The following is a 72,089-nucleotide window of genomic DNA, read 5'->3' as shown; positions in this document are numbered from 1 at the left end:
CCAAAGAAGAACTAATTATGTACTTCTCAAACTTCCAAACCATTGAAGTGGAATAAACACTCCCAAATACATTCATGAAGACATGATCAATTACTCTGATACCAAGAAAAGGCAAAGGCACTACCCAAAAAATCATCAAGATGAATGTTTTTGATACAAGTGTAAAAATTCTCAACAAAGTTTTAGCAAACAGAATCCAACAACACACATAAACAATCATATACCACGACTAGGTGTAATTCATTCCCAGCTCACAAAGATTATTCAACATACAAAAATCAATCAACCACATTAAAAAATCAATTAACCACATTAAAAAAAGCAAAGTAAAAACATAAAACTACGTGATCATCTCACTAGATGCAGAAAATGTTTTTGAAAAATTCAACATCCATTTATGATAAAAACTTAAGCTCTTAACAAAGTGTGTATAAATGGAATATATCCCAACATAATAGAAGCCATTAAAGACAAACTGACAGCCAAAATCTTAACCATCTCAACCATGTTGAAAGTCTTCTCAGTAAAATATGGAACAAGACAAGGATACACACTCTCACCACTTCTTTTATAATTAGTATTGGACATCCTAGTCACAGCAATCAGACAAAAAAAGAAATTCCATCAGGTATCCAAATTTAAGGAAGAGGTAAAAGTCATTTTAAGCAGACGACTTGTTATTATACATAGAAAATCCTTGGAGTTCCATAAAAACTACTACATCTGATAAATGGATTCAGCAAATTAGAGGATACAAGATTAAGTGAATCAGAAATCAGTTGCATTTCTGTATACCAAAAATAAGATATCAGAAAGGAAATGTAAAAAGAAGTATCTTTTATTAACTGCACTCCAAAATAAAATACTTAGGAATAAACCTGACCAATGACGTGAAAGATGTATATGCTGAAAACTATAAAATACTGACAATGGAAATTAAAGAGGATTCAAAGAAATGGAAAGATATGTTCAAGCTCTTGCATCGAAGAATTACTATTTTTAACATGTCAATTCTATTCAAAGCAACCTATAGATTTAATGTGATCTCTATCAAATTACCTGTAACATTTTTTTACAGAGTTAGAATAATAATCCAAGAATTTATATGGAACCATAAAAGGCCCACAAAGGCCAAGGCAAAAAAACATGCATGAAGCATAATCCTCCCAGAATTCAGATAATACTGCAAAACTACAGGAATCAGCACAGCATGGAACTGGCACAAAAACAGATTTATGGATCATTAGAACGGAACAGAGAGCCTAGGAATGAACACACACACCTATAGTCAATTAATCTTCCATGAAGAAGGCAAGAGTATACAATGAGGAAAAGACAGTCTCTTTAGCAATGGTGCTGGCAAAGTTGGATAGCCACATGTAAATAAGTGCAGCTAGAAATGACCCTCACACCATTCATAGAAGTGAATTCAAAAGACTAAATACTTGAACATAAGACATGACACCATGAAACTTCTAGCAGAGAACACCAGTAAACATAAGCAAAAATACAAATTGGATCTAAACAAACTTGTAAGCTTTTTATGATTCCCAGCAAATGGAATCATAAACAGAATGAAAAGACAATCCTTAGAATGGGAGAGAATATTTGAAAATGATATGACCCCAAAGGACTTAGTTTCCAAAATGTAGAAACAGCTCATATACACTTTAACAACAAAAAACATGAAACATCTCAGGGAATTATGACAGTAGCAAACATCCTGAGGGTGTGGGATGGACTGGGAGCTTGGAATTAATAGAGGCAAACAATTGCATTTGGAGTTGAAAGGCAATAAGACTTGCTGTATAGCACAGGGAAATATATCTAGTCACTTATGATGGAACGTGATGGAGGATAATGTGAGAAAAAGAATGTGTACGTGTGTGTGTGTGCATGCGCATATGCACATATGTGACTGGGTCAATTTGCTGTACAATAGAAAGTTGACAGAACACTGTAAACCAATTATAAAGGAAAATTAAAGGCATTAAAAATAAATATAATAAAACATCTCAATCAAAAAATGAGGGGGAGCAAACCTAAGGAGATATTTCTTTAGAGAAGCTATACAAATGCCCAAAAGGCAGAAGAAAGATAGTAATCAACACTAATAGAAAATGCCAATCAAAAATAAAATTATCTGCCATCTGACACTGGTAAGAATGGCCACCAAAACAAAGTCTATGAAGAACAAATGCTGAAGAGAGTGTGGGGAGGAGGAACACTCCTACACTGTTGGTATGATTGTAAAATGGTATGGCCACTCTTGATTCTTCAAAACACTACAGTTAGCATATAATTGAGCAACCCACTCCCGGGCATATATCTAGACAAAACTAAAATTCACAAGATACATTCACTGCTCTATGTTCATAGCAGCACAATTTACAATAGCCAAGATTGGAAGCACTTAAATGTTCGTTGATAGATGAATGAACAAGGAGATGTGGTACATACATAGAGTGGAATATACCCACCAACAACAAAACCCGAATGAAATAATGCCACTTGCAGTCACACAGATTGATGTAGAAAGTACCAACTAAGTGAAATCAGACAGAGAAAGAGAAATAATACATGATATCACTCCTATGTCCAATCTAAAATAAGACACAAATGCACTTATCTATGAAACAGAAGCAGACTCTATAGAGAACAGACTTGTGGTTGCCAAGGGGAAAGATTGGAGAGAGAAGGATTGGTTCTTTAGAATTAGCAGGTGCAAACTATTATATGGAAAATGGATAAACAAGTCCTGCTGTATAGCACAGGGAGCTATATTCAATATCCTGTAATAAACCATAATGGAAATAAGTATGAAAAATATGTGTCTAACTCAATCACTTTGCTATACAGAAGTTAACACAACATGGTAAATCAAACATACTTCAATAAAATAAATTAAGAAAGAAAACTAAGCAGCAAAGGAATCCATTTACAATTTAGGTAAAAGCTCAGCAACTCTTCCTTCCCACAAACAGATTATCCCACTCAAATACAAAACATACTGGCTTTTTCTGGAGGAAAAAGTCCCACACAGAGAGGAGATAAAGTTTCTGGCTTGTACACACCAGAGTGACTTTGCCTACTGTATGGTGCCCATGGTCTTCCAAATGTTGATTCCTGCTCCAACTGCCAAGGGCTGGGGTACCCAGCACTGCTTTAGTGAAGTTTGAAGGGAATATTATCAGGACAAGGGTCCTGAAAATTCCTTGACCAGAGCCTACTAGTCATATGCATTAAGGATCCTCGCTGGCTTCAAGATCTGTTACACAGTCCAAACTTGTACTGCTCCTATAATCAGGCCAAAAACTTGAGAGACCAGTTGGTGGGGCAAGAAATGATGACGACTTATCTGGAAAGCAGGGTGACTGAGAAGATGGTGGACTCATTTCCCAAAGAACCATCTTGCCTGAGTTAAGTATTCAGGCTCCTTTTCTCTTCAGAGGGGCAGGAGTAAAGCCAAACATTTCCTGGTTCTCATCAGCCTTGGGAGGAATGTGTTCATTTCTTCTTTCTGCTGCCATTCCCAGGTGGGCCTGGTCAGGGTGTTTTTAGGACCTAAACAAGGGTATTTTAGCTTAATGCTCATCACCTTGGAGGTAGGTTCCCAGAGATGGGCCATTATGTATAACTGAATCTTATAGGCAGCATCCTTTTAGTGAATAAAATACAAAGATTCTTCCCTATTACCTAATTCTCTGTTCAGCACCTGAGAGAATCTCAAAATATATATTCTAATTTTACCTTTTGACCCATATAAATAAAAGAACACCTTCACTTATTCCAGGGGGAATCTTTTTCAAATTATTGGGTGTGGTGTTGGAGGGAGAGGAAAACGTATAATCTTGGTGTCAATTTCTAAAAATGATAAGAGCATCCATTGCATGTAATTATAGAAGATAAGGATCTGGCTTGGTGTTTTTGATACCATAGGTTTCCTAAACAGTAACTGAAGGACTAAGTGAAATAGACAGAAAATTAGATTTCCATAAGATAATCTGTCAGCAAGAGATTTTTCCTCCTTTGAGGCAAGAGTCTGTGAGTGTGGTTACATTTAGATTACTGTGAGGGCCATAGAGAGGGGAGAAGGTGAGGAAGAGAAGGATCTGGGATAGAAGAAGAAACATCTCATTTTTACTTAAATAAAATGCTCAGGGAATTGTGACAGTAGCACATGTAGCTAAATAGGAAAAAATAACACAACATATGAAAAATGTACATTGGGAGACAGATGGGAGGGATTTGGGTGTAGTAACATTTTACAACAAGGATATATTTGTGTGTGTGTGCCTTTGTGTTTCTGTGTATTAGTTTTAGGTAGAGGAAGAGTTATAGGAAATAGATGACAATATTTTAAATTAGTATTATTCTTTTAAACTAAAAAACATACTCATCTTAACACACATGGCTCAGATTTATTCAAAGGAAGGCTTGGCTGATTAAAGTCCATGCTTGGACCCTGTATGTGCCCCTTAAATTTGCGGCCCAAACACAAAGACAACAATCACTAAAAACTGCAGCTGCCAAAACAGTTGAGCCCATACCACCTGAATCCAGATGCTCAGGATCCTGTTGACTTGCTCTGGGCTCAACCAGTGGGCATATTAATTTACTCAGAGTGAAAGTTACTGGTTTGTTAATCTCAAAATTTGACGTGGGAGTGGTTCCAGGTGTCACTTAGTCCATGCTTCTGGGTCTGGGATGAGCCGTACTGATACCTTTCCTTAAACATATCCTGGAATGAGGTTCCTTAGATGTCAGTGTATTGCATGTTCAACAGCCCTGTTGGGAACCCATTTCTGCCTTTGCCCTGGTGGTGAATCCTGCCTAATACTACTTTTCTCTGCCTCAGCCACCTTATATCACTTATTCCACTTAGCCTGAGACAGACTCCTGCTTCCCATTTGCCTTTGTAGCTGTGGACAGTGGCAACTGTTTAAAGACATTTTTTGTTGTTGTTGTCTTTTTGTCTTTTCTAGCGCTGCTCCCGTGGCATATGGAGGTTCCCAGGCTAGGGGTCTAATTGGAGCTGTAGCCACCGGCCTACACCAGAGCCACAGCAACGTGGGATCTGAGCCACATCTGCGACCTACACCACAGCTCACAGCAACGCCAGATCCTTAACCCACTGAGTGAGGCCAGGGATGGAACCCACAACCTCAGTGTTCCTAGTCAGATTCGTTAATCACTGAGCCAGGACAGGAACTCCTAAAGACTTTATTCTTAGTTGATATTTCTTAATCCTACCCTCCACACTATAACTAAATGATCTGAAATTCTTATGTTTCCTATAACTGGATTCCATATCCTCCCATAAATTCCAAATAAGGCTAAGTGTTTTACTCTGGAGTTTACTTTTGGGTGTTTTAAAAATGCTCACTCTGTGCCTGACACATTAGACAGTAAGAAAATTTCAGCGTCAGAGAAGTAGTTATCTCATCATAGAGAGTAGCATAAAGAGAGAGTAGTATAGAAAACAAGTTAATTTGAAAGAGGGCATTAAATCCCTGGCTGAAATATTTGGTCTTCATTGTTTGGAGTTGGTATATAGGTATATAGGAGCTCTTAAAGGTTTTTGAATAGGAGAACACAAAGGCAGAAAGAAAGTGTGGCAGAGGAGTGGGCAGTATTATGCAGGTGAACTGGAAGAAAATAAAGGCTAAAGAAGGAGGTCCTTAAGAAACTGATATAGTAATTGTTTGCGAGTTGATTGTTTTTGAAATATTTTCTTAATTAAAAAATGTTTTTGTATTACAGAAGAAACATAGGTTTGAGAGGACACAGAGATTAATGAAACTTATGATGAATAGCAATTAACCCTTAACCTCACAACATAAAGGTAGTCATTAGCATTTTATTGTCTTTCTGTGGATATAATTGAGATCAGAGTATATGCAGTTTAATACCTTAAATTTTAAAATTACTAAAAATATTTGCCCACATTCCTATTATTTAAAATGTGACCTATGAGTGATCATTAAGTTTATCAATTGGATGCTCTATACTTTAGCATTTCTGCTTAAGTTGGACAGCTATATTATTTCCAGTTTGTAGCTTTCAGTGCTCAAAATGAAATAGTCATCCTTGCCCAATAACTTTGTCCACTTCCCTGATGTTTAGCTTAGCATAATTTCCTAGAATTGATGGGCCAGAAGGCAGTGGACATGTTCAAGTTCTTCAGCAATTGTTTTCTGTAAAGATTTTGTCCTGCTTTCCTGCAGGAAGTGTCTGACTCTTAAAAACATTCATTTTGAAATCTTTGTCAACTGGATAGACACGAGGGGTATCCTTGTGATAAATATTTCTTTCGCAAGTTAAATAATGCACTTAAAAGTTTCATTCAACACTGGAAGTTCCTGGGGGGCAGACCTTTGCCCCAAATTTATTATGACCCTCATCTATTTATTAGTAGGACTGAGAAGGGAGCCTAGACATTCCACCTCCCAGAAAGTGTCTTTTTAATGAACTGCTGCTACCAGATGCCATTGACTAAAGGTAAATGAAAGACTCTTCACTTGAAATAAGGAACAGGTCTAAGCACAGGTGGAGAAAACATGGTTTAGCAGCTACAAAATTAAAAAATACTATTTAGGATATTGGTGTACACTAAACCCAGAATGAATGAGTGAGCAAAAATCAATGCAAACAAACACGAGCCCAACCAGACCACAGGTAACGTTAACACAAATCTAACACTTAGAATTACAGAAATGAAGGTCCTTTGTCCTGTGTTTGGGATGCCAGACGCTGAGGGGCCAGGTGGACTGTTGGAGCCTTTGACTCCAGGTAATCGGCTTGGAAGAAAGGATAATTGCAGGAGCCATAAGATGTGTGGCAATGGGGAATTGAGTTTCTTCTTTCAATGGGCCAAAGAAATAGAACCAGAATGCCTACAAGGCTGATATTTCTGTTTCCCATTAGGAAGGATTAATTTGCTGGTAGGCTTAAAATGTGGATGGGCTACCCCAAAAGGAATGAGTTCCCTCAAATATGAGCTGAATATTTCTTGGCAAAAAATGAAAAGATTTAAACAGTGAGTGTGAGAATGAAGTAGGTGATTTGCAGCAGGGATGTCTCTGTAGGGATGCTGTCCTGAGCCAAGTCAGCCAGTATTGACTGGGTATAAGGGGGTGTTATCATTGTGTGATTGTGTCTGTGTGTGTGTGTGAGATAGAGAGATAAACATCATTAAACAGGAAGGCCCAAAATGTTGATTTTTGCACTGTGCAATACCACATGTATAGGAGGGTGCTGAGTGTTCTGCCCAAGAGATAATAAAATCTTAGGTTCTATTCAGATACTTTGGGTTTAAGACAGATTGGAATGAAGAGAGAAGAGAGGAGAGATATTGAAATGTGTCACAAATGGGTCTCCATCTGTGCATATCCATCATCCTACCCCTTCCACATCCCTCTTTCTTGATCTACTCCAGTAGCCTCCTACAGGGGCCATGTTTCTCCCCTTTCTACTACCCCTAGATGAGTTATTAATATAAGAGCCAGAGTGAAAGTTCTTTGAATTTTTATAGACATATAACCTACATTTAGAAAAGAGAACATAAGCTAATATCTCCATAACGTTTCAGAGGTACCTCTATGCCACCAACATCCAAATCAAGACTGGACGATGACCTCCACTGGAGCATCCCTGTCACGTCCCCCAGGTCACTTATAAACCATGTCCCATGGAAAACCACCATCCTGACTTTTAACAGCATAGCTTAATTTTCTCTGGTTTTAAGTTTATGTAAATGCAATCAAGAAATTTGATCCACCTTTTCTGCACTCTATTTTATGTGCTTGGAATGTTATCTATGACATTCATCCATACTGTTGCCTGTTATGTAAATACCTCTTACTCATGGTACTATAGTATCCACTGCATGAACTTTCCAAACCCGTTATATACATTCTACTTTTCATGGACGTTTGAGTAACTTCTATTTTTTTATTGTAATGGGCACCACTCCTATGAACATTCTAGCAAATGACTCTTTTGGTGAATCTAGCAAATGCCTTTCAATTTGATGTGCTTGTCAATGTGGATTTACTGATTTAGATTTAGTAGATCTCAGCAAATTGTTTTCCTGAGTGGTGTTGCCAATCTGCATCCACATGGGCAGGATATGAGAGATACAACCCACCAAAAAACACTTAGTATTTTGTCTTTGTGATTTTAGGCATTTGGGTGGATTTATGCTCAGTTTGACACTAAAGGCAAGATTTTATCTCTTTTTTGTTTTAAATCTTTTACTAGCTTTAAAGTTTTCCTAGAAAAATCCAACCTTCCATATGCTGCAGGTGCAGCCCTGCCTTTTAGGGCTGCACCTGCAGCATATGGAAGTTCCTGAGCTAAGGATCAAATGAGAGCCTCAGGTTCCAGACTACACCACAGCCACAGCAAAGTGGAATCCAAGACACATCTGTGACTTACACCACAGCTCATGGCAATACTGGATCCATAACCCACTGAGAAAGACCAAGGATGGAACCTGCATCTTCATGGATCCTAATCAAGTTCGTTTCTGTTGAGCCATTACAGGAACTCTCCAACCTTCTTTCTATGACCTACAGGCTCCTGCAGAGTCCAGACTTGGCTACTCTATGAATTTATGTACCCAACACTCCCACATGTTCACTGTGTTTTAGTCACACTGCCTTCATTTCTGTTATTTAGAAATTTCCACACTCTTTCCTCCTTCAGATATTTTGTACCAGCCATTCCTTATGTGAAAAGAGCCCTCCTCCCAGATGTCCACCTGGGGGGCTCCTTGCTATTCAAAGACCTCAGGCATGAGGACACATCTATAGTGAATGCCGTTGCCAAACACCTTCTATTTCTCTGAATCCTATTTCATGTCCTCATGGTTCTTATTAACCTGAAGTCATCTCTCTAAATGCTCACCTTAACTGTTTTTCTTCCCATATCTCCATCTAAACAAACACACTCTACACACTAGACACTAGGCTGTGAGCTCTGAGAAGTTCCACGTTCTCTCCAGCTGTTTCCGGTACTTAGAATGTCACCTGGCACAAAGTGGGGACTAGATGAACACTGGATAAGTGAGCGATTGAAATGATGCATAAAGCTGAGAACCCCAGGGAAGTAAATGTGTTAGCATCACACTCCCATCCCCCTGCTGCTTCTTCCATCACCTGAAGTTCATTTTATTCAGAAAAAAATCTGACAACAAAATTGCTGCTATGTATTCTTAAGCCTCCCAGAGAGGAAAAATGTGAAAACTTATGAGTCTTAAGGGTACAGAGATCCTTTAGGGCTGCACCTGTGGCATACGAAATTTCCTGGGCTAAGGGTTCCCTTTACCACAGATTAACATTGGATTTCCAACATTTGGCCATGACCTCTGAACGCATTTCTGTTTCATTCTCACTGGGAAGCCAGCTGCAGGTTATTTTCTAAGGGGAATCATAAGCACCACAAAGATATCACAAAAAGAAAATTACTGGAAAATATTATGAAAAACATGGATGGAGAAATTCTCAACAAAATACTAGCAAACCAAATTCATCAATACATTGCAAGGATCATATATCATGATAAAGTAAGATTTACTGCAGTGATGCAAGGAATTTTTTAAGATGTAAATAAATCACTGTGATAACCATATTAACCACCTGAAGAATAAAAACCATATAGCCATTTCAATAGGCACAGAAAAATATTTTGATAAAATTCAACATCCCTTTATAAACACTCTGCAGAAAATGAGCATAGACGGAATTTACAACACAATCAGGGCCATAAATGACAAAGCCACAGCTAACATCATACTCAACTGAAGATGACACAAACAGATGAAAAAATAACATGTCTTGGGTTTGAAAAATAAATGCTGTCAAAATGACTATAGTATCCAAATGAATATAGTATCCGAGGCAATCTAGAGATTCAATATAATCCCTTTCAAATCAATGACATTTTTCAAGGAACTAGAACAAAAAGTATTAAAATTTGTAGGGAAACACCAAGACCTTGAATGGCCAAAGCAATCTTGAGAGGATAAAACAGAGCTGGATGAATCAGGGCCCCCAACGTAAGACTATATTTCAAAGTGACAGTCATCAAAACCATATTGTGCTGGCACAGAAACACATATTGATCAATGGAACAGAGTGGAAAGCCCAGCAATAAATGCATACACATATAGTCAATGAATCTATGACAAAGGAGGCAGGAATTTCCAATGGGCAATGACAGTCTCTTCAATTAAGTGGTACTGGAAAAAATGCTTAGCCACATGTAAAAAATGAAATTGGAACATTCCCTAACAGCACACACAAAAATAAATCCAAATGGATTAAAGACCTACATGTAAGATGGGATACTGGAGTTCCCTTCGTGGCTCAGTGGTCAACGAACCCAACTAGAAACCATAGGAATGCGGGTTTGATCCCTGGCCTTGCTCAGTGGGTTAAGGATCCAGTGTTGCCATGACCTGTGGTGTAGGTCACAGACGTGGCTTGGATCCTGCATTGCTGTGGCTGTGGCTGGCAGCTATAGCTCTTATTTCACCCCTAGACTGGGAACATCTGTATGCCACAGGTGTGGCCCTAAAAGGCAAAAAGAAAAAAAAAAAGATATTAAAAGTCCTAGGAAAATGAAAGCAGACCACATTTTAAGCTATACTGCAGGCATACCTTCTTGGATCTGTGTCCTAGGGCAATGGAAATAAAAACAAAAATCAACAAATGGGACTTAATGACACTTAAATATTTTGCACAGCAAAGGAAAATGATAAATAGACTGAAAAAATAACTGACAGAATAATAGAAAATATTTTTAAATATTCTGAACAAGGGATTGATCTTCAAAATAGACTGTTCACAAAACTCATATAAGAAATAAGCAACATAGAAATAGATAGAAGATCTAAACAGACATTTCTCCAAAGAAAACAGAGAGATGGACCAAAAAACACATGAAAAGATTCTCAACATTTTTAATTATTAGAGAAATGCAAATCTAAACTACAATGAGATATAACCTCGCACTGTACAGAATGGACATAATCCGAAAGTCTAAGAATAAAAGAAGCTGTAAAAAGTTTGGAGAAAAGGAAATCTACCACTAACACTGCTGGAGGGAATGTAAATTGGTACAGTCACTGTGGGGAACTGTATGGAGGTTCCTAAAAAAATAAAGTTACCATATCATCCTACATTCCCAACATGTGAATATATCTGAGAAAACTATGAATCAAAGTTCAAATGCATAAAGACAAACTTATGTCAGACTTGTGCTTGCCAACCTGGAGGGGTGAGGGAGTGGGATGGACTGGGAGTTAGTCAATGCCAAATATGATATTTAGAATGGATAAAGAACAAGGTCTTACTGTATAGCTCTGGGGAAAAAATAAAATATGGACTAGACTACTATGGAATAGAATATTTTAAAGACAGGTGGAGATGTATATATAAAAGTGAGTCACCTGGTAGAACAGTGTAAATTAGCACAACATTTTCAATCAAGTATACTTTAAGAAAAAATAAAACACAAGTTAAAACCACCACCTAAAAGTATTAGAAAAAAAGATGTGAAGTTGTTTGTTCCATGAGAGAAAGGAAATAATGACTAGAGGGGAAAGAAATAAAAGAGATTAAGAGGCGTTCCCATCGTGGCGCAGTGGTTAATGAATCTGACTAGGAACCATGAGGTTGCAGGTTCGATCCCTGCCCTTGCTCAGTGGGTTGACGATCCAGCGTTGCCGTGAGCTGTGGTGTAGGTCGCAGACGCGGCTCAGATCCCACGTTGCTGTGGCTGTGGTGTAGGCTGGTGGCTGGGAACCTCCATATGCCATGGGAGCGGCCCAAGAAATGGTAAAAAGACAAAAAATAAATAAAAAAAAGAGATTAAGAAATTGTATACAAAAGAACAAGACTTGCTCTTTTGAAAGAGTAAACAAAATTGGAAATCCTCTCCACTGGCTCATCAAGAGAAGACCCAAATAAAGAAAATAAGGACAGAAAGAGGAGAAATTACAAATGATATGGCAGAAAATTTTTAAAATGAGAACACAATGAACAAGCAATTGCCATGAAAATGAACCACTTAGAAAAAATGAGCAAATTTCTAGAAACATACTGCCCACCAAAAGTGAATTGAGTAGATACAGATAATTTGAACAAACTGATCAGGTGATGTGAAATACAATAGGTAATAATAATTTCAAAAACACCCTGCAAACTAAAGTCCAGGACCTGATTACTTCACAGGCACCCTCTAACATACACACAAAGAACTTATACTGAATTTCTCAAACACTTCCAAAATATTGAAGAGGAAGAAACATTCCCAAAGACATTCTGTTAAGGCATCATCACACTTATGCCAGGAGAGGAATAAGACATTACCCAAAAAACTTAAAGGCTAATATCTTTGTTGAATACAGAGGCAAAAACTTTCAATGTAATTTTAATAAACAAAATCCACAACACATAACAAAGATTATACACCATGACTAAGAGGGATTCAGCCCAAGTTCATGAGGATGGTGCAACAGACAGCAGTCCATCAATGTACTACACCAAGTTCAAGAAAAGAAAGGAAAAAACCCAACATCATCTCAGTAGATGGAGAAAAGGATTTGTAAAATTCAACATCCCTTCATGATAGACAACAACAATGACAACAACAAACAAAACACTCTTACCAAAGTGGATAGAAAGGGAAATTACCATAACAGAATAAAACCCATTAATGACCAGTGGACAACCAAAATAACATCCAACAAAAAAAAAGGGAAAGCCTTCTAACTAAAATCTGGAACGAGCCAAGGATGCTCACTCTAATCATTTCTATTCCACATTGGATTGGACACTCTAGTCACAACAATCTGACAGGAAAAACAAAGATGTCCATATTAGAAGAAATAAAATTGGCACTATAAGCAGATGACATGATACCATATATGGAAAACCCTAAGGACTCCACACAAAAGCTAATAAATCTGATAGATAAATTCAGGAATGTAGAGGATACAAGAGTAACATTCAGAATCCAGCTGCATTTCTGTATTTTAGCAATGAATATCAGAAAGGAAGTGTAAAAAAAATAGCTTTTAAAATTACACCTGCTAAAATTAAACATCAAGGAATAACCCTGACCAAGGTTGTGAAAGACATATACACTGAAGACTGAAATATTAATGAGGAAAATTGAGTATTCAAAGAAATGAAATGATTCTCCAATATTGCAAAAATGCAATGCTACAACAAAATCTAGAGATATGTGACTTTTTTTAAACAATGCAACAACAAATACAATCCAAATATATATATATGATCATAAAAGACCCAGAATAGCTAAAGCAATACTGAAGAGAAAAAACAAAAAACAAAAACTAGCAAATATAAACCAAGTAGAAATCTTAACTCTTTCAGACTTCAGAAAATACTACAAAACTACAGGAATGAAAACAGTGTAGTATTGGCACAAAATAGGGAAATGGATCAGTGGAAAAGAATAGAGAGCCCCAAAATAAACCCACACACATATGGTCAATTAATCTACAACAAAGGAGGCAAGAACAATGTATTTTTTTAAAAAAGAGGTTCTACAGTGTGTAGTGTTGAGCAAGTGCATGTTAATCAAAGAAATTGGGACACACTATCACAGCATTCACAAAAATAAACTCAAAATGACTAAGGACTTAAAGTTAAGCCATGACACCACAAAACTTCTAGAAAAGAACCCGGGGACTACTATATGTGACATAAATTCTCCTAATGTTTTCTTAGCTCAGTCTCAGAAAGCAATAGAAATAAAAGGATAAATAAAGAAATGGGGCCTAATCAAACTTACAATCATCGGCATCTCAAAGAGAACCAGACAAAATAAAACAGGCAATGAAAAGACAACCCACTGAATGGCAGAAAATATTTGCAAATGAGGCATCCAATGACAACTTAATTTCCCAGTATAGGAACAACTCATAGAACTCAACAACAACAAGAATAAAAACAACAGCAAACCCAATCAAGAAATGGGCAGACGACCTAATAGACTTTTAGCACAGAAGAGAGACAGATGTCCAATAAGCCCCTGAAAAGATGCTCCATCACATTAAGTATTAGAGAAATGCTAATCAAATCTACAATGAGGTACCACGTAGCACCAGTTGGAACAACCATCATTTAAAGTCCTAATAAGAACAAATATTAGAGAGGGTGTGGAGAAAAGGGAAGCCTCCTACCCTCTTTGTGGGAATATAAATTCGTGTAAACACTATGGAAAACACTGTGGAGATTACTCAGAAAATAAGAATAGACTATTCACAGGATCAAGTCAGCCCATTTAGGGAAATATATCAAGATAAAATTATATTAAAAAATATATGTGAAACCCTGAGTTTATAGCAGAACTATTCACCATCACCAAGACAAGGATACAACCTAAATGTCCATGGAGAGATGAACAGATGAGGTACACATGCACAATGGAATTTTACTCAGCCACAAACAGGAATGAAATAATGCCATTTGAAGCAACATGAATGGATCTAGAGATGATCATATCAAGTAAAACTAACCATGATAGAGTGCCAACAAAGAAGATGTGATGTCAATTGCATTAGAATAAAAAAGATGGCAGATATGAACCTGTAGATCAAAACAGAAACAGACTGACAGAGAACAGACTTATGTTTGCCAGCTTGGAGGGGAGAGGGAGTGGATCAACTGGGAGTTTGGGGCTAGTCGATGCCAACTATGACATTTAGAATGGAGAAACAGCTCAGTCCTAGTGTACAGCACTGGGAAGTAAATCGTATCTCCTGGGATAGAACATGATGAGATGGAATTAAAAGTATATATATATTTATAAATGTATATTTATTTCACCTGGCAAAACAGTGGAAATTGGCATAACATTGTCAATCAAATAACTTAAAGAAAACATAAAACACAGCTTAAAGCTACCACCTAAAAGCATTAGGGGAAAAAAAAAAGACTTGTTTGTTCAGCAGAACAAAGAAAACAATGATTAGAGCAAAGATAAAATAGAACTTACAAAATGGAACAAAAAAATTTATCTTTTTTTTTTCCTTTTAGGGCTGCACCTGTGGCATATGGAGGTTCCCAGGCTGGGGGTCAAAGTGGAGCTATAGCTGCCAGCCTATGCCAGAGCTGCAGCAATGCCAGATCTAAGCCATGTTGTAATCTACACCACAGCTCACGGCAACACTGGATCTTTAACCCACTGAGCGCGGCCAGGAATTGAACCCACAACTTCATGGTTCCTAGTTGGATTTGTTTCCACTGTGCCATGATGGGAACTCCAAGTTTCTCTTTTGAAAGGGTAAACAAAATTAAAAATCTCTGGAATGGCTCACCAAGAAGAAAATGGAGAGGACCCAAATAAAGAGAATAACAATAGAAAGAGAAGAAACCATAACTGTTATGACAGAAATTTTCTTTAAAAATAAGAGAATACAATAAACAATTATTTGTCCACAAATTGAACTACTGAGAAAAGGAGAAGTTCCTATAAACATACCTCCTGTAAAAACTGAATCAAGAAGTTATAGACCACTTGAACGGACTGATTGGGAGAAGTGAAATACAATAATAACTGTAATTTTAAAAACTCCCTGCAAACAAAAGAGCAGGACCTCATGGCATATTCTAACAAACACAGAAAGAACTTATACTGAACTTCTCAAACATCTCCAAAATATTGAAGAAGGAACACTCCCAAAGACCTCCTCTAAAGCCACCATCACCTTGATACCAAAACTAGAGTCACTACCAAAAACAAAAAACAAAACAAAAAAGAACAACAAAAAAAACCCACTTAAAAGCCATTATCTCTGATGAAGACACATGCAAAAATTCTCAACATTAAGTTTAGCAAACCAAATCCAACAACACATAAAAAGAAAGATCATGCACACGACCAGGTGGGAGTCATCCCAAACTTATAGTTGTGGTTCAACATTTGCCAATCTATCAATGTAATACACACTAAAAAAAAAGGAATGGAAAAAAAACACATGATCATCTCAACAGATATAGAAAAAGCATTTTTAAAATTCAACATCCATTCATGATAAAAACAAAATATGGATACAGAGGGAACTTATCTAAATATAATAAAAGTTATTCATGAACAACTGGAAGCTGATATAACATCCCATGGAGAAAAATGGAAAGTCTTCCCCTTAAAATCTGGAACAAGACAAAGATGCCCACTTCTATTCCACACAGTATTGAACAACCTAGTCACAAAAATCTGAAAAGAAAAATAAATCAAAGGTATTCAAATTGGAAATGAAGAGGTAAAATTGTCAACACATGGAGACAACATGATAATATATATAGAAAACCCTAAGGATGCCACACACAAACTCTTAGATCTGATAAAGGAATTCAGCAATATAGAGGATACAAGATGAACATTCAGAAATCATTTGCATTTCTGTATTTTAGCAATGAATATCAGAAAGGAAATGTAAAAAAAAAACAATACATTTAAAATTACACACCCCCCCCAAAAAATAAAATACTTAGGAATAACCCTGACCAAGGAGATATGGACTGAGAACTAAACGTTAATGAAGAAAATTAAAGTTGATTCAAAGAAGTGGAAAGATATCCCAAGCTCTTGGATTAGAAAAAATATTGTGATAATGGCAATAATACTCAAAGCAATGTACAGATAAAATGTGATCCTTATCAAATTACCAAAGATATTTTTCACAGAACTAGACTAATAATCTGACAATTAATTTGAATCATAAAAGACTGAGAATAATTAAAGCAATACTGAGAATTAAATAAAATCAGGAGACATGACTCTCCCACACCTTGGAAAATACTACAAACTACAGAAATAAAAACCACAGAACTGGTACAAAAACAGACAACTGGATCAATGCAAGAAAAGAGAGATCCCAGAAATAAATCCACACATCTCTGTCAATTTATCTTCAACACAAGGAGGGAAGAATATAAAATGAGAAGAAGACAGGCTCTTCAAAGACAGGCTCTTCATCAAATAGTTTAGGAAAATTGAACAGCCACATATCAATCAATGAAATTAGAACACACCCTTGCAACATGCACAAAAACCACAATCAACAAATATGAAATTCTACCAATCTGAACTCAGCAATGTCTCCAACACACATAAATCACTGCTTCACACCTGCTATCAGCATGAGTAATCAATCTGTAGAGGAATTCACTTCATAAAAATCATAAGCCAGAGTATTTGTTGTGGTTCAGTGGGTTATAAACCTGACTAATATCCATAAAGGACAAGTTTTTTTAAAACATACCACCCATCAAAACTGAATCAAAAGGATATTATTTGAACAGACTGATTAGGAGAGTAAAATACAATCAGTAATAACAATAACTTTAAGAATTCCCTACAAACCGAAGAACAGGACTCGATAGCTTCACAGGCAAATTCTAACACAGAAAGAAAAACTTAGACTGAACTTGTCAAACACTTTCAAAATATTGAAGAAGATAGAACACACCCAAAGACATCCCTTAAAGCCACCATCAACCCAAACTGGAAAAAGGCACTACCAAAAAACAACTTAAGGCCAATATCTTTGATGAAAATAGGTGCCAGATCTCTCAACACAAATCCAACAACACATAAAAAAGTTCATATACCATAATAATGTGGGACTTATCCCAAGCTCACAGTGATGGTTCAACATTTGCCCACTTAACAATGTAATACACCACATGAACAAAAGGAATGGGAAAACCACATGATCATCTCAACAGAAAAAGGAAAAGCATTTGTATAATTCAACATCCATTCGTGATAAAAACTCTTACCAGTGTGGGTACAGAGTGAACTTCACTCAACACAACAAAAGCCATTCATGACCACAAAACAACCAATATAACATACACTGGGGGAAAAAAAATGAAAAGCCTCCCTGCTAAAATCTGGGATAAGATAAGGATGCCCACTCTGACCATTTCTATTCCACATAGAATTGGACAACCTACTAACAATTAGACAAGAACAAGAAATCTAAGCTATCCAAATTGGAAGGGAAGAGGTAAAACTGTCATTCTATGCAGATGACATGATACCATATAGATAAAACCCTATGGACTTCACACAATAAATACTAGATCTGATAAATTAATTTTAAAAAGTAGAATATTCAAGATGAACATTCAGAAGCCAGTTGCCTTTCTGTATTTTAGCAATGAATATCAGAAAGGAAAACAAAGAGCACATTTAAAATCACATACCCAAAATGAACTACTTAGGAATAACCCTAAGAATGTTAAAGACATATATGCTGAGAACTCTAAAACATTAATGAAAGAAATTAAAGAGGACTCAAAGATGTGGAAAGATCTCAAGCTCTCAATCTGTAAGATTTTTGTGCAAATGTCAATTCTACTCATAGCAATCTAAGGATTTAATGTGATCCTTCTCATAAGTGCCATGACATTTTGTATATTCAACAATACACATGGGATCATAAAAGACCTAGAATTGCTAAAGCAATACTGAGGGGAAAATAAAAAGAAAAACAAAAACAAAAAACAACTATAAATGAAGCAGGAGCCTTAATGCTCCCAAATTTCAGAATATACTACAAAGCCACAGTAATCCAAAGTGTAATACTAGTACAAAATCAGAGAACTGGATAAATGGAAGAAAAGAAAGAGCCCAGAAGTAAATCCACAAGCTTTGGGACAATTAATCTTCAACCAAGGAGGCAAGAATATAAAATGGGAAAAAGTTTCTTCAGCAAGTGGTACTGGGACAGTTGGGCAGCTACAAGTGAATCAATAAATTTAGAACCCACTACCCAGGCATGTACAACAATAAACTCAAAATGGCTTAAATGTAAGACTAGACACCATAAAATTCCTAGAAGAGAACCTAGGCAAATCATTCTCTGACATAAATTCTACCAATCTTAGTTCAGTCACCTAAAGCTCTGGATATAAAAGGGGAAAATAAACAAGACCTTATCAAACTTATAAATATCGGCACAGCAAAAAAGAACCAGAAAAAACATATGCAAAGACAACCTACTGGATGGCAAACAGTGTTTCCGAAGGATATGTCCAATAATTTCCCCAAGAGAGAAACAACTCATAGTACTCAACAACAACAACAAAAACCCAACAGAAAAATTATCAGAAGACCTAATAGACATTTACCAAAAGGAGAGAGACAGTGTTCATTAGGCACTTGAGTAGATACTCAGTGGCACTAAGTCTTAGAGAAATGCAAATCAAATCTACAGTGAGGTACCACTTAACATCAGTCTGAATGGTAATCAATAAAACACCTACAGATAACCAGAGGGTGTGGAGAAAAGGAAATCCTCCTACCCTCTTGGTGGGAATGCAAGTTGGTGCAACCACCATGGCAAACACTATGCAGATTCCTCAGAAAACAAAAACAGACTATCCACATGATCCAGCCACCCCATTATGGGAAATATGCCAAGATGAAATTATATTCAAAAAGATGTATGAACCCCTATCTTTATAGCAGCCCTGTACACAATAGCCAAGACATGGAAACAACCTAAATGTCCATGGACAGATGATTGGATTAAGAAGATGAGATACATATGTATACAAAATGGAATTTTACTCAGCCACAAAAAGGAATCAAATAATGCCATTTGCAGAAACATGGAAGGACCTGGAGATGATCATACTCAGTAAAAATTAACCATTACAGAGAGTGACAAAAAATATGATGTGCTATCACTTAGATGTGGAAACTAAAATACAACAGATATGAACCTATCTACAAATCAGAAACAGGAATTCCTTTTGTGGTACAGTGGAAACGAATCCAGCTAGGAACCATGAGGTTGCAGGTTTGATCCCTAGTCCTGCTCAGTGGGTTAGGGATTCAGCATTACCATGAGCTGTGGCATAGGCCAGTAGCTGTGGTTCCAATTAGACCCCTAATTTGGGAACCTCCATATGCTGCAGTGTGGCCCTAAAAGGAAAAAAATAAAAATAACATAAAAAATAAAAATCAGAAATAGACTGACAGAACAGACTTATGCTTGCAAATCTGGAGGGGTGAGGAAGTGGCATGGACTGGGAATTTGGGGTTAGTCAATGCCAACACTTACATTGAGAATGGACAAATAACAAGATTTTCCTATATTGCACTGGGAACTAAATCCTATTTCCTGGGCTAGAACACTATGGAAAATAACATATAAAAGGATGGATATATAGGTATAATTGAGTATAATTTGTGGATATATAGGTGTAATTGAGTATAATTTGTGGCACAGCAAAAAGTGGCACAATATGGTTGTTGAAGTATACTTTAATAATAAATTAAACACAACCTGAAGCTATCATCTAGAAGTATTAGAAGATTTGAGGTTGTTTGTTCAGCAGAAGAAAGGAAATAATAATTATAAGGAATATAAAATAGAGATTGAAACATGGAACAAAAAACCAATGAGATATTCTTTTGAAAGGGTAAACAAAACTGAAAAAGCTCTGGAATGGTTCACTAAGAAGAAAATGGAGAGAACCCACATAAAGAAAATAATAACAATAGAAAGAAGAGAAATCACAACTGATGTGGCAGAAATTAAAAAAATATATATATGAGAATACAATCAACATTTACTGTCAACAAGTTGAACCACTGAAGAAAAACTGACAAGTTTCTTGAAACATACCACCCATCAAAACTGAATCAAGAAGATATAGATAATTTAAACAGACTAATCAGGAGAGTAAAATACAATTAGTAATAATAATTTTTAAAAATTCCCTGCAAACCAAAGAATAGGACCTGATAGGTACACAGGTGCATTCTAATAACACAAAGAAGAACTTTGACTAAACTTCTCAAACACTTCCAAAATATTGAAGAAGAGGGAACACACCAAAAGACAGCCTATGAAACCACCACCACCCTGATACCAGAACCAGAAAAAGACACTATCGAAAGACTTTTCCGCCAATCACATTGATGAATACAACTGCAAAAATTTTCATCAAAATTTGAGCAAACCAAGTTCAACAACACATAAAATTATCATACTCCACGATCAGGTGGGAGTCATCCCAGACTCACAGTGATGGTTCAGCATTTGCCCATTTATCTATCAATGTAGTAGACCACATGAAAAAAAGGAATGAAAAAAAAAAACCCTACATGATCATCTCAACAGATAAAGTAAAAGAATTTGTATAATTTAACATCTATTCACGATAAAAACTCTGATCAATGTGGGTACAGAGGGAACTTAACATAATAAAAGCAATGCATGATCAACTGACAGCCAATTAACATCTCAAGTAGAAAAATGGCAAGAAAGTACAAAGGTATTCCAAGTTCTTGAACTGGAAGAATATTAAGATGACAATATTATGCATAACTAGAGATTTCATGCAACAGTCATCAAAGTACTCACGTTAGTTTTAATAAAACTAGGACAAAAAAACCCAACAGTTTATATGGAATCATAAAAGGCTCAGAATTGCTAAAGCAATCCTAAAAGTGAAAAAAATATGAAGCAGGAGATATAACTATTCTAGATTTCAGAAAATGCTATAAAGCTACAATAATCTAAATAGCATTGTATTGGTACAAAACAGGCAAATTCATCAGTGGAAGAGAATAGAGAGCCCAGAAATAAACCCACAAAACATCAGTAAATTAATCTTAAACAAAGGAGGCAGGTATATAATATGGAAAAGGACAGTCTCTTCAGCAAGTGGTGCTGAGAAATTTGGACTGCTACGTACGAATTGAAGACATTAGAACACACCCTCATGACATGCTCAAAATGGCTTAAAGACTTAAACATATGACACAATAAAAATCCTAAAAGACAACATTAGCAAATCAAATTATTCTCTGACATACATTCTATCAATCTTTTCTTAGGTCAGTATGACAAGGCAATAGAAATAAAAGTGAAAATAAAAAAATGGGACCTAATGAAATTTACAAGCATCTGCACAGCAAAGAGAACCAGAAAAGAACAAAAAATAGAAATACTGAATGAGAGAAAATAATTGCAAATGAAGTAAGTGATAAGGACATGAAGGAGTTCCCACTTTGGCTCAGAAGATTACAAACTCAACTAGTATCCATGAAGACACAGGTTCCATTCCTGGCCTCACTCAGTGGGTTAAGTATCCAGCAATGCCATGAGCTATAGTGTAGGTCTGTGATGTAGGTTGCAGATGAAGCTCAGTAGCCTGGAACTTCCATATGCCATACATGTGGCCCTAAAATGCAAAAACAAACAAACAAACAAAAACCTTACTCTCCAAAATATACAAACAACTCAAAAAACTCTACAGCAAAAAAACCAAATAGCCCAACTGAAAAATGGACAGAAGATAAAAATAGACATTTCTCCAAAGAAGACTTAGGGATGCCCAGTATGCACATGAAAATATGCTGAACATCACTAATTATTAGATAAATGAAAATTGAAACTACAATGAGGTGCCACCTCACACAAATCAGAATGACCATCCTTAAAAAGTCTACAAATAATAAGTGCTGGAGAGGATGTGGGGGAAAAGGGAACCCTCTTACACTGTTGGTGGGAATGTAAATTGGTAGAACAATTATGGAAAACAGTATGGATGTTATATCCAAATGTTATAGTTTGCATCTACCAACTGCAATGGGGTCCTACTGTACAGCATAAAGAACTATGTCAAATCTCTTGAGTTAGAAAATGAGGGATGATAGTATTAAAAAAGAATATATATATATATATATATATATATGACTGGATCACTGCTGTACAGCAGAAATTAAAGGAACATTATAAATGAACTGTATTTTAATTTTTAAAAACCAGTATGGATGTACCTCAGGAAACGAAATATAAAACTACTATACGATTAAGCAGTCCCACTCCTGGGCATATATCCAGGGAAAAAAACCTATGATTTAAAAAGATACATGCACCCCTATATTCCCTGCAGCACGATTCACAATAACCAAGATATGGAAGCAACTTGCATGTCTATCAGCAGATTAATGGATTAAGAAGATGTGGTCCATATATACAAGGAAATACTATAAAAGCAATAAAATGCCATTCATAGAAACATGGATGCAATTAGAGATTATCACACTAAGTGAAATAAGTCAGAAAGACACAGACAAATACCATATAACTTTTATGTGGAATCTAAAATATGGCACAAATGAACCTATCTAAAAACAGAAACGGAGTCACAGTCATAGAGAGCAGACTTGTAGTTGCCAAGGGGGAGAGGGAGGGAGTGGGATGGACTGTGGTTAATAGATGCAAACTATTACTTTTAGAATGGATAGGCAATAAGGTCCTTGTATAGCACACTGGGTTTTAGAACATTTGGGCTTGTCCTATGAACATACTTCTGTTTTATTCTCACTGGGAAACCAGATGCAGTTTATTTTCAATGGGAAATCATCAGCACCATAAAGATATCACCAAAAAAGGAAATCACTGTCCAGTACCAGTGATTAACATAAACACAAAAATCCTCAGCAAAATACTAGCAAACCAAATCCAACAAGACATTAAAGGATCATACACCATGATAAAGGGGGTTTCTCCAAGGGATGCAAGGATTTTTTAATATACACTAATCACTGTGATACATTAACAATTTTAATAATAAAAACCATGTGATCATTTCAATACATGCAAAAAACTTTTGATCAAATTCAACATCCATTTAGGATAAACACTGCAGAAAGTGGGTATAGAGGGAACCTACCTCAACATAATCAAGGCCACATAAGACAAACCTATAGCTAATGTCATATTAAGTCAACTACAACACAAACAGATGGAAAGGTATACCATGCTCTTGGACTGAGACAGTCAACATTGACAAAATAACTATACTAGTCAAGGCAATCTATAGATTCAATGCAATCTCTCTCAAATTACCAATAGCATTTTACAGATCTAGAATAAAAAAAAATAAAATCTGTAGGAAATACAAAAGGCCCCAAATAGACAAAGCAATCTTGAGAAAGAAAAATGGAGTTGAAGGAATCAGGCACCCTGACTTCAGATTATACTACAAAGTTACAGATATCAAAACAGTATAGTACTGGCACAAAAGCAGACAATGGAACAGGATAGAAAGCCCTAAGTAAACCCATGCATTTATGGTCAATTAATCTATGAAAAAGGAGGCAAGAATATACAAAATTGAAAATATGGTCTCTTCAGCAAATAGTGCTAGGAAAGTTGACCATCTGCATTAAATCAATGAAGTTGTAAAACATACACCATACTCAAAAATAAACTAAATAGCTTAAGAATTTAAAGACATGACACCCTAAAACTTCTACAAGAGGACATAGGCAAATATTCTCTGAAATAAATCATTCCAGTGTTTTCTTATGTCAGTCTTCCAAGGAAATAGAAATAAAATGAAAAATGAACAAACGTGTCTAATCAAACTTATAAGCTTTGGCCATGCAAAGGAAACCATAAATAAAATGATAAAAACAATTTGTGGACTGAGAGAAACTACTTGTAAGTGACATCATTGACAAGGGCTTAAGTTCCAAAATATAGAAACAGCTCAGTGAAGTCATTAAAAAAAATCCAGTCAAAAAAATAGACCTAAAGAGATATTTCTCAAAAAAAGACACACAGATAGCCAATAGGCACACAAAAACATATTCATCATCACTTATTATTAGAGAACTGCAAATCAAAACCACCATGAAGAATCACCTTACACTCATCAGAATGGCCATCATAAAGTCTACAAACAGCAAATGCTGAAGAGTATGTGAAGAAAAGGGAACTCTCCTACACTGTTGGTGGAAATATAATTTTTTCCATAAATCAATTTATGAGTTCTCCTCAAAAAAATAAAATTAAAGTTGCCATATGATTCAGTAATTCCACTTCTGGGCCTATTTATCCAGACAAAACTGAAATTCAAAAAGATACATTCATGCCAATATTCATAGCAACAGCACTATTTACAATAGCCAAGGCATGGAAACCGCTTAAATGTTTATGGACAGAGGGATTGTATAAGGAAGACGTAAATAAATACAATGGAGTATACTCAGAAACAACAACAAAGAAAAAAAAGGGTGAAATAATGCCAAAATTTGGAGTTACATGGATGCAACTAGAGATTATCAACCAAATGAAGTCAGAAAGAGGAACACAAGCAACATATGATATCACTTCTATGTTGAATGTAAAATAGGACACAAATGAATTTATCTACACAACAGAAGCAGACTCATGGAGAACAGATGTGTTTGCTGAAAGGGAAGACAGGAGGGGGTGGGGAAGGATTGCGCTTTGGGATTAGCAGATGCAAACTATTATATGTAAAATGGATAAACAACAAGGACCTATTGTATAAGCACAGGGAACAATATTCGATATCATGTAAAAAACCACAATGGAAAACAGTATGAAAAAACATATACATATAAACACACACATATATTTGTATGTACATTTGAATCACTTTGCTGAAGATCAGTAATTAATACAACATGGGATATCAACTATACTTCAATAAGTTAAAAAAAAAAGCAGCAAACAAGTCAGTTGACAAACTGGGTAAATCTTGGCACTATTTCCCCCATCCAGCAGATTACCGCATGCAGATACACAACAAATTGGCTTTTTCTGGAGAAAAAAACCCCAGAGTGGCAATAAAGTATCTGGCTCATACACCAGAGTGACTTACCCAACTACATGGAGCCTGTAGTTTCCCAAATGTTGATTCCTGCTCCAAGTGCTGAGGCCCGGAGTAGCCAGGGCTGCTTTGGTGAAGTTTTAAGGAAAGATTATCAGGACATGGGGTCCTGGCAGCTGCTATGGTATTACCTGTAAATTCCCCAAGGTGCAGCAAACTCCTTGTTGGCTTCCTCAAAATCTGCTTCTCAGTCCAAACTTGTACTGCCATCCCACATGACAAGCCAATATATTGAGAGACCAGTTGGTGGGGCAGAAAATAAGATATTATTCAGAAATCAGGGTGACTGAGAAGATGATAGATGCCTCTCCCAAAAACTATCTTGCCCGAGTTAGAATTCAGGCTCCTTTTCTGCTCAGGGGGTGGGAGTAAATCTGAGCATGTCCTGGTTCCCGGCAGCCTCTGGAGGGATGTGTTCATGGCTTCCACCTGCAGCCATTCCCAGGTGGGCCTGGTTAGGATGTATCTTGGGAGATAAAGATATTTTAGATTAATATTCATTACCTGGGAGGCAGAGTTCCCAGAAGTGGGCCATTAGGTGTAACTGAAACTTGTAGGCAACATCCCTTCGGTGATTAAATTGGAACAGAATACAAAGATTCTTCTTTATTGCACAAAGTCTTCATTCAGTATCTGAGATAAAAATCTCAAAATATATTTTCTTAATTTTACCTCTTTTTTAATAATGATTTTTATTTTTTCTATTATAGCTGGTTTACAGTGTTCTGTCAATTTTCTACTATACAGCAAGGTGACCCAGTCACACATACATGTATGCATTATTTTTCTCACTTTATTCTCCATCATGCTCTATCATAGGTGACTAGACATAGTTCCCAGTGCTATACAGCAGGATCTTATTGCTTATCCATTCCGAAGGCAATAGTTTGCATCTATTAACCTCAAATTCCCAGTCCATTCCATTCCCTCCCCAACCCCTTTGGCAATCACAAGTCTGTTCTCCAAGTCCATGAGTTTCTTTTCTGTAGAAATATTATTTGTGCCATATATTAGATTCCAGATATAAGTGATAACATACAGTATTTGTCTTTATCTTTCTGACTTACTTCATTTAGTATGAGAGTCTCTAGTTCCACCCATGTTGCTGCAAATGGCATTATTTTGTTCTTTTTTATGGTCAAGTAGTATTCCATTGTGTATATGTACCACATTTTAATCCATTCATCCATATCTTAACTTTACCTCTTCATTAGTATAAACAATACACATTCATCTAACCCAGGATGAATCCTTTTCAAATTCTGGGGTGAGGAGTTGGAGGAGGTAGAGGACATATAATTTTGTTATCAACTTCTAAAAATGTAATAGCATCCATTTCACGCAATTTTAACAAGTCGGGATCTAGCTTGGTGTTTTGGATACAACAGTTTTCCAAAACTAATTGAAAGACTAAGTATAAATAGCAGACAGAAAATCAGAAATTTTCATAAGCTAATTTGTCAGAAGGCATGTTTTCACCTTTGAGGCAAGCATCTATGAATGTGGTTAAGTTTGGATTAATACAGAGGCCACAGAGAAGGGAGAAGGTGGGGAAGAGAATAATCTCAGGAAGAAGGGGAAAACACCTTCTTATTAAAATAAAATGCACAAGTTAATCATGGTTGTAGCAATAAATAGGAAAACATTGAAGAACATGTGAAAAAAATGTACATTGGGAGATAGATGGGAGTGATTTTTCTTGGCGTACTAACTTTATTTTACAAATAAAGTACGTGTGTGTGTGTGTGAGTTTTAGTAAGATGAAGAGGTACAGGCAATAGATGACGGTATTTAAAAGGATTGTTAATATTTTAAACTAAAAAAACATGCTCATCTGAACAAGCACGTCTCAGATTTCTTCTAAGGGAGGTGTGGCTGATTAAAGTCAGTACACCTTGCATGTTCACCTTAAATCTGCAGCCCAAACACAAAGGCAACAATCACAAATAATTGCAGCTGTCAGAGCAGTTGAGCCTGTACCACCTGAATCCAGACTCTCAGGATCCTGTTGAGTTGCTCTGGGCTCAACCAGTGGGCATATTAATTTACTTTGAATGAAAATCAAGAAAGCTTGTTTTTCTAGAATTGTTGACCTGGGAGTGGTTCCAAGTGTCTCTCAGTTCATGCCTCCAGGTCTGGGATGAGCTGCACTGATACCATTCTGCAGTGTTCATTGGTTTTCCTTTCCTTAAACATATCCTGGAATGAGGTTCCTCCATCATCTTCAGTGAACATGTGTTGCATATTCACCAGCCTTGGTGGGAACTCCTTTCTGCCTCTGCCCAAGTGGTAAATCCTGCCTGACTACTGCTCCTTTTCCCTCCTCAGCCACCTTACATCACTTATCCTGCTTAGCCTGAGATAGAATCCTGCTTCCCATTTGCCTTTGTAGCTATGGACAGTGGCCATCTGTTTAAAGATTTTATCGTTAATGATATCTTTAATGTCATCTTCTACCCTATACTTAATTGATATGAACTTCTTATGTTTCTTAAAACTAGATCCCCAAGACCTTCCTCAAATCCCAAAACAAGAAAATTATTTCATTCTTGAGTTTCCTTGTAGATGGCTTTAAAACTGCTATCTCTGTGCCTAACATATTAGACACTGAGAAAGTTTCCAAGTTGGAAAACAATTTACCTCATCGTAGAGAGTAGAGTGAAGACAGAGTAGTGCAGTAAACAAATTCATATGAAAGAAGGTCTTAAATCCCTGACTGAAATATTTGGTCTTTATCATTTGGAGCTGGTGTATGGGAGCTCTTGAAGGTTTTTGAATGGAGGAACACTAAGGCATAAGGAAAGTATGACAGAGTAGTGGACAGTATTATGCAGGTGAATTGCAGGGGAGTAAAGGGCCAGAGATGACGGTTGTTAGGAATTCGGTACATTAATATCTCTGTAGGTTGATTGTATTAGAAACACTTGTTAAAAATAAATTTAGGAAGTTGACAGAACACTGTAAACTGGCTATAATGGAAAAAAATAAAAATCATTTTAAAAATAAAATAAAAGTGTACTATTAAGGAAAAAACTTTTTGTATTATTAAAAAAGCAATATAAACTGAGAGGACACAGACATTTTTGAAAAGCATAAGGATAAAAGATTCATGCATAACCTCACAAACCTAAAGATAATTATTAGCATTTTAGTGCCTTGAGATCAGACAATATATACAATTTAATACCCTAACTTTTTTAACTTAGTGAAAATATTTGCCTACATTCCTATGCTTTAAAATATGATCTATGGAATTCTTGTCATGGCTCAGTGGAAAAAAATATAACTAGTATCCATGAGGATGCAGGTTCAATCCCTGGCCTTGCTCATTGGGTTAAGGATGCAGCTTTGCCATGAGCCGCGGTGTAGGTTGCATACACGGCTTGGATCCCAAATTACTGTGGCTGTGGTGTAGGCTGGCAGCTACAGCTCCAATTTGACCCCTAGCCTAGGAACCTTCATATGCCACAGATGTGGCCCTAAAAAGACCAAAAAAATGATCTATGAATCATAAAACATAATCTATTCATACGATCTATGAATGAACATTAAGTTTATCAAATGGAGGCTCTATACTTAACTTTTCTGCTTAGGCTGGGCAGCTGGATTATTTCCAGTTTGTTGCTTTCAGTGGTCTAAATTAAATAGTCCTCTTTGCCCAAATAAATTTGTTCACTTTCCTGATGATTAGCTTAGCATAGATTCCTATAATCAATGGGCCAGTGGGTCTTGGACTTTTTAAATTTCTTCACTAGTTGTGTTCCATAGAGATATTCTCCCTGCTTTCCCAAAGGAAGTGTATGACAATAAAAATGTTCATTTAAACATCTATATCAACTTGATAGACACAAAGTGTATCCCTGTGATAAATATTCCTTTTGCAAGTTATATGTTGCAGTTGAAATTTTCACTCAACACTGACAGTCCCCCTCCAAATTTTTGATGACCCCCAGCTGGTTAGCAAATGGTTTGAGAAGGGAGCCTATACATTCCACCTCCCAGATAAATGATCTTTTTAAACAAACCCTGCTACTAGATGACACTGGCTTAGGATAAATGAAATACCATTCACTTGAAATAAGGAATGTGTCTAAGCCCAGGTGAAGAAAATATGGCTTAAGGGCTACAAAATTGAAAACAAATATTTAGGATGTTTGTGTTCAGTAATCCCAGAATAAATGAATGAGCAAAACCAAAGCACAACAAACACATACAAGCCCAACCAGACCACAGGTGATGTTAACACAAATCTAACACTTAGAATTGGAGGGGTGAATGTCTCATGTCCTCCCTGTTTGAGAGGTCAGCAGCTGAGCGACTATGAGTACTCTTAAAGCTTTTGATTCCAGGTACTTGGTCAGGAGAGAAGGATGATTGTAGGAGCTTCCGTGACATTAGATGTGTAGCCGTGGAGAAGACAGCGTTGTTCTTTCCATGGACCAAAGGGTAGAACCAGAATCCCTACATGGATGAGATTTCTGCTTCCCATTAGGAAAGATTGATGTGCTGGTAGATCTACAATTTGGAATGGCCTGCCATGGAGAATAAGATCCCTCAAACACGAGCTGAATAAGTCTTGGCAAAAAAGATGATGAGATCTAAACAATTGGGGTAAGATTAAATGGGTGACTTGTGGCAGGGGTGTCTCTATAGGGGAGCTGTCCTGAGTCAAGTCAGCCCATGTTAGGTAGGTATAGGGAGTGATATTTATGACCCTGTGTCTATAACATGTCATTAAATTTTGATGGTGCAAAAGTGTTGATTATTGCACCACGCAGCAACCCATGTCCAGGAGAGTGTTTATGACTATGTCCAAGAGATAGACAAATCATAGGTCCTATTCTGACCCTCTGATACTTTGATCCTTTGAATTTGAAATAAGATAGATGGAAATGAAAAAAAGAACAGAGAGACATTGAAATGTATCCCAAATGGATCTCCATATATACATGTCCACTCTCATCATCCTACACCTGCCACATCACCTCTTCTTTGGTCTAGGCCAGTAGCTTCCTAACTGGGGCCATTATTCTCTCCTTTCTACTACCCACCCCATGACCAGTTATTTACATGGCAGCCAGAGTGAACGTTTGCAGGTAAACACATGAGATATCAGAGGTGGAATTTAATGAGTTCTCCACGAACTGATGAGAGGAAGATAACCAGGTGGGTAAAAGGGAAAAACACGAGAAGAAATTTCACACAGAGGACACAGGTTTCACACAGACAACATGGAATGGACACAGGCAAAGATGTTTCCCCCTTCCTAGTAATTAGAGAAATGTAAAATAAATCACCCAATAGCATTTATATCACTGGACTGGCAAAACTGGCACAATGTAAAGGTCTGGCATTATCAAATATTGGCAAGAACATGAAGCAATAGAACTCTTATCATCTAAAGGACTCTAATAGGAGAAAACTAGGGATCTCCTAATACAATCAAGGATGCATCTACCCAGTGATCCTGCATTTTTACTCACTAGACAAGCGATCAAAACCTTACACAAGGGGACATTACAAAAGTCTTCATGGAAGCACTCCATTTAAGGGTAAAATATAAATCTGAAACAACCTAAATGTTCAAAGGAGATAGATACCTAAATTTGGGTATATTCATATAATGGAGTATCATATAGTAGTGACCTTGAGTAACCTAGAACTTCTCAAAATACTTGAATGTCAAAAATATAATGTTAAGTAAAAAACAAGTTATAGAAGTATTATTATAGTACTTTTAATATATATATACATATTTTTTGTCTTTTCGCTATTTCTTTGGGCCGCTCCCGCGGCACATGGAGGTTCCCAGGCCAGGGGTCGAATCGGAGCCGCAGCCCCCGGCCTACGCCAGAGCCACAGCAACGCGGGATCCGAGCCGTGTCTGCAACCTACACCACAGCTCATGGCAATGCCGGATCGTCAACCCACTAAGCAAGGGCAGGGACCGAACCCGCAACCTCATGGTTCCTAGTCAGATTCGTCAACCACTGCGCCACGACAGGAACTCCTACTTTAATATTAATGCTGAAAAATCCTATAAAAGAATACTTTACATTGCTTAAAGAACACATACAGACACACACACACCCCAGAATGATAAACACTAAATTTAAAATAGTGAGTCTGGAGGGTGGGAGAGATGTATAAAGGAAACTTGGTAATTATTATTTCTGAGGCTGGGTCTTACTTCTGTGACTTACAACTTATTGAATTATTTAGCTGTTAACTATTGCATGTTGCCCATTTAAAAAGAAAATTTAAGAAGTGAAACTCAGGAAGAATAGTTTCTTTATTAAAACTGAGGAAGTTCAGCATAAAGAAGTATGTCTTGTGGCCATAACAAAGCAAAACTGTTTGAATTCCTTCCTTCCCCTTTCTCATCAGCCAACAATGCTGCCCAGGTTCTCTAATTTTTCAAGGTTATTGAAAACCTCAGCAAATGTTTTGGTTTTCTGTTGTTTTTGAAGGTAGAATTTACAATTCCCAAATCAGTTCTGCCTTCAGAGCTAAGAGGTTCCTTCCCTATGTAGAAGGAAACACATATGGCTCAGGAACCCTCCCTGGAAATGCAAGTTTCAGGTCCTAGCCTCACTGAGAAAGTGGAATGACAGCCTTGTGCAATCAAAGGGAGGAGCTGCTCCTGAGGGGGCTGGAGGAGGGATGCTGGGATGGCCCTCGTAAACTTCATAAGCTTTGGGGCAACAATATTGATTGGACTTGGCATGCAAGTTGAGCCTCAAACTGTACAAAACAGGATAAGGCACAAATTCCTTATTTATAAGGTAGAAACTGAAAGCAAGGCAACAAAAAAAAGATTCAGAAATAATTTTGACACTACTTATAACAGTAGTTCCACATTCAAGTCACTTGACACTTTTTATAATAACACTTGTTTGGTGGCATAAACCTTGCAAAATGTGTAAGTACAGAGGAGCCCTATGAAATGCTGGTGTCTGGGGAAATGAAGATCCCCACTTCCAGTTTACTAAGGGGGCCTCTGCATGTGAAAGCCCTAGCGATCCCCAAGATCCTTCAAAAAGATCCATGAAATAAATCAATTTTCATCATAATACTAGGACTTTACTTGAGTTTTTATTCCCATTCTTTCACCAGAGGATAGTGGACTTTCTCAGAGGCTGCATATTACATCATATTACATTGTAAGAGACTGCATATAAGAATCCCACTGTCTTCTTTTAAGACAGACATTAAAGAACTTTCCAAACACCAAGTATGGGTATGCAGTGGTATGTAGGCCAATATCACTTTCCTCCATAAGACTGTTTTGGGAAGTAGAGTTATTTTTCATAAAATATATGATATTTATATTAACTTATAGAGTGTTTACTGTTGTTATTTAAAATAAATGAGAAAATAAATATATAATTTTTATTATTTTATCTTTCAGGGAAGAGTTTTTATTTATTTACTGGCATTTTTTAAATCAAAGCATAGGCATTCCTGTTGTGGAGCAGTGGAAGCGAGTCTGACAAGAAACCATGGGGTTGCAGGTTCAATCCCTGGCCTCACTCAGTGGGTTGAGGATCTGCCACTGCCATGAGCTGTGATGTAGGTCGCAGACCTGGCTTGAATCTTGTGTTGCTGTGGCTCTGGCATAGGCTGGAGGCAGCAGCTCCAATTGGACCCCTAGCCTGGGAAACTCCATGTGCCTCTGGTGCGGCCCTAAAAAGACAAAAGACCAAAAAATAAAATAAAAGCATGGTTGATTTACAATGTTGTGCCAGTTTCTTCTGTACAGCAAAGTAAATGCTTAAAACACTCTCCATTTATTTATTTGTTTATTTAGTCTTTCAGATTCGTTTCCACTGAGCCACAACGGGAACTCCTCCATTTAATTTTTAATATCTTACATATCGACAGGCGGAGCCAACAGACACCAAAGCACTTGGGAATCCTATAAGAGTGTCAAAATTTGGAAACCACTGGTTTGCACACAAGCCTATCAGAGAAAGCTTTGCCGGCCATTCTTCCGCTTGCTGGTATAGCTCCTTGTCTGACAGTTTGGACCAACCACCAGAAATAGCTTAGCCAGAAATCTGTTGAATGGAGACTATATTCTATATTTTCCCTAAGTCTCAGTGCCCTCAGAGATATCTCCGGGTGTCTCCTGATAGGCAGGGCAATAGGTCTCTGTTGCTATCATTGCATTGGGAAGTTTCAGACAGGTGCAGTTTTCCCTCTCCAGGTCTGTGAGCACCAGCCTGGGATGTCTGCTTTAGAAGTAAGCCAGCACTACTCAGGCAGACAAATGGTATTTCTTAAAAGCCCTCTGGTACGGCTTGCTTCCACAATCTGGGTGTTCTACATAGGCCGATGAGGGGCGTGCTCAAACGGAACTCAGAAAGGAAAGAATAATTCATTTGATAGGACAATTTGGAATAGATTTAAGCATACGTTAATGAGGATGGAGGATTTCTTAACTGCCGGAAAATCTGGCAAAAAGCCTTCAAACCCACTTCCTAGCGTGCTGGCACGTTCCTTCCTAAGGTCCTACGGTGGTGGTGAGGAACTAGCTTGGTATGGAAATGCTCCAACAGGGCTCAGTACCCAACTGTCAGTCTCCACTCGCCAGGAGATCTTGCGCTCTGATTCAGTCAGGCAGGTACACACCCGGTTGGGAGTCTGCAGCTGAGCCAGGCGAGGGTGGGGCGCCGGTTGGCAGGAAAGGTGTGCCTGGGAGGAGGTGGCAAAAACGTGCTTGACGGGGAGGCCGGCGATCGGGACTCCCAGGAGGCCCCCAGCCGGCTGGGCGACTTTCAGGGAGGGGACTCTGTCTCTGGGCGAAGGTGTGGAGCCCATGTTCAATAGCCAGTCCCTCCTCCTTTTTTTTTTTTTTTTTTTTTTTCTGCCGGCCTTTCCAGGTAGGCTTAAACTGGCTTCTCCCGAATTAGCAAGTGTTTGGGGTTTCCATTCGGACTGCGGGGGCCCAGGCCGATCCTGAGGCTAAGGACCCTCTGGGGAGGCTACGCATGGGTGACCCCCAGGGGGCCACCACGGGAGGTGGGCTTTGAGGGGAGCCTCCTACCTGGCGCAGATGCCAGATGGCAGAAGGGGAGACCCCGCGACCCCAGAGGAGGCTATGGGACAGCCTGGAAGAAGGAACACATCCCGATTCCCCCATGGTGCCTCCTGGCTCTTCGCAACTGAGGCCTGGCCGCCGGAATTCTGGAGGTGGGAGCACCGAGCAGGAACCCGGTAGGGAAGAGAGCAGTCTTTGGAAGCACGACAGGGGACATGTGGGGTCAACGTTGGAGGGCTACTGGAGAAGAAGGGAAAGGCAGTGGCCTGTCTGGAATCTCTGAGATTCAGAGGTCGCAGAACACAGGCTTTGTACCAGGGGAAGGTGCACTTTCCCATCTTCTCTTTTCCTCACAGTCCGATAGGGGAATGCAGTCCTTGCTGCTCTTCGTCGTGTGCATCGCTCTTCCACGTTTTCTCAGAGCAGGTAGGTTCAGCATGTTTGGCTCTCAGTGCCCACCCTCCCTCCATGCTCCCCCATACCTCCCCACCCCCCCTCCACCGCCGCTCTGAGCAAGCTCCTGTGAGGACCTCCTGGGGGATGCGGTGGGACCCAAGCCTGCAGATTACACTTTCTCCAGTGGTCCATGCAGAATCCCGCGGGGTTCGGAGAGGGCAAGGTTCAGCTCCAAGTGTCTGATGTTCAGCCCCAAATGTCACCTTTGAGCTTTGACGTGACTGGGGTGGGGGGGGAAATGGGCCAGTTTACAAGACAAGACGAGTTAAAATGCATAACTGGATATGATGCTGTCTTTTTATGTGACAAAGAGATATTTTAGACCCAAGGTAAAAGCAAAGAACCCATCCACAGAACAAACTGCTTCCAAGACAACTAAGCAAATTTGATAGAAATGAACTATAAAGAGAGCAGATTGTTTAACAATGCTTTTTGGAATGAGATACGTATTATTGAGGACAGATTGAATTAACCGGTTGACAAGAGTGGAAAGGAAACAAAGCAAGGGGCGCTCAGAGTAGGAACATGTACTCTGAAGGAGTTAAGGTTTTTTGACAAGAAGGGAAAGAAAGAAATCCTTCCAAATGGGGAAGATGACTTGAGTGGGGGGAAGGGACTGAGTAAATTCCGTCTGATGGACATCTGTGAAGAACTTCCGGTTATGCTTTCACATCAGCAGACTGTTTTTAGGAAAACTCCCACACCGAGAAAAACCTCACATAAAATTTCAAATCAGCTAGAAAATTAAAGTGGCATTTAAAACTAATGAAAACTAAACTAGCGCTCTCTGTGGTTATTTTTTTTCCTTTCTTTCCCTAGATGTTTTTGAGAATGTAAGTGTGAACAATGAGACAGCTTCAGTAGGCCAGCCTACAGCTTTTAATTGCATATGCTATCTGCCAACATCTGGGAAAGTAGTAGATGTGACATGGTATAAGTATCCTAGCAAAATCCCAATATCTAAAAACATACAGTCCAGAATTCACCAGGACCAAGGCTGGATTTTGTTTCTCCCCCTGAAAGGAGAGGACTCTGGGATCTACCAATGTGATACAAAGTAAGTTCTTCATTTACAATAGAGTTCTCTCTCTCTCATTGAATTATATATGTAATTCTCTCTATATATTTATTTTTACACATACGTATATATTATAATTATAAAATTCTTCTAGGAAAATTCTTGATTAACTTCATACATGTAGAAAACAATGAGAAGAATATAGTTTTGTAATTATTACAAGATAGTGTCAATTAACAGGCTTTTAAACAAAATAGATTTGTAAATCAGTTGTTGGAATACAAAATACATTTTTCCTATTGAAATGATGCCATAGACCAGACCCCATTACAAAGCCTGCTTATCCCAATATGAAGGCTGCTGTCTTTCTTGGAATGCCAAATGGCTTTGTGATAGGTGGCAAATCCAGACAGGGATAATTCTCCTTTGATCATTTGTTGGTAAGGGATCTGCTATAGAAATTTAACAGTGACAAAACTTCAAGATGCTTATGTTATGTTATGCATATGTTATGTACTTTTCCAGGCTTTAAAAAATGTGTAACTGGAGAACCAAATAAAAACAATGTAAATAAATAAGTGCAGGAAATGATTATTGTTGAGAAGCTGAATCTAGTTTTCTCAATAGGGACAAGGTAGTCATATAAAACCGGAAAACCATATACCATGCCTAACAATGGTTACATTACTCTCTAGCATAGAAAGCCCTATGCTAGGAAGTAATGTAAATGGCACAGGTCTGGTGGGAGATACTTGAGCCTGGTGGGGACTGTGATGGAATGGAAAGCATATGCCTCACCAAAAGGATGCAGTCTATTCAGTGCAAGTCCATTTTCCCACCTTTCAAGATAACCTCTAAATAGGCCTGTGTGCATGTATGTGTATGTATGTGTGGTTAACTACCAAATAAGTCTTCTGTGTGTGTCCTAATTAAAACACATTATCACTTATATGTGGAATCTAGAAAATACAATGAATGAGTATAAGAAAACAGAAACAGACTCGCAGTTAGGGCAACAAACTAGTGATTACCTGTGGGGAGAGGGAGGGAGGGGACAGGTGGGGATATATGATTAAGAGCTACAAACTACTATGCATAAAATAGATAAGTGATGAAGTTATATCCTACAGTACAGGGAAATATAGCCATTGTTTTCTAACAACGTTAAAGGGAGTATAATGTATAATAATATTAAATCTCTATGTTGTACAACTGAAACCAATATAATCTGAATCAATTATGCTTCAATTAAAAATATTAAAAAAAATACATCTCTGGACCAAATGTTGGCTGAGGGTCCAGATTTTGTTATCCTCCCTCACTAACGTGTATGACCTTGGTGAATTATTTGACCTCCATGAACCATGGCTTTCTTATCCGCAAAGTGGGAGTAAAGCCAACCTGAGAGGGTTGAAGTAAAATTTACCCAAGATCCTGTATGAAGTAGGTACTCCAGAAATGTAGCAATATTCCCCCTCTTGTGTGGTTCTTTGGTATTTTCCAGCCCCTTCTGGGTTTCAGGATGGCCACCCCCTCTATGATTCCCACCAAAGTCCTCATTTCCCTATGATGGACTCAGGTTCAAGATTACTCAGTGACACACATGTGGAAGAGCCAGCAATCCCTTCCTACAGCTTCACTCACACTGGAGACCAGTTGCCGATGTCTTGTGGAGGTCTGCTCTCCTGTTTCCTCCAGGTTATTCAATAACCAGAGTTAAAGATTTTGTGTCCCACAAATTCATCTGGACATCCAGGCTGGATTTAAAATATTTAAATCCGGGAGCTGTGAAATGGAGCAAAACAATCTTTTCTAGAAGGTAGATGTCAGTACTGTCCGTCATGGAAGAAAATAAACACAAATTCCCATAAATCTTTGACATACAGATATGTACATATTTAGTGAACTATACACTTTGAAATAATTCAAAATCACATTACATTTGCAAGAATAGTGTAAAGAATTCCCATCTATCCTTTATCTAGTTTCTCTGCTATTTAACATGTTGCCACATTCACCCCATTGAATATTCTCTTACATCAACACAGAATAGTTACCACATTCAGGAAATTTAACCACCATAGTACTTTTATCTGCTCCCCAGTTCACGTTCTAGTTTTAGCAATCTTCTCTATGATGACGTTTATAAATGTTTTCTTCCTTTTCCCCATCCATTGCAATTTGGTGGTCATGTATCTCTTTTCATCTGGAACAGATCTTCGGCTTTGTGTGCGTGCGTGACATTGACATTTTTAAGGAGTACAGGCAATTTTTTTATATTGTGTCTCTTAATTTGGGTTTGCCAGGTAGTTCTTCATGAGTAGGTTCAGGCTGAGACTTCTTAGCTGGAGTAGTAGAAGGGGTTTGAGTTCTTCTCAGCAAACTCAGACAGTTGGAGCTCACCTGCCCCTCCTTGGTGATGTTCATTTTGATCATTTGGTTAAGATGTCCTCCAATGTTTCCACCATCTAAACATAATTTTTTCTTTTTGTAATTAATGGCTTGTGAGATGCATGTTGTCTTGTTTGAGGCAGAAGATTTGCATAGTGCCTGGAAGAGGACTTGGAAATATTTGGAGATGAACAGGGTCATTTGGTTTTATGATTGAATTTACAAGCTTTTGACTTGTTTTCTTACAGTGACACAAACATCTGCCCCAGAATGCAAATCAACCTAACTGTGTTTCAAAAGCATTGGTGTCGTACTTCTAAAAAGAGTCAACCAAATGTAGCAGATGAGTACAAACAAATCCTACACGTTGGAAAAGATGATATTCTTATATGTTATCTGAACTTCCCGAACAGTTTTGTTTTGAATTCAATCAAGTGGTATAAGGTAAAAAAAAAAAAAAATCCTGTTGATATTTTCCTTCCTCTTCTTTAAAACCCACTTGCCTTTTTTTTTTTTTTTAAACTTGTACCTTTTCAAGCAGAACTGGCAAAGAGATTTGTGTATCCAAGATGGACTTGTTAGCTAATTGCTACTGACAATTGTACCCTGCTTATTAGTTATTTTTTAATTTACGTTTACTAGAGCTTTGTAATAGCTTATGATTTATATCTACCCTCTCCTAATTATTCTTTCTTTTCAGACTATCCTTCATCCTTCTTTTTAATTAAAATTAGTTGAGTAGTCTGTTCGTTTGAGTGTGCAGTGCATGATTTATAAGAAGTCATGCTCTGGAGAGTCTCCCCATTCCTGACACATATTTGCCTGGGCCCATCTCAGTTTTCTTGACTTGTGGTTCTGCTGTTATTACTTCCTTGCAGGCTTTGCCTTATCCTGGTGTAATGCCATACAAGCAAGTAAAACTATGCATTCTAGTCCTTCCTTTTTTATGTAAACAGGGCATCCTATACTCACCTTTCTATACCTGTGTTTTCACCTTGAAACATTCTTTTCTTGACTGTACTGGCAGATGACAACCCATAAGTCATAATCCTTGGCATGGAGGAGCTTGTGCTAGGTATTTAATATTCGAATTAGTTTTCCCACAGCTCTGCTTGTTAGCACTTGCCCGTACAACCATGAGTTCTCTTTGTGGGTAGGTTCTCACCCACTGATTAAATTCTTTAATGGTGATGGGATTCGACAACAGTCTTATTTATTCTTGAATGGGTTTTGGTAAGATTTTGTTTACTAGGAAATTTTCATTTTCTTCCATGTTTCAGATATTCTGGCATGAAATTATCATCATCATGTCTGCTTCTGCAGTTCTGTTCACCTTTTAATCCCTATTACAATGTGTCCCCCCCCACACACACACACACTCCCTCTCTCTGTCATTTGATTAGTCTCATTAGAGATTTTTCTGTTCTATTACTCCTTTCAAAAACCAGTTTTTGCCTTTGTTGATCCTTTTCGTTATATATTTCACTTTCATTTAGTTTCCATTTTCCTCTCTTACAAGGAATGTGGCAATGAATGTCCTTATCTCTGTCTTTTCTTTTCCTGTCTTTTCTTTTTTTCTTTTCTTATAACCACTACAGCTTAGCTAGAATGCTCTTGGCTATTTTGTGCCTCTGAGCCATTGTACACATGAGAACAGGAGTATTCTTTTTGTGCTTGAAAGATAAAACACTTTCAAATGTTGTCCGCTCTTATTGCTACTAATTATTTAAAATCTCATTGGGGAGATCTCATCCACAAAGTTTTAACTAAAAATCAAAGCCTTCTGAGAATCGAGGCTCTAAAATAATGTCCCAGGGAATTACAACTGAAGCAGCCCTGATTATTGCAAAGGGACAGAATGGCTCTTCTGCTATCGAAGCTAAACTTTAATATTATTAAATATCTGTTCCTCTTGAATGAGTCAGTCAGAAAGAGGACTGATGAGGTTGGGAAGCATAGGAGTTCCCTGGTGGCTCTGCAGGGTAAGTAAGTATCTGGCACTGTCACTGCTGTCACTTGGGTTGCTGCTGTGGCACCAGTTCGATCCCTAGCCCAGGAACTTCCACATGCCACTGGTGTGGCCAAAAAAAAGATTGGCAGCATAGAAACACAGCCCCAGAGATTGGCCTATCCAAGCCCCACCCAGGGATAAGGGGTCCATAATTCAAACACTCACACTTTGTTTGTCCCCGTTTGAAAGATGGCAACCTCATTCACATTATCAGAGTCTGACTTTTTAGTAATTCTCATTCTGCTTGGTAAGCAGTTATCTGATTATAATTGGTATTCCCCTTAGGGTGTTTACAGAGAAATAGGCTATGTCATAAATACAGAAAATGTTCATTTTGGTCTTATTGAGCTTCACCTTCCAAGATGGATGCATTTGGGCTGTTCCACTAGTGGAGAATGGGTTCTGACTGTGGCTGACTCAGTGAGGAGAGAGATCAAAACTTGGACAATTACATCTTTGTTTAATCAGGGGTTGTACATTTAACTTCTCTCTTATAATGACTGCTAGTATTCTGAGCATGGGGACTGCACCTTATTCCTGCATAACCAGGGCTTCTCACCATGCTAGCCAAGGACAGGGACAAATATTTGAATGAATAAATGAACTCAGTTATCAAGACATAATTCTGTAGATCAGCCCTTCCTGAAGAAAAGGGAAAAGATTTGAGAAAGAGTTAAGAAATGGGCCTCTAAGATGGAAGAATCAATTAGCATGGCAATGTGAGCTTACAAGATAACGTCTGCCTCTGGTTGGTGACTGAGAATGACAAATGAGAAAGGCCTTCCTGACACTGACCAGTCTTCAAGTTAGTTTGTGTGAGACCATTTCCTTCTTGATGTGGTGGAAGCATGGGTGACTTAAGAAATGAAATGACATTTACTCATTAAAATCCTTGCCTGCATCCTTTAATCACTGCTCAAGCCTCCAAATAGAATGTTGGCAAAGAATTACTTTGGGGAGTTCCCATCATGGCTCAGTTGTTAACAAACCTGACTAGTATCCATGAGGGTGCTGGTTCGATCCCTGGCCTCGCTTAGTGAGTTAAGGATTCAGCATTGCCATGAGCTGTGGTGTAGGTCGGCAGCTGCTGCTCCAATTCAACCCCTAGTATGGGAACCTCCATACGCCCTTAAAAAAAAAAAAGAATTACTTTAGACCTCGCTAAAGTCCAACCCTGAAGGGTGGAGAAGTTGTGATTGGGCCCAAAACACAGAGGAGGCACTCCTTATTTCCTTGTGGTCTTGTGGTCTCTCCAGGGGCTTGGCACCATTAGATGGTGGTCCCTTGGGAGTTATGGGCTCCCGGTGGTGGAGGACTTTCCTGCCAGATCACATTCTCCTGCCAGATTCTTTTATGGACCAAGCCTAATCCTCCTCCACAAGGTCTTCCTTCCAGCCTGCATAAGCTTCTCTCCTTCCAACTCCTAGTTGGCTTCATATTTATAGCAGTCATTGTAGCCTGTAGAATAGTCTTTGTCAAATCACCGTAGTGGTGCTTGGGCTGTGGGATGGAAATCCTGTGAAATCAGATTGTTATGATCATTATACAACTATAGATGTGATAAATACATTTGAGTAATAAAAAAAATTAAAAAAAGAAATTACCTTAAAAAAATCACCATAGTGTTTTTTATATATACCTTCAGTTAGATTATAATTTACACAAGGTCTAGAGAGCAGATAGCTTTCTTGTCTCTCCATTGTTCATGGATGGTGCTAATCAGGAATGTAACTGAGATCCCCAAATAGTCATTGAATTGAATCGTTTTTAAATTTAGGATTGTAAAGAGATTAAAGAAGAGCGGTTTATCTCTAAGGAAAAAAAGCTTCTGGTGAAGAATGTCTCAGCAGAGGACAGAGGGAACTACGCATGTCAAGCCAAGCTCACGTACGCAGAGAAACAGCATACCATTTTAAATAGCATTTCTGTGGATATCAGTAAGTACACTCATATCCATCAGCTTAACTGCCTCTTAGCTTTGTGTGAGATGTATGGCTTTGGGCAGAAGCCTTTCTTGATCTAGATTTTCCTGAAGGTTTGAGGCTCTCCAACTCATCATTAGTAGAATGAGAGGGTAGGAAGAGTGGATTGAAAGAGAAGTTTAATTTTCTCATCTGAAAACAAAACAAAACAAAACAAAACACAAGACTCAAAACTCTTGGTTTATTCCTAGAAAGGAAATGAGACCATGTAAATGGAGTAGCTCCTGCAACACCTGGAAAAGTACAAGTGTTCAGCCAGTGGCAGATGTCACTGATACGGCTCTTCTTCCCACCACCTTCGCTGGTGTGACTATTGTGTGTGCCATTCCAGCTTCAGCCTCTCCTGCTTCAGGCACAGCTGAGTTCAATGCCCTTGAACTTGGTTCCAGGACACCTAATGCTCATAGGGCTTCAGTTCTCAGCCCAGAGCAGCCAGTTTTCTTTCACGTGAGACCTGGAGACTTGACAGCAGAATCTTAGGGGTAGAAGACACCCTAAGAATAATTTAGCTCAAGCCATTAACTTTATAGAAACCAGGAAGGGAAGTGACTTACTGATGATTACAAAGCTGGTTAGTGAGAGAAACAGGGCCAGGGCCCAGGCCTTCGAGCCTTTCTTCTTCCGAGCACATTCAACAAGGATATTTCTGTGTTGCCTTTGCTCTTCTTTCAGTAGAGCTGTTTTCTAATTTACTATAAATAGAAGGAATGGAGGGCAAAGTATTTCTTTGACCTGGACCTTCGTGTTTATCACTGATTTCTGCCAGAGTTCAAAATACAGGGGGATATTTAGCAATTTCTTTATAATGTGGCTCTTTTGGGGGATGTGTTCAGCATGAGTAGCTTCCTGCTTCCCACCAGGAACCCTTAAGAAACTTAATTGTATTAGGTTTTTATGATTTTTATGCCCTTGGAATTTATGATAACTGACATGTCTCCAAAAGTAGCACCTTGTCTTGTTCACAGTTGAATCCCTAACATGTAGCTCAGGGCCTAGCCTAGATGAGGTGCAGATCTATTGATTAACTGAATGGTTGACTACTCTTATGCCTTAGTCTTACATTGGTAGTTAAGGGAATTTTTATAAAATGAAATTCCAGTGGCAAAATGAAGGCTACCTCAAGAGATCATTGAGTCCAGTAATCTATATTTTATATTATTGCAATAAACATTTATTTACAATCTATTACATGTCAAATTGGTTAAAACCTGATCATTAAAACATTTTAAAAAATATTTCTTCTATTGAGAAGCTCTTAGCCTGGTTGTAGAGGAGCTGAAATATAAATGGATCATCTTAGCATTATGTGGTTAAAAAAAAGAGTTATAGACAGTGTCTGTGCAGCAGCAAAAAAAACAAAACAAAACAAAAAAACAGAAGTAGTCATGCAGTTGGCAAGTAATTAAATGATCTTGGAAGGCTTCCAAGAGGAAATATCTTCTCAGCTGAATTTTGAAGGATGAATAGGATTTATAGAAGCAAAGAAGAGGGAGGAGGGGCAGAGATAAGAGTCTAAGACAAAGCATAGAAGTGTCTACAATTGTAGTTCATGTTGGACCTAAGTAATTTTGTTGGGGCATGAAGAACTGTGAACCAAGGAGTGCTGGGAGCTGAGACCATGGAGTCAAACAGGGGAAATTTCAAGGGGAGGAGGGCATCATATGCAAGCTTCACCATATAGCTCCTGAAGAGCCCTTGGATGAATGCAAGTGCAGAGTCTTGAAGCTGCATTTGTGATGGGCGAGATCAGTCCTGAGATGGTTTAAGAATGAGTTAAAGAGGGTCTTGAGTCCTGGAGACCATGTAGGAAGCTACTACAACATCACAATTCTGGACACACATTTCTTGGGTGGAGTGGTTCTTAGGTAGAAAGAGATTCTTCTTTAGGCAGTAATTTAGTGACTTTATACTGAGTGCCCAAATAAGGCCAGGTCCTGTGCTGGGCAGAAAGACCACAATGGTGAGGCAAATAGCCATGACCACCTCTCTGATGGAGCTTCAAAGTCTGAGCAGAAAGGGGAGGCAGAGGTTGATCAGATAATCCAATACTGAGATATAAAATTGCCAAGGAGATTAAGGCAATGACAGAAAGGAAAATAGGAGATCAAACAGAGAAGAGCCTGTTGAGAAGGCAGTGGGTAAAGGAACGCCTCCTGACAATAGTTATACTGATCATCAGGAAGCATTAAGTGATGAAATGAGTGAGATTTTTCCAGACTGAGGGGGCAGCTGAAGTGAAGGCTTATAACAAGTCAGACTATGATGTGTCTGAAGAATGGAAAGTAGGAAGGTTGGCTGGAATGATACTGAGTGAGGGAGATCATGGTAGGTAATGAGACTGGAGAAGCATTTGGGGGCCAACATTAGGTAGGGACATGCAGTCCAAAGTTGGGTGTATGGATTTTCTTCTAAGGACAATGGGAAGCAGCCAGAGGGGTTGAAAGCAGAAGAATAGCGTGATTTGTTTACATTTCTGAAAGACAGATTTGGCTTCTGTGCACAGAACGATGGCTATGGAGGTAAGAATAGTGCTTATGGGGGGGGGGCAGGTGCAGAAATGCAAATGAATCATTAGATAGGCATAGGTAACACACTGGCCCTAAAGATGGAGAGAGATGCATTGATTCAAGACATTTTGGGAGGTAAAACCCACCTTAATGTTGTGTTGAATATGGACTGATGGATGTAGTGAGGTCAAAGACATTGAGCCTTTTGGATGGTGATTCTTCTTCAAGGGAATAAGATAACTCTCTGGAGGAAAACTGGATTTAGAAGTGAGAGCATGAGTTTGGTCATGGTAAGTTGACTACTTGGTGACATGAGATGTCAAGGAGGCCAGGGCCTATACAGGTCTGGAGCTTAGAGATACTACTTCCACAGTCCTTGGCCATTAGATAATAATTGAAGAGGTGGATGTGAATGAGAGTTCTGGGGGAAAGAGTAGAGAGTAGAAAATAGGGCTTAGAAATTAAGAAGGAGGCACAGACTGAGAAATGTTAAGAGGTAAAATTCGTTTGGCTTTATGATGATCAACTGAAGAGGGTGGGGAAAAAAGCGCTTACTTAGAATGACTTCAAGATTTTCAATGTGTGTGATAGAGGAGAAGGTGGTACATTAACTGGCCAGTGATGACTTCTTTTGGGGACAAACTGAGTTTATAGAATGTGCAATTATTGCCATCATGAAGGACATATATTTTTGCATTTTTGTAGGTTCCCTCAAACTTTTCCACTTCCCACCCCAAATATAGAGGAGGAATGTGGGATTTAGAGGGTGATTGCTAAATATTGGTATAAAAATATATAAGGGAAGATATGGAGAAAAAGGGGTGGAGAGGAATACAGTTGTAAAGTGGGGTGGAGGAATGATAAAACTGAAGAATAACAGGAGAGGAAGAACTGTGAAGAATTGGGAAGAGCAGGGTTGGAGAATGAAAAAGTAGAGCTGAGGATAGACTGTTAGGGTCACTATTTCTCTCTAGGACTCAGGCCAGAGCTTTGCTAATTGCCACTGCTTGAGAAGTGTATGGAGAAAGTTCCCATGTGGCTCAGGGGTAATGAGCCTGACTAGTATCCATGAGAATGTGGGTTTGATCCCTGCTCTCGCTCAGTGTGTTAGGGATCCATCGTTGACGGGAGCTGTGGTGTAGGTTGCAGGGGTGACTTGGATCCTGCATTGCTGTGGCTGTGGTGTAGGCTGGCATCTGTAGCTCTAATTCTCCAATTCAACCCCTAGCCTTGGAACCTCCATATGCTACAGGTGTGGCCCTAAAAAGCCAAAAAAAAAAAAAGTGTATGGAATGATTAGGCAATGAGAATTTACTATACAATCTCATCAGTTTATATTCATGTCCAACATATAATGGTGAAGTAAACTCTCTTGGTAGCCCAGATTTTAGATGATTTTTTTTCCTTAGCAATTCAATGATTTCTGCTTTAAAAATATGCATATATGGTGTGATATTTTTGACACCGTGAATTTTGTTTTTTCTTGACCAATGTTTATTGAAAGTCTGCTCTTTGTCATGTTTTCCTTATGTACTACTGCATTCGAGTATTTGGGGATATTTCTAATACAATTTCATGTGTGTATGGTTTCTTAGCAGAAAGAGTGGGAAATGGAAGAAGAATCCCTAAGATCATGTATCCTAAAAACAATTCAATTGAAGTAAAACCTGGTAAGTAAAGTTATTGAAGCCATTGAAATCACTAAGCGCCCAAATCATTATGTCCACATATCCTTGGGATTTTTTGAACTTCAATGATCAAGACACATCCTATACACATCCAGTTCCCCACTTTGGATATACCTGAGCCAATCTGGAGAAGTATCAAAGTCAAAAATCACAGAGCTGAAGGCTGAGGAATTTGTGATGTGAAAAGTCTGGCAGCAATCACTAGAAGTCTAAATATTATTGTAAATCTATTTATGCAAAGACCAATAGGTCTTGAAAGATATGATACATAACATCAAATTGCTATTAAGTAATGTCGATCAAGAGTTCTGTGTTACATTATCTCACACTAGGAAGTATATGAAAGGAGTAAGGGAAGTTACTATGTTATATTCCTTATTTTACATAGGAAGGAATCAATAAACATTGCCTAATTTTGTAATCTAAATGGGAAAAAAGGAATCAAGTTATTTTTTAAATTAAAAGTAATCACTAGTAAAAACATGTTGAGTAGCTTCTAAAGAAAAAAGTCCTTTTTAGAAGACAGACAATCAAGTTGAGTTGCATATTAAAGTCTAATCTGTATCTCCTCAAAAGATACAAATCTAAGAATACATGACCTAGATGATTAAATAATCAATACATAAGCAAGTTATCCATAATGTTTGCATACAGTAAGCAATACAAAGAAATCAGATTTGCAATGTTTATCTTTCAATCTGATAATATATCTTTCAAAGCAAAAAGGCAAATGACAGATTGAATCATTTTATACAAATAAAAATTATACCTCCCAAATAAAAAATTTTATGTGTCAAATAGCTGTGAATCAAATTATATAAAGCTGGAGTTACTGCTGTGGCTAGGTGTTAGAGACCTGATACTGTCTCTGTGAGGATGGGGATATGACCCCTGGCTTTGCTCAGTGTGTTAAGGATCCAGCATTGCCACAACCTGCCATGTCGTTTGCAGATATGGCTCAGATCCAGTGCTGCCCTGGCTGTGGCTTAGGCCACAACTGCAGCTCCGATTTGACCCCTAGCCCAGGAACTTCCAAAAGTTGCAGATGCAGCCATAAAAAAGAAAAATTATGTATATAAACCTGAACTCTTAGAAATACAAGGACAATACCACAAGACAATACAAGTGTTTCAATTATAGTGGGAAATTATAATATACTCTGGTTTTGGCAAATTTTCTAGTCAAATAAGGATCTAAAATGGTCTAGTAATATAGTAAGACTAATATATTTACTAGATAACACTCATAATTATCAGTGAAGAACTCAGAGTCCCAAAAGAGGAAATTATACACACTATATGGTATAATCACAATGCAGTTAGTCTAGAAATTTACGGCTAAAGTCAAAACAATGACAAATCCAACAAAAACAAAATCCACTAATTAAAAAAGTTAAGCAACAACAAATTCATCTTCTAATTATTAACTTTCTTGGTTAGATTAAAGCCAAAGCCAGAGGTACAGAGTATTTAGAAAATTATGGCAGAGAGAACATGTCAAAGTTCTTGAAATGTGGCTGATGGTTCATTCCACAAAGATAAGAGTAAAAAATAATGAAGTTATTATAAGAAAACAACAACAACAACAAATAGAATTAGAAAGGAGATATAATTTGTTTTATAGGCTATGGACCAACATGATTTAAGGAGAACACTTCAGTTCCGAATTTTCAAGGAAACTGTAATTCTCATAATAAAGGATATTTGTCTGCATATCAGTCTCCATGTGAATACCCTAGTGGATTTCATTTACACCTAGAAAAGATAAGTGCGCCTGTTATTAAGTATCCTAATTAAATTTCTTCCCCTCTCCTGTCTTTGAAAAGTCTAGCCATGGTGTTTCGATAACTGAGAAGAGATGTAAGCCTTGAGAGAGGAAGATAGTCATATAACTGTTAAATAAATTTAAAATCTTCCCACAAACAAAATTCTGGATTCAGTTGGCTTTACTGGAGAATTCCACAAAATATTTAATAAAGAAAGTAAGAAAGAACATCAGTTTTCAACAAATTGTTTCAGAGGGGCGAAAAAGAGGAAGCAGTCCTTGACTCATTTTATTAGGTCAGGAAAACCTTGACACTCAAACCCAACAAAGATATTATTACAAAGGAAAATTTCAGGCCAAATCCCATTCATAAACACAGACGAAAAATTTAAAGCAAATTACTAGCAAAATAACATACATACATTTTAACAATATACATAAAGAACTAAATTTGGGTTATATGGAACAATGCAAAGTAGTTTCATCCTTTTCTTTTGCATAAACAAACTAAAGGAGAAAAGTAATACACTTACCTCATAAATACCTAAAAGTCATTTGGAAAACTTGAACAAGAAATTCATTATTAAAAACAAAAAAACTCTTTTAAAGTTAGGTATGGAAGAGAATGTCTTTAATTTTGAAGAATCTATTTTTAGAAACCTGTAGAAACAACACATTCAAGGCTGAAATCCTGAACACTTTTTCTTTGTTTTGAGGAAGAAAGTCAAACCCCAGCAGATTTTGGTTTTTGTAGAATTTGATATGTTGATTGTAACATCGGCATGAAAATGCAAAGATTGAACGAGTTAAGACACTTTTAATGAAGAAGAACTAGATGGGAAGATATGACACCAGAATTCAAGATTTACTAAAAATTTACTAATTGGTGGCTACAGATCCAATTAGACCCCTAGACTGAGAACCTCCATATGTCTCAGGTGCAGCCCTAAAAAGACAAAAAGACCAAAAAAAAAAAAAAAAAAAAAACAAAAAACCTTAAAGTAGACTACTTAGAAGTATAGTACTTTTTTTTTTTACGTAGTAGATACATGAACTGTATTAGATTCTTGGGGCAAAAGAATTGAAATATAAATTCAGTAAATATAATTTAGCAAAGTGTGCGGAGACAGAATAAGGGAAAGAGTTGGAAGTGTAAGGTGGCAAATGATGAAGTAGAACTATCACTGGGTTTGGAATTAGAAAACCAGAGTTCATGTTTCATTCCTTCCTCTGATGTGTGACCTTGGACAAGTCACTTGATCTGTAAGAAGCTCAGTGTTCTCTTCTGTAAGACGGAGATGATAGAACCACCTCTTTTCTGCCTTGTAGGAGTGCTTTGACGACAGAAAGACTGAAAGAGAAATTGTATGTGCCACACTTTGTAAACTGTGAGGCTTTTTGCAAGAGTACAAAGAGAAGATGTAGCTTTTGTGTCCCTGACATTGTGGGAAACATTGAAGTGAAACTAGTGGCATTTGGCAGCTTATTCCTATGTCTGTACCCTAGGCATCTTGGCGGGCCTCTTGTCCTTGTCATCTCTGTCCGGGGAGAGAATAAAGTGGATAAACATTGACCTCAGGGGGAAGTTTTGGTAATTGAAAGTCACTCAGTTCTCAGAAGCAAGGTGCCTCTGCTAAGCAGGTCATTTGGGGTAGAGTTTTCATCATATGTTTATGAGTTTGATCTTACAGGCTCCACCCTCATCGTGGACTGCAATATAACAGACTCGCGGGATAACACGAATCCACGCTGCTGGAGGGTCAATAACACTTTGGTGGATAATTACTACAGTGAATCCAAACGAGTTCAGGAAGGAATTGAGTGGGTGTTTTTCTTTTCTTCTGCTTCTTTTTTATAATGATTTTTATTTTTTCCATTATAGCTGATTTACAGTGTTCTGTCAATTTTCTGCTGCACAGAAAGTTGGCCCATTCACACATACATGTATACATTCTATTTTTCTCACATTATCATGCTGCATCACAAGTGACCAGACAGAGTTCCCAGTGCTGTTTAGCAGGATCCCATTGCTTATCCATTCCAAAGGCTATAGTTTGTATCTATTAACCCCAAATTCCCAGTCCCTCCTACTCCCTCCCCCTCCCTCTTGGCAACCACAAGTCTGTTCTCCATGTCCATGATTTTCACCTAAATGTCCATTGATGGACAATTGGATTAAGAAGATGTGGTGTGTATATATATATATATATACACAATGGAATACTACTCAACCATAAAAAAGAACACAATAATGCCATTTGCAGCAACATGGATGGAACTAGAGACTCTCATACTAAGTGAAGTAACTCAGAAAGAGAAAGACAAATACCATATGATTTCACTTATATCTGGAACCTAATATAGGCTCAAATAAATCTTTCTTCTGCTTTTTTTTTTTTTTTTTTTTTTTTTAGGGCTGCATCTGCCGCATATGGAAATTCCCAGGCTAGGGGTTGAGTCAGAGCTGTAGCTGAAGCCACAGCCATAGCAACATGGGATTCGGACCCCGTCTGTGACCTATACCACAGCTCATGGCAACACTGGATCCTTAACCCACTGAGCGAGGCCAAGGATTGAACCCACATCCTCATGGATACTAGTCAGGTTCGTTACTGATGAGCCACAGTGGGAACTCCCAGTGGGGGCATTCTTAGTGTAAAGTGATGGCTCCAAGTGTTTTCCAGGAAAGAACTTTATTCTCCAGACAAAAGGTTATAAAATATGTTGGGTAAATGTAACTCACATAAGTAGTAATGATTGGCTCTTTTCTTTTATAGAAACCACACCATTTTTCCAGAACATATTTTTTATACCGTGAACATAACCTTCTTAGAAGTGAAAATGGAAGATTATGGCCACCCTTTCACATGCCATGCTGGAGTGTCTGCCGCTTACTTTATATTAAAACTCCCAGGTAATGTTCCAGTGGGGAGGAAACGCATGTGAAAAAGGAGTGACATTAAATGTTTGGTGTGAGGCAGCCGAGTGGTATGAAATAGGGAAAGTCAATAGAAAATCTAGGGAAAAACCTCATTTCCATCTGATAATGTTCTTGGAGTCAGGCTATGACTTCACTAGCGTGTCATTAGAAAGTGCCGTATTGATATACAGTGAGATTTTGTGCATCAAAATTCTAGAAAACAGAAGTCTTTATTAAACCTCCTAGCTCAACTTTTATAATCATGTTCTTGTGGTTTTTCAGCTTAAAGGTGATTATAAATCATGCGATATAGAAAGAAAATGCCAATGTATATTTTTATCATGTAATTGTAAAATTATTTCTAGAGGCTGAATTCTTATATTTAAGCAGGAGGGCTTCAAACTCCATGTGTGTATGTGTATTGTACACTTAACACTATAGAGAATGTGTTGATTATCCGTTGGAGGGTTTGGAACCAGAGAGTAGATAGAGAAGAATTAAATCATCATCTTGAGAACAGCTTTAAGTTCTTCACATTTCATGGCAAGTGTTTGAAATACCTTGTAAGAGGTTGGTATGTGGTTTATCAGACAGCTTTTTAAAAAATTCTATTAATATCAACTTTTTTTTGATAGCTACACACAAGAGAGAGAGCTTGGATTTACCAGCATCCCTTAAGGATCAGTGCAACCCATGCTTGCATGCATATAGCTAAAGTCTTACTAGAAATATTTTTCTAGAACTTAATGTAAAATGGTGGTTCAGTGGTTGCTCTGTTGAGCCAGCAAATGTGTCAGGTCCCTGCCCCCATGAGTGTCCATCCTTCTCTTTGAATAGCCATCAGTAGGTGTGGTTCCATAGCACCTGCTGTCCTGAGTGTGGTCTTTCCGCACCCCACTTCCATAATCTGGAGGCAAAGTTCATGCTGCCGTCCTCCCCAAACTGATGCCTTTCCTGTACATCTGCCCTCCTTACTCTGGACTATGGGGAGCCCTCTAGGATGCCTCACTTAGAAGGAGCCTTGGCTCAGCAGCCATCACTGTCCTTTTTTTCCTTCTTCTCCATGGCTTTTCCTTGTCATAGAAAGTCATTTGGAATCACTTTCTCCCAATCAGTTGTGTGCATCCCATTTCTATGGCACCTGAAGTGATTCTTGAGATTCTGTCATCAGAGCTTCTCTTTCTGCATCCTGCTCCCTGATAACCACCCAACTTCTCATGCCTTCAACTGTCAGCCCTTTGTGAGTACAAATTCTACATCTCCAACAGTATTCTTCCTTCCCATGTGGCAGCCCTGCCTTTCCAACTGCTTACTGTGCTGATTTTGAACTTTATTTAAAGAGAATTGCATGTTTTTTATGTGTCACTTCTCTTCCTGATGCATCAGTGGTGTAGCATATCTGCAGTTCATTCTTTTTCTTTGCTGAATCCTACTCCATTAAATAACTAGATTACAGTGTATCCATTCTACTGTAAATATGTATCCTTTGAGTTGCTTCTGGTTTGGGACTGTTAACAAATCATGCTGCCATAGAAGTTTCTGAAAATTTGTCCTGGTACTCAGGTCAAAGTCTTCCCCTGTGAAATATCATTAGGGGTGAAATTGCTGGAGAGAGTACCTCACCATTCACCCCAGAGAAAAGAGAAGAGGCTGACTGTCAGAAGCCTTGGAGATTGCATGAGACCTGAAGCAGCTATAACTGAAATCTGCCCCAACCTACAAGTTTGGGTTCATTGGCCAGTAACATAGACTGAGGATGACTAGTGCAGATTTCTATGTCAATTCTGACTTATAGATACTGGAAGCACTGTGTTCAGGATTCTGAGGCAGAGTCCAGGCTCAGAGCAGCTAATGCTGTCATCAGTTAACACCTGCTGATTGTACAGGAGAAGGATTTTCCTCCTTTGTTTTAGGTCAGTTAAGAAACATACACCTACTAAATTTATCTTTGTTCCTAACAATGCTTCTTTCATACCTCACATGCAATATATTTTTGGATGCATGCATTTTATTTTGTTTTCCTTAAGTTCTTAGGAGCAAACCCTTTTAAATCCAATTCTCTTATTGGTTAACTTGGGACCAGAGTAAGGTTACAGGTTCTCCACTGCACTTGCTGACTTTTGTTGAAGACACTCCAGATGTGAATCTTATTTGGTTCATCTGAAGCAGGGTCTCCAGAGAGTTGTTTGGGTTGGGTGTGTCCTTCTGTGGATTTCTTTTCATCACATGGTCTCAGCTACCAGTTTAAGGCTTTAAGGCTGGTGATAGCCCTATGGACCCAAATGATGAATACCAACTTAAATAGAGTATCTGATGTCTTAGTTAGTTTTTCACCTATTTCAGTTTCAAAGCTCATACTTCCTTTGAACTTATTCATGAATTTTCCATTTAAAACTTCATTGTCTTTTAGCTCATTTACAGAGCAGATAGTATCAATATTCCTGAATGCAGTGCATGGTCAACTCAAGAATTTCAGGCCATCACTTCCATTTACTTACCAGGAGCTTTTTGAATCTCGTAAATGTCATGGACATGGTCTTCTTATCATGACCATTTACAATTCCAGTATTCCCAAAGTGGACAGTAAAGGTCTCCCTACACAGTCCTCCCAAAGGAATGTCACTATTGTTCCAAGATCTGGTCAAGGACAAAGAGAAGTGGGGAATTGAAGAGGGGAATCATTTGTCATCAAATAGTAAGAAGCTAGTGGTTCAAGCACATGGTCAGGACCAATGCACATGGCTGTGCAGGAACTTAAGCAAGGGATTGATATGGGGGCACACAGTGCATTTTATTATGCATGTATTTAAAGGCATGCAAGTGGGTATAGGGATTTCTTTGCAAAATGTTTGCAACAGGGTGTGGCCTAAGGCAGTTTGTGATCAGCTCTTCAGTAAGCCCCACCCCTCCCAAACCCACACATACTTTCTAGTGGGGACCGGAGGACCTGGAAGGGGGCCAATGAAGGAAGTGGTAGATGTGGTGGGTTCTAAGAATGAGAAGGATTTATTTTCCTCTCTCCCTCTTCCTCTTTTCTAATTCTCTCCTTCCTAGAGCCTCATTCTTTGGCAGCACAGCTTTGGGCTGTGGTAAGGGGAAAGCTGTGTTGTTCCTCTTCTTGGATAGGCAGGAGCATGTTTTCAGAGGCTTGGAGTTCCAGAGGAACTGGTTTTGTTCCTTGTTCATCCCCTGCCCACTGCTTTTGCCTTAATTGCCTAGCAACATGCTCACCAAACAGAGTATGTGTAAACACCCTTCCTGAGATAGTGTCTGGTAGATGGGAGCCCAAACTGGACTCTGTTGGCCCAGAGAAGATGAGGTTGGTGTTTGGCTCTGTGGCTGCAGAGATGGCTTTGAGGGGAGGCAATGGATGGCTCTTATGATTGGAGTCCTGTTGCTCAACTTTGAGTAACTGAGAAGCTGGTTATAACAGTATTCTAATCAAGAGTGTGCAACAAAGCCACCTGGGGAGCTTTCCCAATAAACATGCTCAGGTTCCACCTCTGGAGAGTCTAGTTCCGACTAAAGAGGGCCTGGCCAGGTGTGTTTTGACAGGTGAGCAGTCCTCATGTGGTCAGAGCCATGCTGCATCCTCTATCAGGGGCTGGGGGTCTGCAGAATTTTCCTCCCCTGGTTCCCAAGAGCACATTTTCTTTTTCTTTTTTAAAATTTCATTCTATTTTATTGAAGTATAGTTGATTTATGATGTCATGTTAGTTTCAGGTGTACAGCATAGTGATTCAGTCATACATACACATATTTTTTTCAGATTCTTTTCCCTTATAGGTTATTAAAAATATTGCTGTTGTTCCCTCTGCCAAGAGCACATCTTCTTCCTCAAATTCATGATCCAGACCAGATTATTCTACCACTCATACCTGTTACTTAATTATCAAGAAATACTTAAGAAATGTCCTTGTGGTCACCTAATATATTTCCATTTGGCATGTGTAATGAGATCTGTGTAAGTAACACGTAGAATTGACTCTTTGTAGTACTATTTTATTTATTTGCTTTGTTTTGCTATCATTTATAGTTCCAGATTTTCAAGCTTACTTGATAGGAGGGCTTCTCGTCTTGACTGGCATGGTGGCATCTGCTGTATGGATCTACAGCATCTTTAAGATTGACATCGTACTTTGGTATAGAAGCACCTTCCATGGTGTAGGGACCACTGAAGGTGAGTGTGGGTAGCCACCGAAAAATGCTCCGTAATGGTATCCTTTCGTCCATATGTCCATTGTAAATACACTTGATTGTCTTTATTAGTATGCCTTTCATGTTGTTGGCAAATGTAAAGAAAAGGATCTCCCTGGAGCTTCTCAGACTTCGGAGAAAAGATTTGCCCATGGCTGCCAGCACTGTTCAGTCACATAAGGCTTGCGGGCTGGGAGTGACCAAGCAGATCGTCTTCTGTTTCATCATCTTTCCTAAAATCTTCCGTTTTTGGAAAGTTGCAAATACAGAGGTGTTTGCAAAGGAAGAAAATTTCTCCTGGAGCAGTGTGAGCTCCATGCACGGTACAACTTCCCCTCAGCAGACATGCATGCAGAATTTCTGTTACAGAGAACCACAGGCTGCCTGTGTTTGCAGCTCCTTCTGGGCCTGTACTTGGTGCCTGAAAGGGTTTGTTTCCAACTCTCAAGTTTGGAGAGAAAGACGAATTTGAGCTTGGGTCCTCTACTTACTCTATGATTTTACGTATTTAATTTCTTCTCTTTCTCAAGTCTAGGTAGAAGGAAAAAAAGCGGGGAAGGAGGGAAGAAGGAAAGAAGGAATGAGGGATAGAGGGATGGAGGGAGGAAGGGAGGGAGGGACAGAGGGAGGATGATTAGAACCTGCCTCACGGAGTCCTGTGGGAGGGAGGGAGTTGAAGTTCAAGAAAGCATTGAGGGTCCTGGGCATGGGGGTGGAGATGGGATCCCTTGTCATCTGAAGGTCCTGGCAAGCTGCCCCTGCCGCTGTGTCTGACAGTCCAGTTTGGTGTGGGGAGCCATTGTCCTGCCAGCTCTCTTCACCACAGATGTGCCCTGTGTGTGATCCTGAATCTGAGGATCAGGCATTTCCTACCCTTGTGCTTTTAACTGTGCTATTTTCTTTTTGTCTCAGAATGGATGTGATCTATCCAGCTCTTGAAAAAAGTAATAAATCTGCATTAATGTCTCCTAATCAGATAGAAAAAGTGAGACAGAGCTGAGAGTTTTGTGCAGCATTCCTGCATGGAGATACACAGACTTATTATCCCTTTCAAGTCTAAAGATTTGTGGTGCTGACGGAAACTCAGGGAAGTGGGGTGCAAGCATGTTTTGGGAATCCTTGCTACACAGAAATGCAGTATTTACATGAAATGGCTGCTTTGCATATACAAAACACATATTTGTCCAGATTGTTTGATTAGGTGTCCTGACTTGGTGTTTAAGTTAAATTTTAGAGTTCAAAATTGATGGTCCTTCAGCAATGTGGAAAACAACAAATTCTTTTTTAAAAAAATTTATTGGAGTATAGTTGACTTAAATGCTGTATTAGTTTCAGGTGTATAGCAAAGTGAATCAGTTATATATATACATATATCCATTATTGTTCCCGTATAGGTTATTACAAACTATTGAGTAGATTTCCCTGTGCTCTACAGTAGGTCCTTGTTAATTAACTACTATATAGTAGTGTATATACATTATTCCCATTCTCCTAGTTTATACCTCCCTCCCCCATGGTTTTCCTACGGTAAACATAAATTTGATTTTGAAATCTGTGAGTTTAGTTCTGTTTTATGAGTTGTTTTTAAATTTTTCAAATGATTTTTGTTTTTTCCATTATAGCTGGTTTACAGTGTTCTGTCAATTTTCTACTGTACAGCAAAGTGACCCAGTCACACATACATATATACATTCTTTTCCTCGCATTATCCTCCATCATGCTCCATCATAAGTGATTAGATATAGTTCCCAGTGCTATACAGCAGGATCTCATTGCTTATCCATTCCAAAGCAGTAGTTTGTTTTGTATCATTTTTTATTAGTACTGATCATTTAACATTCTTTTAAACTCTTCTTGCATGACTTCCTCAGGAGCCTATACAAAGTAGAATATAAAAGAAAGTTATTCCTTTTCCAAAATACAACATCTTCTATGCCTTCAAATTTTAAAAGTCTATAATACCAAATATTTGGAATGTTGTCTAAATATTAATGAATATCTGTCACAAATGCAATTGGTATATGAATTCTTTTTTTTTTTTTTCGCTATTTCTTGGGCCGATCCCGAGGCGTATGGAGGTTCCCCGGCTGGGGGTCGAATCAGAGCTGTGGCCACCGGCCTACACCAGAGCCACAGCAAGGCGGGATCTGAGATGCGTCTGCAACCTATACCACAGCTCATGGCAACACCGGATCCCCAACCCACTGAGCAAGGCCAGGGATGGAACCTGCAACCTCATGGTTCCTAGTCGGAATCATTAACCACTGAGCCACGACGGGAACTCCCATATGAATTCTTTTTTTTTTTTTTTTTTGTCTTTTTGCTATTTCTTGGGCCGCTCTCGCGGCATATGGAGGTTCCCAGGCTAGGGGTCCAATTGGAGCTGTAGCCACCGGCCTACGCCAGAGCCACAGCAACGCGGGATCCGAGCTGTGTCTGCGACCTACACCACAGCTCACGGCAACGCCGGATCGTTAACCCACTGAGCAAGGGCAGGGACCGAACCCGCAACCTCATGGTTCCTAGTCGGATTCGTTAACCACTGCGCCACAATGGGAACTCCTGAATTCTTTTTTTGATGGTAAAATTCACTTCGTAGAAATCAGCTTTGCATAACCAGTGCAGCCCATAGGTCTTCTGGTGCTGCAGGAGATGAGCTGGGCTGTCGTCCCTACAGAGTCTGTCCTGTGTGAGCTCCCTGCCTGTGCTCCTTCTGCGCCTGATTGAGCAGAGGCTTCAGGGCAGCATCACTTCTCTCCAGAGATGCTTTGTTGACTGACAGGTGACTGTATAGCTTAGTGGTATTCCTGGAACTCCCTCTCTGACTCACTGGGATCCCAGGAGCATGAGTGCTGAGTGTGTGGCGAGGCTGCCACTAGTGAGGTCCAGGGTAGCAGGAAGAGAAAGGAGGAATCTTGCCTCCTTCTGATCAGGGGAAGCTGGGCATACCAGCATCTCTGCCCTCTGCTCAGACTGGGCTGCTGTCCATATTTGGAACCTGTGGGCTGAGGATTTGGAGACCTACAGTCAGCCAGCCGCTTTCTTCTTCTTTTTAAGTCGAGAAGTACCTGCACCCTTTGTGCTTAAATTTCTTACAGTCTCTGAGAACTGTCCTGTAATTGCCCTTCAAAGGTGACTTGTCACCCTGTTAGTGGTGATTTAGTGATGAGACAGAGATGAGCCCCAGATGCTGTTTCCAGCTTTGTGTCCCAGAAGGGTATTTTCTGGTTCTTTGGAAAGATGGAGAGTAATGGAGGACGAATACAAATGAGGAAGAGAGACAAAATGTGTCCTTCTCGTAGCAAGTTGTTTGTCCCAAGTACATTAGTAAAGCTCCATACATGATTAAGTTAGGTGTGTATAACTCGCAGTTTTCTTAAGTCATGGACAAACCTGGCTAAAATCCATGAGTTTTATGTATTGTCTTGTAAAGCACAGGAGGTACTTTAAAACTTGTCTTCCTGTGCATGTGTGTACACAAACATGAGGATCATTTTACGAATCTACTCCAGAAAGATGTCTGTGCCTCTCCTTATTCCGCATAGGGTTTGGGGGACTATACATACAGAGCAGACAAAACAGAAACAAAAATAGGTGAACTGAACAAAGGGTAGGATGGGAAAGTAAGCTGAGAATGTGGGGGGAGAGTTAGGGTTTTTAAAGTTGCTCTTGCTTCAGAAGTGAAGGCAAAACCATGAGAAGGTTCTAGGTGCTATTCACACAACTCTTTCAATTGTTCATGAGACCTTTTTCAGAGCCATTCTCCCAGGAAAAATTTTTTGGCAGGGAGATCTTGTTTTTGAAGGGTGTGATATAATAAATCTTGCCTGCAACATTCCTCTAGTAAATGTAAAATCACGGTATATGTGGCTTTTCTCTTCAATGCATGTTAGGGCAAAAACGCCCCAAACTCGTCCAATTCAGTCTGAGCACTTAACCCAAAGGCCAAATTGATTCTGTCTGATTTTTCGATGGGACCGGTTTGATCAGATTTAATATTTAGCCATGGCCTATCTAGAGAAGCAGGGGCTTGAATAGTCTTTAGGAAATCTTTCCTAAACATTCATTTATTCAAATAAGCTCTTGTATTTTTGTCACCAGCTGATGAGAGCATATGCAAATGCTTTAAAATCAAAAGTAGGCATGAACCTCCTTAGAAAGTGGAAGGAATTAAGTAAGAACCTGGATGTACTGTTCCCCCCACTGTTCCAGTGAGGCAGGCCATGTGTGTCTCTGCCAGCAAGGTCCACTTTCCCCCCCCAAACTCACTAGGAGGTCTACATCTCTATAATTTTCTCGATGATGTAGACAGTTGAGGGCTGTCAAACTCACTGGTATTTCTTGCTATTCATTGTTATTTCCTCAATCCATGTCCCAGTTACTGTGGCTGGGAGTGAAATTACCTCAAAACTTTGTAACATAAAACCAGCATTTATTTTGCTTACAGATTCTGTGGGTCAGGAATGTGGGTATGGCCTCTCTCAGCCCCGTGATGTCTGGGGCCTCAGCTGGAGGGCTGACAGCTGATTTTGGCTGTTGGCCGGTAGACTGAGCTTCTCTCCAAATTAGCAGCTCTCTGTGGGGGCTATTACTTTGGGCTTCCTCAAAGCATGGGGCTAGCCCTTTAAAGGGTCAGGGAACCAGGTAAAAGACATAGTCTCTTTTATGACTCAGATCCTGAATTTCTGGGAACAGTTCTACCACATTCATTTGTCAGGTGGCTGCAGGGTGTTACACAATTCTAAGGGAGGGAAAATATATCCCACCTTTTTGTGGAGGTGTGGCAAAGTTCAGAAAGAGCATGTGTGACTGGAAATACCACTGGTGTACCTGGAGAGGGCATGGGAGATCAGTTTCCTTTCCCCATACCTTGTCATAAGTATCTCTTCCATCTGACTCTCAATTCATATCCTTTAATATCCTTGTATAATAAATCAGTGATCAAGAAAGTAGCATGTTTCTCTGAATATGTGATCTGTTCTAGCAAATTAATCGACCCCAAGAAGAAGGAGGAGATCACGGGAATCTCTGATTTATAGCCAGTGGGTCAGGAGCACAGGTAAAAACCTGGTCTTGCTCTTAGAGTTACCAAACTCTGGTTTGGTGGTTCACCATTTGAAAGCCAATACTTGAGGGGTAAACACTGGTTAGGAAGGGAAAGATTGCTTTATTCATGAGACAAGCTACCTAGGGAGAAGGCAGACTGGTGTCCCAGAACCAACTCTGAAGATTTTGCTCAGCCATGAAAGTTTTCAAAGGGAATTGATCTCAATTAATCACTGAGGTGGGAGCTAGAGTCTTCTCCACCTCTCATAACATGCAGGCTTGTCGACTCCTTGTGATCTTTCTTGAGATGCAATCTCCTTCACACAGACTGCTCTCGAGATTACTGAAGGGGAAGCTGAGGAAAAGATCTAGTCATCTGTTAATTACTTATTCTTCCTTTCTACTTCTTTAATCTAAGGCAAGAATCAACAGGTTAGGAAAGGCACTGTGTGATCAAAAGACTTGAAAGGTGCACTTTGGCTGGAGGTTACTTAAGCATGGAGGCATCTGGTGTAAAGGTTTGTTCAAATATAGCTTTGCTAGAGCAACAAGACAAAAGAGCCTCCTGTAAAAAACTGCTTCCTGCAAAGAGCTGCTTACATTAGGGAGGCTTGTTCGAACCTCTGGTCTTCAGCCAGTTGATCAGAAGCACATGTGGCTGGTGTCTGAAGTGGAGTGTGGTCGTGTGGGATGGAGCCTTTGATTTGTGAAATCTGATTCTGTTTCTGGGTAGAAGTGTCAGAATGGAGTTGAATTCTCAGACCCTGATGGTGTCCAAGAATGGCTCATTGGTACAGGGAAGCTTCCACATACATAAGTTATAGTTGGGTCTGGGAACAATTTTCAGGGACTCAGTCATAAGCAGATGTGGGGAAAGGCCCACTTTTGTGAGTTTTACTTCCAGGAGCCTAACCAGTTTCTGACAGTAAATATCAGAGAAAAATCCCATTATGTGCTTCCATCAGGGGGAGGGGAAAAGAACCTTTTTGAAAGACACCAGAGCACTGCTTTTAACAAGGCCTACTCTCAAGGTACACTAGTTAATGAGACCCTAAGCTGTAGGGGTTTTATCAGGTCTGAGCTGACATGAGAAGAGGGATATACCAAACTCCAGGTGTCTCTAGCTATCCTGCCCCACCAAGTGGGGAGAAAAACCTGAGAAACATCTGATGAGTTCACAGTCCAGAGGCACAGGCTCACTGAGAGGCTGAGATCTAGTTATAGAACACTACTGTTATAGAACACTTCCTCTCCCCCCACCCACACCACCACATTGCTAAAGGCCTATTTATAGTGATTTCTTTTTACCTGTATATCATATCCAATTATCAAGAAAAAAATATGAGGCATATTTCTAAAGGGGGGAAAAATAATGTCAAGAGCCGGAGAAAGCATTGGAATCAGACATGGCAGGGATGTTGGAATGATCAGACTGAATTTAAAACAACCATGACTAGCATGCTAAGGGCTGTAGATAAAGTAGGCCATGTGAGAATAGATGGGCAGTGGAAGAAGATGAAAATGCTAGGAAATAACCAAAAAGAAATGCTAGTGATTAAAAAAAAAAACTAGTAAAAAAGGAAGAAAGCTTACAATGGGCTTATTAGTAGACTTGACACAGCTAAGAAAAGAATCTCTGGGTTTGAGGATACCTCAATAAAAACCTCCAAAACTGAAAAGCAAAAAGAACAAAGCCTGGGGACAAAAACAGAACAAAATATCCAATGACTGTGAGAAAACTATAAAGATGAAATGTATGTATGATAGGAATACTGGTAGGAGAAGAAAGAAAGAATGGAGCAGAAATATTTGAAATGCTAAAGACCAAGAATTTCTCCAAATTAATGGCAGACACCAAACCACAGATTTAGGAAGCCCAGAGTATACCAGTTAGGATAAATACAAAAGCAAACAAACAAACCCCAAAACTACACCTAGGCATACCATTTTCTAACTGTATAATGAAATATAAGGGAAAAAATCCTGAAGGAAGCCAGAGGAAAAAACATCTTACCTCTAGAGAAATAAAGGTAAATACATTTAATTCAGCCTCAAAAGCCATGCAAGTTAGAAGAGAGTGGAGTGAAAATGGAAGAATAAGGATGCAATACTTGTTACCAAGTTAACCAACGAGGCACTCCGAAGCCACTGAACACAAACAAAAGGGACATCATGATAGCAACTCTGATTTTCACTTTGTTAAAATGAGATAATTGGGTGGGAATAATCTCACGAGCTTGTCCCATTTCCTTTTCAGATGGGAAGCTGTATGATGCCTATGTCTTATACCCCAAGCCTCAAAGAGAAAGCCAGAGTCACGATGTGGACACACTTGTGTTGAAGATTATGCCTGAGGTGCTGGAGAAGCAATGTGGATACAAGCTATTTATATTTGGCAGAGATGAATTTCCTGGACAAGGTATGTTTAAATGAGGTATAAAATAAACTAATGAATAAAACAAGAAAGAACCTCTCTTGCATCCCTTTGCAAATGACAGGAACTGTGCTTGCCTTTCCCATGAACTACAGGGAAACTTTCACCTCCCCACCCCTCTGCTCCCAAGCCACAGGGGTTAAGGCCAAGCTCTCTTCTCTCATTAGACTCATTCCTATGGGAAGGCCTGGTTGAAATCATGTGACTTTCTCTTTGAGTAAGGATAAGTTGGTCCATTTACATGAATAGCTTGTCAATGACTAAAAAGAGACAAGTGGTCATTTGCTGTCATATCCTTGACACTAACTGCTGAGTAATTTCTGTTGGTTTGAATATGTAAATCAGCTCATATTTAAACCTGGTTTAATAGACTTCAACTGCCTCCAGCCCTCCCCCACCTAAATAAATTAGGAGTTATATATTTATTTCTCCCATTTAATAGGAGTGCAGCTTTGGGAAATGCAGTTAACATCTTTTTTTTTCTCCTTTTTTAATTTTGGCACCTTTATTAAAAATCAATTGACCATAAATATGAGTTAATACCTGGACTTAATATCTATTATATTCTACTGATCTATGTTTCTATTCTTATGCTAGTACCACACTATCTTGATTATTATATATATTTTTTATTTCCCCAATACATTATTTTTCTACTGTACAGCATGGTGACCTAGTTGCACATACATGTATACATTCTTTTTTCTCACATTATCGTGCTCCATCATAAGTGACTAGACATAGTTCCCAGTGCTACACAGGATCTCATTGTTAATCCATTCTAAAGGCAATAGTCTGCATCTATTAACCCCAAGCTCCCAATCCATCCCACTCCCTCCCCTTCCCCCTCCCCCTTGGCAACCACAAGTCTATTCTCCAAGTCCACGATTTTCTTTTCTGCAAAAAGTTTCACTTGTGCTGTATATTAGATTCCAGATAGAAATGATATCATATGATCTTCACTCAGTATGCGAGTCCCTAGTTCCATCTGTGTTGCTGCAAATGGCATTATTGTGTTCTTTTTTATGGATGAGTAGTATTCCATTGTGTATATATACGACATCTTCTTATTTATTTCTCCCATTTAATAGGAATGCAGCTTTGGGAAATGCAGATAACATCTTTGAACCTTAGTTAGCTCTTCTGTCAAATGTGCCTAAGAATACTTCCATGACTCAGTTGAGAGAATTAAATGAGGTAAAACCTAGCAGGAACCAGTATGGAGTTTAATATGTATTATACATTCAACAGATGAAAATTTCTCTCTTACCATATATGTTCTCTTTCTTAGAAGACTCTATTAACTTTCAAACAGCTAATATTTGAAATAATCATCCCTTTCTAGTCACCAGAAAATCAAGATTTCTACTTGGTGGGCCATTCTGGGTCATTTAAAAAAATTTCTATGTACGGTGAATTTGTAGGTTGCTCATATCCATAGCTTATCTCAGCCTATTTTTTTCAAGCTATGAAATCATCCTCCAGGAGGAAATGAAAATTTGATCCAGTGCCTGTTGTAAACATGTGGAAGAGCTCTTATTTCATAAGTGTACTAATATTCATTCATGCGGTCACTCACTTATGCAACGAATATTTACTGAGCACCTGCTATATGCCAGGGAATGTTCTAGGTACTGTAAATATTAAAATAAGTAAGCCAAAGAGAAGGATGTGCTCTTGGGAAGGTTATAGTCTATTCTTATATCCTAAGAATAAGGAGGATATAAAACTTGGTCTTCATTTCTTAAAAAAAGACCAAGTTTTATCCATAGTTGGATATTTCCAGAACTCTCCCCTCCCTTCACCAAGAAATCATCAGGGTATGCTATTTAGTTTCAAGTTTGACCTACAAATCCTAGTCATTTCAATAGCTATGATGCACAAAAGGAAACCACAAATGCAGATTAATACAACATTTGAGCTAACTACCTGTGTCCTATTCTTTAAAAATCTATTATTTTTTTAAAAAGTATTTATCATCTAATATATACCAGACCTTCAGCTAAGTTTGCAGATACAAATTTAGATATGATAAGATCCTTGTTCTGAGTAGTTCATGGTCTGTGACTGTTTGAGTCATGAGATCTTCTGCATCTTCATTCTTTATTTCCAGCTGTGGTCAGTGTCATTGATGAAAATATCAAGCTGTGCAGAAGGCTGATCATCATCATAGTTCCTGAAGCACTGAGCTTGGACCTACTAAGGAATATGTCAGAAGAACAAATCGCAGTCTACAATGCTCTCATCCAGGATGGGATAAAGGTCATTCTGATTGAGCTGGGGAAGATGAAGGACTACACAGCCCTGCCAGAGTCACTTCAATACATCAGACAGAAGCATGGGGCCATCCAGTGGAGTGGGGACTTCACAGAGCAGTCACAGTGTGCAAAAACCAAGTTTTGGAAAAAAGTGAGATATCGCATGCCACCCAAAAGGTGGCCACCATCATCTCCTGTCCAGCTGCTGAAGCACACACCCTGTGACCTCACAGCTGGCAAGCGGGAGGCCAACATGGGGTTCATCACCCTGTGATGGAGAGTTTGTCTTCTGGGGTGGCTCATAGTTAAGCAATGATGCATTACATTTGGGCCATTCCCTTGAAGCTTGCATTTGGGTGCTTGGGAAAAGGCCTCTGTTTATTGGCTCATTTTGATCAGAGCTACTTCTTGAGGGAAAGACCCCACCTCTCCCAAAGCTCCTGTTAGCCTGCTGGCTTGGAACATGCGTGAATACTTGCTGAGCATGGAGTATTAGCATCTGAGCCCTGGAGCGTGGGGCACATAGGGTTGTAGAGTCACAGTTCAGCTGTACAGGAAGTTTGGCACATGGTGTGACCCCTGTGGGGCTGCAGTTGGGAGCCTGGGTAGTCAGGGTACATAGGAGGGCAGACTGTGGGCTTGGAGAGGGCACTGTGTGTTCTTTTCATGCCTGCCCAGCCCTTGTCCTCAGGGAATACTTGTTATTCCTCTGAGCCCCTCTCACTCCTCTAGTGCAAATAAATATCTGTGACCTCAGTCTTGGCACCTTGGTCATCTAGACCCATGGGGACCAACAGTGGCCCCACTGGGAATGCCCATTAATCACCCTCCTGGAGGGTCCCAGATGTTGGAAGACTTGACCTATCAAACCAAAGTGAGGAATAACTCCCTTATTTTTCCAGCTGGCCCATGTCAGCTGGAACACTGAGCCACCTGTGAGAGACGCAGTTCCCACCTTGAGATTATGTAGTTCTAGTCCAAATGAATGAGGTGACCTTTCAGTAGCCAGTGCACCCTCCTTCCAGGTCATTTTTGGTGTAACAAGCCACAAGGCTTTTGAACACTGAGAACGAGCTGTAAACTCTTAGCATTCCTTTCAAAGACTCTAACTGGAGGATCTGAGAGGTGGTCCAACCTTCTTCTGTGGCTGACAACACCAGCCTTCAAAGACGGCTGTATGGGCAGAATGTCTGTGTCTCCAGGATTCATGTGTTGGAGTCCTCAGATCCAACATCATGATATTAGGAGGCGGGACCTTTGGGAGGTGATTATGTTGGGAGGGAGGAGCCCTCAGGTTGGATCAGGGCTCTTATAAAAGACCCTCCAACAACTTTCTTACCCCTCCCACCACAAGAGGATATAATGAGAAGTCTGTACCCTGGAGGAGAGACTCCACCTACAGCCGCCAAAGCTGTGAAAAATAAAGCGTTTGTTCATAAGCCACCTGGTCTATGGTATTGTGTTATAGCAGGTGAGCAGACTGAGTCTGGTCCTGATGCAGTCAGAGAGCCCAACAGGAGGTATCAGGGTGGTGGAGCAGGAGAGGTGAGTGGGGAGGACAGAGGCTCAGTGAGGAGGGGGGAGCAAGATCATGTGGGCCTGTGCCCTTCTTTACAGGTCATGGATGGCATGGAGTGCCCAGTAGACCTTAGTGATAAGGGGCCCTTTCTGGTCTTTAGGATTTATGTCCCCAGATGATCTAGTCTTTCACATTTGTCATCATCATATGCGGTCTGGACTAACATCAACCCACTCTTTATTTTTTTTTAATTTTCCCACTGTACAGTAAGGGGGTCAGGTTATCCTTACATGTGTACATTACAATTACAGTTTTTCCCCCACCCTTTCTTCTGTTGCAACATGAGTATCTAGACATAGTTCTCAATGCCACTCAGCAGGATCTCCTTGTAAATCTATTCTAAGTTGTGTCTGATAAGCCCAAGCTCCCGATCCCTCCTTCTCCCTCCCATCAGGCAGCCACAAGTCTCTTCTCCAAGTCCATGATTTTCTTTTCTGAGGAGATGTTCATTTGTGCTGGATATTAGATTCCAGTTATAAATGATATCATATGGTATTTGTCTTTGTCTTTCTGGCTCATTTCACTCAGGATGACATTCTCTAGTTCCATCCATGTTGCTGCAAATGGCATGATGTCATCCTTTTTTATGGCTGAGTAGTATTCCATTGTGTATATATTCCACATCTTCTGAATCCGATCATCTGTCGATGGACATTTGGGTTGTTTCCATGTCCTGGCTATTGTGAATAGGGCTGCAATGAACATGCGGGTGCATGTGTCTCTTTTAAGTAGAGTTTTGTCTGGATAGATGCCCAAGAGTGGGATTGCAGGGTCATATGGAAGTTCTATGTATAGATTTCTAAGGTATCTCCAAACTGTTCTCCATAGTGGCTGTACCAGTTGACATTCCCACCAGCAGTGCAGGAGGGTTCCCTTTTCTCCACAGCCCCTCCAGCACTTGTTATTTGTGGATTTATTAATGATGGCCATTCTGACTGGTGTGAGGTGGTATCTCATGGTAGTTTTGATTTGCATTTCTCTTCTAATCAGCGATGTTGAGCATTTTTTCATGTGTTTGTTGGCCACCTGTATATCTTCTATGGAGAAATGTCTATTCAGGTCTTTTGCCCATTTTTCCATTGATTGATTGGTTTTTTTGCTGTTGAGTTGTATAAGTTGCTTATATATTCTAGAGATTAAGCCCTTGTCAGTTGCATCATTTGAAACTATTTTCTCCCATTCTGTAAGTTGTCTTTTTGTTTTCCTTTTGGGTTTCCTTTGCTGTGCAAAAGCTTTTCAGTTTGATTAGGTTCCATGGGCTTATTTTTGCTCTAATTTCTATTGCTTTGGGAGACTGACCTGAGAAAATATTCATAATGTTGATGTCAGAGAGTGTTTTGCCTATGTTTTCTTCTAGGAGTTTGATGGTGTCCTGTCGTGTATTTAAGTCTTTCAGCCGTTTTGAGTTTATTTTTGTGCCTGGTGTGAGGGTGTGTTCTAGTTTCATTGCTTTGCATGCAGCTGTCCAGGTTTCCCAGCAATGCTTGCTGAATAGACTTTCCTTTTCCCATTTTATGTTCTTGCCTCCCTTGTCAAAGATTAATTGACCATAGGTGTCAGGGTTTATTTCCGGATCCTCTCTTCTGTTCCATTGGTCTGTCTGTCTGTTTTGATACCAGTACCACACTGTTTTGATGACTGTGGCTTTGTAGTATTTCTTGAAGTCTGGGAGAGTTATGCCTCCTGCTTGGTTTTTGTTTCTCAGGATTGCTTTGGCGATTCTGGGTCTTTTGTTGTTCCATGTAAATGTTTGGATTGTTCTAGTTCTGTGAAAAATGTCCTGGGTAATTTGATAGGGATTGCATTGAATCTGTAGATTGCTTTGGGTAGTATGGCCATTTTTACAATATCGATTTTTCCAATCCAGGAACATGGAATATCTTTCCATTTCTTTACATCTTCTTTGATTTCTTTGATTAAAGTTTTATAGTTCTCGGCATATAGGTCCTTTACCTCCTTGGTCAGGTGTATTCCAAGGTATTTGATTTTGTGAGGTACAATTTTAAAAGGTATCGTATTTTTGTATTCCTTTTCTAATGTTTCATTGCTGGTATACAGAAGTGCAACTGACTTCTGAATGTTAATCTTATATCCTGCCACTTTGCTGAATTTATTAATCAGTTCAAGGAGTTTTGGGGTTGAGTCCTTAGGGTTTTCTAGGTATAGTATCATGTCATCTGCATACAGTGACAGTTTTCTCTGTTCTCTTCCTATATGGATGCCTTTGATTTCTTTTGTTTGTCTAATTGCTGTGGCTAAGACTTCCAAAACAATGTTGAAGAGCAGTGGTGAGAGTGGGCATCCCTGTCTTGTTCCAGATTTGAGTGAGAAGGCTTTCAGTTTTTCCCCATTGAGGATTATATTTGCTGTGGGTTTATCATAAATGGCTTTGATTATATTCAGGAATGTTCCCTCTATACCCACTTTGGCGAGGATCTTGATCATGAATGGATGTTGGACTTTGTCAAATGCTTTTTCTGCGTCTATTGAGATGATCATACGATTTTTGACTTTTTTTTTGTTAATGTGGTGTATGATGCTGATTGATTTGTGTATGTTGAACCATCCATGTGAACCTGGGATGAACCCAACCTGGTCATGGTGTATAATTTTTTTGATATGTTGTTGGATTCGGTTGGCTAAGATTTTGTTGAGAATTTTTGCATCTATATTCATCAATGATATTGGGCAATAGTTTTCTTTTTTGGTGGTATCTCTGTCTGGTTTTGGAATGAGGGTGATGGTGGCATCATAGAATGTCTTTGGGAGTATTCCTTCTTCTTCAACCTTTTGAGAGAGTTTAAGGAGGATGGGCACCAATTCCTCTTTATATGTTTGATAGAAGTCGCCTGTGAAGCCATCTGGTCCTGGACTTTTATTTGTAGGGAGTGATTTTATGACCTCTTCAATTTCATTTCTAGTGATCGGTCTGTTCAGTTGGTCTGTTTCCACTTGATTCAGTTTTGGCAGGCTGTAAGATTCTAGAAAATTGTCCATTTCTTCCAGATTGTCAAACTTGTTGCCATACAGTTGTTCATAGTATTCTCTTATGGTTTTCTGTATTTCTGCTGTATCCGTTGTGATTTCTCCTTTTTCATTTATCATTTTGGTTATTTGGGTTCTTTCTCTCCTCTTTTTAGTGAGTCTTGCCAGGGGTTTGTCAATTTTGTTCACCTTTTCAAAGAACCAGCTCTTGGTTTTATTAATTTTCTCTATTGTTTTTTGAGTCTCTATTTTATTGATTTCTTCTTTGATCTTTATAATTTCCTTCCTTCTGCTGACTTTAGGACTTTTTTGTTCTTCTTTTTCTAATTCGTTTAGGTGGAAGGTTAAGTTGTCAATTTGGGATCTTTCTTCTTTTTTGAGAAAGGCCTGTATTGCTATAAATTTCCCTCTGAGCACTGCTTTCGCAGCATCCCATAGATTTTGAGAGGTTGTGTCTTCATTATCATTTGTTTCAAGGTAGTTTTTCATTTCCTTCTTGATTTCCTCATTGACCCATTGGTTTTTTAGTAGCATGTTGCTTAGTCTCCATGGAGTAGGTTTTTTCTCTTTGCTTTTCCCATGGTTGATTTCTAATTTCATGGCATTGTGGTCAGAGAAGATACTTGAGATAATTTCTATGCTCCTAAATTTATTGAGATTCGCTTTGTGTCCCAATATGTGGTTGATTCTTGAGAATGTTCCATGAGCATTTGAGAAGAATGTGTATTCTGATTTTTTTGGATGTAGTGTCCTGAAGATATCAATTAAGTCTAACTTTTCTATTGTTTCCTTTAGGATCTCTGTTGCTTTATTGGTTTTCTGTCTAGAGGATCTGTCCATTGATGTGAGGGGGGTATTTAGGTCTCCTACTATGATTGTATTCTCATCAATATCTCCCTTTATGTCTGTTAATATTTGTTGTATGTATCTGGGTGCTCCTATATTTGGGGCATATATGTTGACAATAGTAACATCCTCTCCTTGGATGGATCCCTTAATCATTAAATAGTGTCCTTCTTTGTCTTTCTTTATGCCTTTTGTTTTAAAATCTATTTTGTCTGATACGAGCGTTGCGACTCCTGCTTTTCTGTCATGTCTATTGGCGTGAAATATTTTTCCCCACCCTTTCACTTTCAATCTATATGTATCTTTTGTCCTAAGGTGAGTTTCTTGTAGGCAGCATATTGAAGGTTTTTGCCTTTTTATCCACTCAGCCACTCTGTGTCTTTTGATTGGGGCATTCAGCCCATTGACATTTAAGGTGATAATTGATAGATGATTATTTATTGCCATTTGAACCTCGCGTTGCAGTTGATTCTATGGTTCTCCATTCTTCCTTTCTTTCTTTTTTTTTTTTTTTTGGTTGGATGGTCTCCTGTTATTATCTGCTTGAGTGTATTTTTTTTTTCGTTTTTTGCAAATGCAATATTTGGTTTTGGCTTGTGGTTGCCCTGTTTTTTAAGTATGCTAACACCTTCCCATAATTGTGTGTTTTAGCCTGATGGTCCTGTAAGTTCAAACACTTCATTATTATATTAAAATTAAGAAGAGAGACATACAAACAAACAAAAAGGGTTATTTACCTCCTAACATCCCTTGCCCACATTTTATGGTTTTGATGACTCTTTTTTATTTTTTTATTTTTAATTTTATTTTGTTTGAAGCATGTTCATGATTAAATCTGTATGCTGGCTTATTTGAGTGACTGCTCTCTGATTGCGGTTTCCTCAGTCCTAGTTCTTCCTCTTCTTCTTCTTTTTTTTTTTTTCTTTTCTTTTTTCTTCCCTTTCCTTCCTTTCTTTTTGGTTTAGAGAAGCCCTTTCAATATTTCCTTTAACCTGGGTTTTGTGTTGCTGTATTCTTTAAGTTTTTGTTTGTTGGAAAAAAATTTTATTTCCCCTTCTATTTTAAATGATATTCTTGCTGGATAGAGTATTCTAGGTTGCATATTTTTTCCTTTTAGCACTTTAAATATCTCTTGCCATTCCCTCCTGGCCTGTAGTGTTTCTGCAGAGAAATCAGCTGATATTCTTATGGGGGTTCCCTTGTAGGTAACATTCTGTTTTTCTCTTGCTGCCTTTAGGATCCTCTCTTT

The 72,089-nt window shown here is 38.8% G+C and overlaps 1 protein-coding gene across 3 annotated transcripts; it reads left to right on the top strand.

The window, feature by feature from the left end:
- IL1RL2 (interleukin 1 receptor like 2) lies at positions 34,123-66,873 on the top strand. Of its 3 annotated transcripts, none has more exons than XM_021087124.1 (11): positions 34,123-34,341; positions 35,115-35,184; positions 36,034-36,271; positions 38,872-39,067; positions 42,412-42,571; positions 46,722-46,793; positions 50,267-50,396; positions 51,353-51,489; positions 55,532-55,675; positions 62,996-63,157; positions 65,286-66,873. In XM_021087124.1, the coding sequence occupies exons 1-11, from the start codon at positions 34,138-34,140 to the stop codon at positions 65,702-65,704; spliced, it is 1,932 nt and encodes a 643-aa protein (XP_020942783.1). In that variant the 5' UTR covers positions 34,123-34,137; the 3' UTR covers positions 65,705-66,873. The 3 variants fall into 3 exon arrangements, with proteins under 3 accessions (XP_020942783.1, XP_020942781.1, XP_020942784.1); XM_021087122.1 differs by having other exon boundaries at positions 46,719-46,793; XM_021087125.1 differs by lacking the exon at positions 34,123-34,341 and adding an exon at positions 34,387-34,600 and having other exon boundaries at positions 46,719-46,793.

Source organism: Sus scrofa, chromosome 3 (assembly GCF_000003025.6).
Source record: "Sus scrofa isolate TJ Tabasco breed Duroc chromosome 3, Sscrofa11.1, whole genome shotgun sequence".
NCBI classification, from domain to species: Eukaryota; Metazoa; Chordata; class Mammalia; order Artiodactyla; family Suidae; genus Sus; species Sus scrofa.
Note: the sequence above shows the minus strand (reverse complement) of the source record. Positions and strands in the feature narration are given on the sequence as shown.

What these genes read in the sequence shown, in the direction of transcription:
- IL1RL2 (XM_021087122.1), top strand. Translation starts at nt 34,138, where the DNA reads ATGAGGATGGAGGATTTCTTAACTGCCGGAAAATCTGGCAAAAAGCCT. An exon ending in ATCTACCAATGTGATACAAA is followed by an intron (nt 36,272 to 38,871) that starts GTAAGTTCTTCA and finishes GTTTTCTTACAG; the next exon opens with TGACACAAACATCTGCCCCA. An exon ending in TGGTGTAGGGACCACTGAAG is followed by an intron (nt 55,676 to 62,995) that starts GTGAGTGTGGGT and finishes TTTCCTTTTCAG; the next exon opens with ATGGGAAGCTGTATGATGCC.